This window comes from Lepeophtheirus salmonis, chromosome 7 (assembly GCF_016086655.4).
Source record: "Lepeophtheirus salmonis chromosome 7, UVic_Lsal_1.4, whole genome shotgun sequence".
Lineage (NCBI taxonomy): Eukaryota > Metazoa > Arthropoda > Copepoda > Siphonostomatoida > Caligidae > Lepeophtheirus > Lepeophtheirus salmonis.
The window spans coordinates 30,952,316-31,024,404 of NC_052137.2; the positions used below are offsets into that span (position 1 = coordinate 30,952,316).

The 72,089-nt window shown below is 32.2% G+C and overlaps 5 protein-coding genes across 9 annotated transcripts in view; 1 reads left to right on the forward strand and 4 right to left on the reverse strand.

Annotated features, from left to right (window-relative positions):
* The window catches only part of LOC121122237 (BTB/POZ domain-containing protein 3), a 529,811-nt gene extending 512,012 nt beyond the window's left edge, over positions 1-17,799 (reverse strand). Inside the window, exon 1 of one of the 2 annotated variants that reach the window (XM_040717226.2) lies at positions 17,651-17,799. The gene's annotated coding sequence lies outside the window, so the exon portion shown is untranslated. The remainder of the gene's footprint in view (positions 1-17,650) is intronic. The other variant, XM_071890025.1, reaches the window with a different exon arrangement.
* A 15,303-nt stretch (positions 17,800-33,102) lies between these two features.
* Positions 33,103-36,013, reverse strand: LOC121122113 (puromycin-sensitive aminopeptidase-like protein). Of its 2 annotated transcripts, XM_071890035.1 has the most exons (3): positions 35,043-36,013; positions 33,538-34,968; positions 33,345-33,482 (listed from the first exon to the last, which is right to left on the reverse strand). In XM_071890035.1, the coding sequence occupies exons 1-3, from the start codon at positions 35,953-35,955 to the stop codon at positions 33,472-33,474; spliced, it is 2,355 nt and encodes a 784-aa protein (XP_071746136.1). In that variant the 5' UTR covers positions 35,956-36,013; the 3' UTR covers positions 33,345-33,471. The 2 variants fall into 2 exon arrangements, with proteins under 2 accessions (XP_040573053.1, XP_071746136.1); XM_040717119.2 differs by having other exon boundaries at positions 33,103-34,968.
* Positions 36,014-38,888: 2,875 nt separating this feature from the next.
* On the reverse strand, positions 38,889-39,619 carry LOC121122016 (glutaredoxin-1). The gene is made up of 4 exons (XM_040717024.2): positions 39,597-39,619; positions 39,377-39,502; positions 39,201-39,317; positions 38,889-39,141 (listed from the first exon to the last, which is right to left on the reverse strand). Exons 2-4 carry the CDS (start codon positions 39,473-39,475, stop codon positions 39,031-39,033), a joined length of 327 nt encoding a protein of 108 aa, XP_040572958.1. The 5' UTR covers positions 39,476-39,502; positions 39,597-39,619; the 3' UTR covers positions 38,889-39,030.
* A 25-nt stretch (positions 39,620-39,644) lies between these two features.
* Cog1 (conserved oligomeric Golgi complex subunit 1) lies at positions 39,645-49,704 on the reverse strand. 3 transcript variants are annotated; one of them, XR_011781248.1, is made up of 4 exons: positions 49,508-49,704; positions 46,714-47,830; positions 44,126-46,637; positions 43,308-43,462 (listed from the first exon to the last, which is right to left on the reverse strand). XR_011781248.1 is itself a non-coding variant. In XM_040717021.2 (3 exons), exons 2-3 carry the CDS (start codon positions 42,601-42,603, stop codon positions 39,779-39,781), a joined length of 2,676 nt encoding a protein of 891 aa, XP_040572955.1. In that variant the 5' UTR covers positions 42,604-43,462; positions 49,508-49,683; the 3' UTR covers positions 39,645-39,778. The 3 variants fall into 3 exon arrangements, 2 of the variants coding, with proteins under 2 accessions (XP_040572955.1, XP_071746260.1); XM_040717021.2 differs by lacking the exons at positions 44,126-46,637; positions 46,714-47,830 and adding an exon at positions 39,645-42,077 and having other exon boundaries at positions 42,227-43,462; positions 49,508-49,683; XM_071890159.1 differs by lacking the exons at positions 46,714-47,830; positions 49,508-49,704 and adding an exon at positions 39,645-42,077 and having other exon boundaries at positions 42,227-43,462; positions 44,126-44,263.
* On the forward strand, positions 45,095-46,290 carry LOC121122013 (uncharacterized). The gene is made up of 2 exons (XM_040717022.2): positions 45,095-45,852; positions 45,916-46,290. The coding sequence occupies exons 1-2, from the start codon at positions 45,095-45,097 to the stop codon at positions 46,073-46,075; spliced, it is 918 nt and encodes a 305-aa protein (XP_040572956.1). The 3' UTR covers positions 46,076-46,290.
* Positions 49,705-72,089: the final 22,385 nt, after the last annotated feature.

The window sequence follows — 72,089 nt, forward strand, 5'->3', positions numbered from 1 at the left end:
TTTAATGTCACAAAATTTAGATTGACAAGATAAGGGATTTTAGCTAGCATTGCGAATCTTAAGCCTTTTTGGTATTTATATAAGAGCAAACATAGAAAATGAACATGATAACCCGGACTATTTAATGAATGCTTGATAGGAAAGCAGCTTAGCTTCAATCACTATTTATTATATTAGATTCGAGCCGCTATGAGAGTAACAAACTAAACACAAACTCCATTCTGTATCAAGCAAGGACATATGCAAGAACTACTTCGATGTTCAAAACAAAATTCTATCAATGGATTGGTTTTCAATTTGCTGAAGGGATCTGTATGGGTCCATCTGAAATTTTTGGAGTGGTGAAAAGATCAGGTCATCATTGGAGAGGAAAATGAGCACAGCATGGAGCTTTATCATTGAGAATCTCCTACCTTTACAAGGGTCAAATGAACCACTTAATTATAATCAATTATAAAACTGAACAGTAGGAGGATATCCCTTAGTAGTCAGGGATTACTTCTGCCGGCCAATATATATCAGACCGGAGCCCCGTGTTGAATGACTTCTTTCTATCACATAGAAGACGGCAGATATTCTTTGGACAAGATTTCAAAAGTAATTATCTCGGTCCCCCGATCCCAGGATTCATTGCATTAGAAGTCGTTCCTAACAAAATGATATGGCAAGCTTCGACTGTTAATATTGGTTGTGAAGAGAAGGAACCTTCATCGATCACAAGGGGAAGGTTTGAACGGCTTGGTATTAGCAATGGCATGGAACATGTAGATCCAAACGTCATTTTGAAGAGCCCATTCTCTGAAAAACGTCAAAAACGGGTGAGGTATAGACTGGGGACATCCTGTATTTTAAAAAACAAGTCCCAGGAAGATCCTTAGGATGGTGGATGAAGAAGTCTGTAGAAATTTTCATGTGAGATTGAGTCCCCGGGATTGGCTCATTGTAACATCCTCACGATATAAGGATAGGTGGAAGACTGAGTGGTTCATCTCCAAAATACAATGTATAATATATACAGTAAAGTACAAGAAACAAGAATTACGTCTCTATTGCAATAATAATCCTCGATTCCTTCTCCATCGATGGGAAATATTAATACACAATGTTTTAAAATGTTTATTAATAATTATTTGTCAGAACTAGTTCAAGATTCTCTCTTTATGATAGGATTTATTTATCAAATCTCTGGATATTTTGGGTTTTCTTTTTATGTTTTTTATCCTTGTGTCGTTGACCTAATAGTAATGACACAGGGAGTTGTCGTTTCTTCTTCTTTAAATCAGACCTTGATAATAATTTTTCCATTGTTGTATAAATGTATTGCTTAAAATGAATAAATATATTTAACCATTAAACTTTGTTGTTGATCCCCCCTTTATACTCCAAGTTTCAACAAGGACTTATACTCCACAACAAATCTTGAGTGTTAATGGAGATACATAGGTTTGTAATTTCGGTTCGGAAAATAAGCAGAAAACCGACAATTAACATGGTAACTTTGACAGTTTGAAGAATGTTTGAGAGAAAAGCCGCTTAGACATCATGACTATTTATCAAATTAGCAGTTATGTGTGGAAGGAAATAAATACAAACCCGACTCCGTATCAAGCAATGACATAGGCATGAATTACTCCCATGTCGATCCTCCATTGTACTCCATGTTTCAACAAGGACTTAACCTCATATCTCTATTAAAAAAAACCTTTTTTGTTAATGGTAATTTGCTCTTGAAGAGAGAGCATCTAAGTAATAAGTACTCATTAGTGCATGAAGGATAATGAGTCACACTAATGATTTGTTGAGAGTTACTGGGCGGTACATTGAAATCTGAACAATAACTAATTCAATAATTAAGGAAGATTATGTGATTGAAATGAGTTCATATTTATAAACATTAAAGCATAAATAATTAGTTACAAAACTGAGCTCTCAAGCCTACGTACAAATCCAGAAAATGGCACTTGAACGTGATAGACAAATTTCATTTCCGCACTCCAAGGGATTGGGGGTCTCAAGAACCATCGTTTACGTCGTCAGCAAGTCCAAAATGTTGGAGAGAAAGAAGGACTTTGTAAAAAAGGCCAAATTCGATCTGGAGGAGTTAAAAAAACAACCCAGGCGAATCCTTTCAAGTACATGAGGGCCCAAATAAAATATCTCGGGGTTTCACAACAGACTGTTCAGAGAGCTATCTAAAAAGTGGGTAGAAAGATCCTTGTGAGGGTGGGGAGGCCACTTTGAACACCACCTATGAAAAATCTATCTCTTCCGTTGCAAGACTCTTTTCAATGAGTCTTTTGATATCTTTTGAAAAAAAAATTACATTTTTTGTCCCCCTTCTACCCTGAAGATCCATCGACTCCACCTTTTTCGGTGTATGTCGAGGAGCAGGCCAACCATTATGACCAGGACTGGAACGCCATGACAGAGGACTACATCCGCAGAGGGTGCCAGGAGTTTCTCCGCCGCCTTCTGGAAGCCCTTATTACTGTTATGGGCGGCTACATAAATATATTTATGTATAGTATTAATTTTGTTGAATTTTATTGTTAATTAATAAATTATATTTTGTTGAAGGTTAAAATTCTAAGTTTTCCGATTTTGATGGACCACTCGGTATAGGTGTAAGTCTTTGTTGGAGTCGGAGTAAAATTGGAGATCAAAATTGTAGTAATTTCTTCCTATATCCCTGCTGGAATACAAATGGGGATTTCTTTATCATTACTACCCTTCACAGCTGTTTGTAACTTTTTAATAAACATTAATGACACCAAAACAACTCTCCTACAAAACATTCTTCAAATTGTGAGGGTGGCCACCATTATTTTTGGTTTCTTTTTTTAATATACCAGGAGTCATATTATTTACAACAATATCCATATAAGTTAGTATTACTGCATGGATTCCTAAGATAAAATTATAAGTATCAATCTTTCTCATTGTTTTTGGAATAAAGATTGGAGGATATAAGATTCGATGAATGCCTCTTCACTAATTTATCATTTTCTAAATCTTAAGAATGCATTCACATAAAAATCCAACTCATTTAACAATACTAAATAAATGAAGTCATGTTAAGACTGGATTACTTTGAATCGAGACTTGCTTTATATCATATTTTAATTCAGTTCTAATTTTGAAAGGAGACGAACGTTCATTATTTTGTCAATAAAGATTAAAATACAGCAATAGCCATTATTATAAAGAAATTAATTATATGATGTACATTATTCTAGCCTATTTAAAAAATTCATAAAGTTTTTTTGTAAAGCTAACCTATAGAGCAAATAAAGAGAATAACATAAAAAAATGTTGATCTTTCCTTACTGAAAATCTAAAAAAAGGATGCGTGCTATACGTGGATTTTCAAATTTTACTAGCTATTTTCTCTTCTTTTTTTTGCATGAAAAATAAAATTTTTAACACTTGTAAATACTTTTTTTAACTGATATAAATGTCTATCAAAATTATATTTTGCAAAATAATTAAAAATGTATTCACTAAGGTTTTTTTTTTCATATTGATTTAGATGGGAGACCTAAAGATTACCTCACAGTCAATGCAGTTTTTGCATAGGTAATTTTAATACCATATGACAAATTTTCCGCACGAGCCAAAATCGAAAATTGAAAAAAAGTTTATTATCAAACAGCTCTATTTTGTATCCTTGATTAGAACTACAATTTGCTTTAATCATAAGGCTATGGAATCTTTTAGTACTGGGAGCATGGAATGTTCAGTAATAGACAAATTATAGTAAAAATGTTTTTTCATCTATATTTTATCTTACTACTATTTCTGCAGGAAAAACACAGTTAAAAAGTTTAAGAATTAACGTCTTCTAGAAATTTGAATAGATAAGCTTTTCATTCACACCTTACAAAAGAAAGGATAATAATATATCTTTATATCCCTCACTACAAATTTGTCAACGCAGGGTTTTTAATTATCCTCATTCTCAAATGTAGTAGATCTGTCAAACAAGTTAGAAATTATGTCAGCATTTATTACGTATAAAATTATTTAGTTAGTTAGTTTGTATATCCCAAGACTCTTTGTTTTAGCTTTGCTAATCTATTGAGTAAATACTAGCGGGAATATCTGGCATTGCTCAGAGTTATTTAGAGTCAACAAAGAGACAAACAAATATAAAAAATTGTTTTTTAATGTATATATGGATGATATTTAGTCTCTTATAAAATATGACTCAGAATGCGTGCTAAACATTTTGTAGTTGCACCCTGAACATTATTTATCAAATTTCTAGAGCTGTTATTATTATTTTCTAATTATTGAGAAGGGAATATATAAGTAAAAAGTAATAACCAGGACGTGTGCTCATGAAAGACGGAGAGTATCAATGAAGGTTTGTTCGGGAGTGATAAGTGTAAGTCCTTGTTGGACTCAGAGTAAATTGAGGATCGATATCGGAGTAATTTTAACCTATGTCTTTGAATAATACGAAATGAGATTTGTATTTATTTCCGTCGTCTCTTGGCTGCTCACAGCTGATCTAATAAAACATAGCTAAGCTAAGCTTCTCCCCTCCCAAATATTCTTCAAATTGACAGGATTACCAGATTTATTTTCGACGGAAATATTTTATGGAACTCTGACTATGTATATGATATGTTTAAAAAGGGGACAGCATATAAAGTAATAGTAAATTTATAGCCTTAATTATAGAAAATCTCTTTGTCACAAATAAAATATCGCCCATTGATGCCTCTTTTTTAAAGCTTTCGATAAAGGTGTGGCACACTTCAGTAGCTGTAAACGTACCAAAGCAACAACATCAAAGAGTCCTTAATTTACTCTTTGTACATGTCGATTTTAAGACAATGAAGGATGCTGTCTCGGAGAATAAGATTTTTCGGATCTGATAGGATTTCTGAGTTGGAAAATGGAAGTAGGGGATTGTTATACGTGCTCCCATGGGAAATCGTTTCCATACCTTGGATGATTTGAATAAAATTATTGCTGAATGTGTGGCTTTTGAACACTTTTTATACGGGCAATGGTGCAGAATTTATGAGTCTGGAAGACCTATTATGTATGGCCACAAGATTGAGCCTTCGATCATATACCAATGCTACACAAAGTTTTTTGTTTGGTGATTTTTGGTAAAAACATCACCCAAATTATATCTTCTGGAATATTACTTTTTGAGCGTTGTCGTGGTCGTGTTGAGCTTTATTTACACACGCTCGTTACTATAGTGTTATCTCGTAAATTAAGTAGAAAAGTATTTCTAAAATATTAAAAGCAAACTAAAGAATGATGCCTCTATAGACAGACAAAAAAACTTTGTTTCATTACTATAGATGAGGATATTCATTTCTCAACGTATATATATATATATGTATGAGAAGTATTAACTTAATTAATATTTATGACTAAAGAAAGATGGGCATGTATAGATATTCTTAGAAGATATATAAATATATGCAGATGCAAGATTATTTTTCTTGTTACACGACGATCAAAACTCAAGCATTGCACTATTTTATCCATGGCTTTGATTGATTAAAAGTATATACAGCATTGAAATCGATAAAAAGGAAAATGTATAAAATATTTTTTTAGTAATAAGCGTCTTCCAACATATTTGATATTGAATTCATTTTAAGGGATACCTGGGATGGCATGAGTAGTCTCCCAAGGCGTTGTGGTCACCGTTTTTCCACCAAAAAAATACTCAGTCTGGCCAAAATTAACAAATATAGTGACTATATTAGAAGTAGTCGTGTTTGGATAAATAACAACCCACGACATAATCATCTATACTGATAGACCCAAAGATGACGACAATAACACTGGTGCTGAATGGGCTATCATTCCAGGGGATACACAAATCTACCATTCATTTATTTCATTCGACAATGAGGCACCGGTGCTCCAACCAGAGGTTATTGTAATCGCAAAAGTAGTGGAAGCTCTCACCAAGGAAGAAAAACCATTAAAAGGATTGAGATAATTTGATCATATTCTCAATCAGGAATTGTTATTATCCTTAACTCGCTTACTTCCAGCGAGGAGGTCAGAAAGAGTAAAAACATCTTGAACAAAAGGAGGAGTGAGAAAAAATATATATCTTGATTCCTCCCAGGGTAATTCTGATATTACAGGGAATTTGCAGATTACCTTGTAAAGAGTGGTATTCAGACTAAAAATCGTAAGTGTGTAGGAGTGTCATCAAGCTACGTGAAAAAGAAAATACATGAATTCTTCTAAGAAGTTCGGTACAATAAAAAATAAAACGATAAAGCCATGAAACATACACATGGCATGCTAAAAGAACCAAAATCCAAGGCTAGTAAACTTAGTCGTGAAAGCATGAGAATAACACTGGTCACAGGGCCTTTTTTGACCTACCCCCGCAAATAGAAGATACAAATCCAATGTGTGTTTCTAAGAGCCACAAAGTGCAGACGACCTCATCAATAGATGTCGCACTGTCTCATATGAGAGACATTTAACAATGCAAAAAGACAACGAAGAACTTTGTATTTTAAAATTTATGAAATGTAAAATATTGAAAAAAATATTTAGAATAACTCTAACATCAAATAGTATTAAGGAACTACTGTAGTAGAATACATACCCTTTGTGTGGTCGTGATCATTGCCTTATGTTTATACTTTTTATTATAGTACATGTATTGTAAATGGTAAACAGCAAGGCATTATTTAACTAACTAATACATTTAAAGTCTCTAAAAATAAGAAATTCAAACAATCTCTAGGGTATCTATACTTAATAGATATTATTTAAGTGATACACTTACATAATTTGTATTTTTGCAATTTTTAATTAGCATAAGTGGTAAACAAAATATTAAAATAATTAAATATTGTTAAAAACAATTTATATTTACACACAATTACACAACATTAATATAAAAGCAAGTTAGAATGATTTTTATTAAAATCGTACTTTTGACAAATTATCCTCAACCTCTATCAATTAGTTATTCCTATTACACCTTTGGCTTCACTCCAATTTGTGCTTAAACTAGACCAAATGGTTCGTCAAAATTAAATAATGAGAAGTTAATAGACTTTATGATTGAAAGGGGTAATATCTTGGCCTATATAACTTTCTTAAATCAAAACAAGGTTCTAAAGTATAGCAAAAATGCTTGAGTATCTGAAATCATCCTACAAATGTGTATACAAAGCCTATAGCGGACTCAAATATGTCAATGAAATATTGAGCTGTATGTATAAAGAGTGGCCTGGGAAAAAATGCAAAATTCAACCTTTTTTTAAAGTCTTGATCTACCAAAGTTATTTCCTTATTATTAAAAAGTTGCGATGATTGAATTTCAACTATCCTCTGTCGTTGTCTCCAATTTAAAGATAGAAAGAAAAAGCATGGCGGGCGTGTAAATTTGTAAAAGATACCCCATTTTGGGGGGAGGGGGATACTTGGGCGTGAAGCGTACTGATGATCCATCGTATTTGTAGATGAAGTAAAAAAATAAATTGGGATTGTCATACAAGATATCAAACCTACATACATTATTAAGAGCAGTTTTATGTAGAACTCTTCTTGAAACGACATTGTACATGTAGGTGGCTATATATACAAGTAGCTATATAGTACATAGTAAGAATACCAAGAACGTACATATGTACATAGATATATTACTCTTCGAATGAGTAGAGTTCTTTATTTTGATAAATGAATTTGATCTAAAGACAAAATGAAACAGTTGTTTGTCTTAGTTGAATTGACCTCATTTCTCTCATAAAACAATTACCTAGGTTCATGCGAGAAATTATTAAAGAGAGTAATAAAAACACTCATGAGGGTAGAAAAGTCGACAGATGTGTTTTAGTCACTTCATCAAAGCAGGAGGTTCATCACAAATAAAAGATGTGAGACTCTTCTCCCACCCCCTAATAAACAACACTTTAAAAACAGGGTCGATGGAAGTTATTGTCAGTTTTTTTAATGTACACAGCAGGATCATGATGACTTCATATGACTTGTAGATATCAATGTATCGCTGGAGCACATTTCCATGTGCTTATAGAGTTGTATCAAAATTGACCTTAACGGGTGAAAGATGTTTAGATTTTAGTTGGCAATATGAAAAGTTTTTTTATGTTTTTTTTAATATAGTAATGACTAGTACGTGTGTGGACTTGTAGTATAATTGAGAGGATCGACATTGCAGTCTTGCCTGTTTATGTCCTTACTATTTACAAAGCGGGATTTTTGTTTATTTCCTTCCGCTCATAGTTACTCACAGCTAATATAATAAAACATAAATAGTAGTCCAAATGATTCAGATATGGGTGGCTAGAAGCCACATTTTCTTTTTCCCAAACAAAAAAGTTTTTAAAATGTTGGGTTTTTCTGAAAAAATCTGGTTCCTATTACTCGATTTGGACAAACTGCACTAATTGAAAGCTCTAACATGACACTGGATCTATTAACATATATTTGAGCTCTTACAAATTATTATGTATGGAGTTATTTGCGTCCTGGAGCGTAAATCTGGCACAGAGGAGCTGCACGGTGTTCATATTTGGAGGACATCTGAAGTCTTTTGTATTTATTCTTATACCAGTTTTGTCACCAGAATGAGCGCACTTTTGTAAACATAGATCTCACGGTTAGGCCACGAAATTGAAATGCAAACTTGTTCCGGATTTAAAATCCCGCCTTTCACACTATTCCAATAGTTCATAAACATATTCAGTTATTGTCTTTTTTTTCAAATGTTTTAGATAGGTTGAGATATCTAAGAACTTTAACTATAGTTTCAAACTTTTTTATAATTTTAAATACTTATATTGCCTATTTACAATTTCAAGAAGGCTATGAATGACGGTATTGGCATCGCTTCAACAAGAATGTGCAAAGAAACACGCAACAAAGAATACTCAGCTCTGTTTGAGGTGCAACATTCCATTTTCGCCAAAAAAAATGTGGCCAACATACTCACCAGATGGCAAACCACTTGACTCTTCCTTTTGGCCATATGTTGACGGCCTTCCAGACAAAAGGCAACGAATCTAGAAGCTCTTAACGCTTCTGTTACATATTATGTAGAGATGATAAGTTTATTTCAATAGTTTCAATCGTTCAGATGGGAAATTATTTAATTAGATAAAATGTTTATGTACGGATGTTTAAAAAAAAACAACAAAAAAAAACATCTAAGAATGAAGATTTAAAAAGCTTCAATGACTAATACCATCTTATAATTTGTATACATATAGAACCCTATTTTTTCCCTCGATCTCCTTTTTGTCTGTGGTTGTATTTATAATATTATTTTGATAAAAATTTGTGATATTACGTTTATTATGTTAAATATTAGTGAGTTTGATTTATAATTTGTTCACTAAATATAGGTATCAGTTTACTGGAAATACATACATAGATATAACTTTTAAAAAAAGGTTTCTGTTGATGAGCACTAGAACTCCGTGAGCCCAATTAAATTATTATCACCTACCAGAGCTTTCAGCCATGCATCAAGCCTACTATCAAAGTGGATGGAGGCTACATGGAAGATTAGAAATGGGCTAAACACATGTGGCAACATCTGCACAATTTTTAGTTCACGTACCTCAACTAGTTTCCGAAATAAAACTTGTTAAAATCCCGGATTCAAAATGTATTGTTTTCAATTACAAGACCGGTATGATACAACTACTAATGGTGAATTACAATTTTGGTTGGGGTAGCTACACAACCCAATGGAATATTCACGTAAGGATTTTAAAGTAATTAATTGATGGCTAAAAAACGACAAATTCCCTTCACATAAATACATCTATCAACAAATAATTTAAAAAGGATATGAAAAAACTCATCAAGGTAGATACTTTCAGTGTTACACTTGTTCGGTAATCCCGTTTTATACTATTTTTAAAATAATGACTTTTAAAAAAGTATTTAAGTTTATAAGTCAATGAAATAGCATGGCACTAGACTACAATAATAATAACGAGCAATTGATGCGTAAATGCTTTAAAAGAAACTGTATTTAAAGAACTTTTTTTTAAAAGTTGTGTTTATCTTTCGTATTTGTTTTTATTTGTAAAAAGGCTTCTTAATGAATTAAAAATGTATTTTAATTATGTCACCCCCCACCCCTTGCTCTCTCTTAATTAAATACATGCACATAACAATATTTACTGTATTTATCAACCTTTCATCCTTCAATAACAGAAAGAGAAAACGGCCGATATTAGCCACTTACCCATCTTATAATTCTCAACTACTGAACTAGTGGGTTGGGGAGTAAAACGAGTACTCGAGAGGTTGCTTTATAAATACTTTAATATTTTTTATTTTCAAAAATAAACAAGGCCTTTACAAACTGGGTCACTCAATTTGGCCTCACCTTCAGCATAAATCCCACGTAACCAGAAGGCCTTGCAGGATTTGATGAAAAACTCATCAGACAAGTTGTACTACGTAGACAATATGGCGGCCTTCAGTGAGTCCACATTTGGCTGAGGAATTTTGTTGTTTTCCTTTTTCAATGTGCTCCACACAGCAAAGTCCATCGGGTTCCAATATCACTAGGAAGGGGCCACATCTCTTTGTATCTTTACCTCCAGAGCCTCATGGCCTTCATGAACTCTTTCAGAAGTTGGTGCAGAGTCTTCGTGTAGGAAGAGAATCTCATGCCGCCCTTCATAGCTCACCTGATGATCCTAGCAAGTCGTTGGGGAGGCAATTCATCGATTTGATAGGGTACTCCATGATATTTTTCTCCGATCCAACAAAACTCCAAATCTCTCTTTAAATTGTGGCCTTCACTTCATTCTTTCCTAGAGATATCTTCTCCATCATTCTTCATCTTGGCATCCTTGAAACCAGCCTCTTGGAGCATTTCGTTCTGTCCATAATCCTCGCCGCATTCACTTCAGTATCTAGGGCAGGAGTCTTCTAACTTTTTATAGCGTTACCCCAAAAGAATTTATAGTGAAATTAGTTTACACCAAACTAGTGGCATGATGTTTATTTGTTTATTTCATTTAACACTAGGGATGCACTTTTTGGTATGACATGACATCTAATCCCATTACCACGAAATTTTCTAAATTACCGCACTTCTGTTAATTTACCCCTATTCCCCGAACACAGATCTAAGAGATCTGCGATGCTCTGCATTTTGGCTTGTTGCTCTAGCATGATGACAAAATGTGTAGTATAGTTTTTTTATGCTTCAAAGGATGGCTGAACCAGAATGACAAAAAATAATCATTTAGCCTTCCTATAGTAATGAAAAAATTAACAGTTTGCTATCAAACCCTGCAACATTTACAATTGAATACTAAGAAGCTGAGCGAGAGAAAAAAAAATCAATGACCAAAACGTACTGAGCAAATTACTATTCAATAATTGTTAGTAATTATATACAGCTTAAAAAGGTACAATGATAATCTCAAGCTATCATGTCAGAACATTTATTTGTAGAAAAATTGAAGAAAAATCTAGAGTAGACAATAAAATAAACTGAATATTTTTGCGTTAGCTAGTTAGGAACGTTACAGAAAACCAAAGCTATAAGTGGCAAAACAAAGACAACATGTTCAATATTTGTACAAAGTTGTGTTCGTAGAGACCACTTCCAGGGTGTTGAGTAAACTTGAGTAATACTGCGAGGCTAACTATTCCACCTCCATGAATTCACAATTTTGACTAACTTAAAAAGGTCTGTTTGGCGTGATTTTTATGGAATCAAAAAAAAAAAAAAAAAAACTTATAACAAATTTGTAATATGTGTAAGTATTATATTTAGCTATACTTTTTATACCACATGTCCTCCATCACATGTAATAACAACCTAATCTAGCCTATAAACAGATTGTCAGCTCTTGATAATGAAGGCTATGTCCATAGTGTACCACTCTGTCATGATCGCAGCTCATACGAATCCAAATTTGGATTAGAGATGTGGCAGACATAGTTCTCCCAGACACATTAAACTGCAAAGTTCAAGGGATTCAGGCAATTTGGAGGCATATCAGAAATCTGTGATATTGTTGCTGCAAAAGTTATTGGCTTTATCGGGCTATAATGGACTTCTTAATGTTGTAGGCAGTTCAGATGGAGATATAAACACTGTCTACAGCCTATATTTTTACGCTTGCAGACATAGGATAAAACAAAACGTGTGTCAACTGTCGTTTGGTTCTGTAATGAACCCCCATAATTAAATAAAGGGGATTAAGTAATTATTTAATGTTACTCCAAGTTTTGACTCCACACTCTCTAAGTATACACATCAACAATTCGCAAAAAATATACATAGTACATGTTTTTAGAACATTATTATCCCCGTGAAGAATGATAAAAATGGATGACTGGATATCAAGGTCCTCATATGCCAGTTTACAGGTACTATCAAGAGGATGTTTTGTCTTTGTTCCTTATTAAGGACATGTAAAAATGCATTTATATTCGGAGATTAGTTGTATATTGGTAAAATTAACATACATATATTATGTATTCTTATTGAGAATAATTTGTAGCGTCTTTCATATCAAGTTATTTGAAGTGTGTGGTCATGTGGTCCTCAAATGATAGTACTAAAAAAATGGCCCTTTTTATCTTGGATTTTGATCTTCCCTACTGTAGACCACAAAAACAGAAATTTTGGGTTATTAAGGTTATTTTCATTTTGATTGAGGTACAGAAAATCCAGAACGTACCATCTTAATCCAAAGGAAAAGCATGTGTTGACAAATGAATCCTCCATTGGTATTAGGCCTTTCTCCTTTTTTTTCTTTTTTTTTTTTTTTTTTGAGAAACATGGAACATAGAATGTACGTCAAACTGACAATTATATAACTGAAGTTTGTAAGTTTTATTAATTTGGCAGAGCATTACCACAGAAAAAAAGAAAAAAAAATTGGGGGGTCATTAAGGAAGCGTTTGTTTTTTTCCAGAAAGTAAGAGTTAGAGGATCAATCACGTTTCTCATTTTGATTGTTTACGAAGAGATTTAGACACGTAACATCACTAATTCAGACTGTATACTTTTAAAACAACGATAAATATTATGTTGGGAATATGTACTATGTAGATTGTAAAAGGAAACTTGTAGTATAATAACCGGCATATTAGTTTGAAAGTCATTTAATCAGGTCATGCATATAAATACAAACATAAAATATACCTGTGATGAACGTAATAACAAACGTAAACATTTGTTAGGAGCTTGAGAATTACTGAGTATTGTGATGATTGTTTTTTTTCTTAAAGTACATACCTACAAGGATTTATTCTCTCCCGGGAAAATGAGTTTGAGCAGGATTCCGTTAGAAAATAACAATTATTGTGAAATTTAAGTATTCTTTTTGATATTTTATGAAGAAAAATTTCAATTTAAACTAGTCATAGCCATATACCAGTAGTTGCATAAATACGCGGACTATTTGTGGCAAATAATTAAATGTGTAATAAAATTCCTATGACGTATTTTTTTTTTTGATAATTATATAATAGAAAATTTATTCTGTAATAAAATTTAACATCATTACTGATTATAACCGCCATCAGCTGCTATGACACCCTCCAAGCGCCCGTGGAAGGTCTTGCACACATTGATGATGTAATGGTCTTCCATGGCTGTCCATTGCTCATTGACGCTGGCCTTCAATGAGTACAAATTCGGGTGGCGGGTAGCCCATACCTTTTTCTCAATTTGCCACCACACACTGTAGTCAAGGGGATTCAAATCAGGTGATTGAGGTGACCAAATGTTTTTGTTCCAAAATGGCATGTTGGCAGCGAGCCAATCCTGAGTCATTCCAGAGGTATGGGCAGGTCTTTCAGATATTTTCCCTCCTTGACAAGCTTCTGTACCTTCAACACAGTAATCTTGGATAGTCCGGTGTCTTTGATTATCTCCTTGACAGACCTACCGGCGTGGAGGAGAGTGGCAACCATATGACGTTTGGCCTCGTCATTCAACGTAAACGACTTTGTTTGATGCGAGTAAGAAAAACAAAAACAAAACCAAAAGATTTAGCGGGTTACTTGTAGTGGAATTTTTTATTTCCAGTCACGGAATCTCTAGATATAAGCGTTTAAAAATTAGTCTGCGAATTTATGCAACTACCGGGATAGCGGTTGACATTTGGTAGAGTGTAAGAAGAAGGGGGGTGATGCATATGACACTACTAAATTAACACCCTTGCTATGATCATCTAGCTATTTTATCATTGTGGTGGGAGAAAATGAATTACTGTTATAGAAATTCTGATCCACTAGGATGTCATTACGACTTTCCATTTTTCATGAGCATACTCACATAATTAATCAATAATAGATGTTCTTTCCTGAAGAATACTAATATTTGGAATTTCTCAGAAAAATAAATATTTCCCATAGGAATAACACTCCAAGAAAACTGGATCACGTTAGGGAGACCCTAGTAATTATGTACAAACTTACATAAATTATCCACAACTTTGACAAATTTCGATGACTATTTAGTATTTATGCTTAGAATTTCAAGTGTCTGTCAACACATACATAATATTTGACAGGTCTTTTTACTTCTTTTAAAAATAATTTTTTATTGCTTTCCCTGTAACTTCTTTTACTTTCGGTATTTTTGAGCCTTATGTATGTTTCTTCAATGTAACTAAAGGAGTTGACTCTCATGTAAAAAATGGATGGATTTTTTACGATTTTTTTTATTTTTTATTCGTTGATTAGTCACACCTTATAATAATAATTTTTGCAATGCCTAAATGCTCCATATATTTCGAATGTACATATGTTTTTTTTAAATATCGTGCGTATTGGAATAATAATAGTCATGATTAGAGAATAATGAGTGTTTGTACATCTGTAGTGTATCGACATAAAAACAATCTGAAACAAAATCAAGAAAAAGAGAAAATACCAATATATTTTTTAGTTCATTTACACATACAGCCTAATATTTAATGGAGATATTTGAGTAAACTATTGGCTATGCACTCGAAATTGTAGGATGAGTTTGGATGCTCAACAATGTTAACAATATTTAGCCTTTATTTTATTTGGGAATATATGGGCCCCGATATGGGTCCTAATGAATAAAATCTATCAAGTTATAATTATTTTGTTGTGACGATCTATTTTTTTTATTAATTTAATTCCAATTTTGAAGCACTTCCAAAGGGTAAATTATCAATAATTTGTTAATGATAATTGACGAAAGCTTGTTAAAGAGTAAAAAAACAGTCCACACTATATCTCGTGTGTAATCAGTCTATTTTTTATTTCCTTTTTTTTACAACCCACATTTTTCAGAAAGTTGATTTTAGAGGTTTTTAATTTATTGTAATTTTGTAATATAATTTTGTTACTATATTTATAATTTGTTTTGGAGTTTCTTCAAATGTTCCAATATCGTACATCTCCAAATTTTAACACACCTCTGATCTAAGCAAACAATCATCTAGCATTTTCAAATTCAATAGTCATATTTCTTTGTGTTGTTGGAGAAATCAATTTGAACTTTCATATTTCAACTTGATTTTCTTAAACATTTACTGTTTTTATTTACTTTTTAACAAGTAATAAATAGGTTTTTGTAATATGTGCTTTTTATTCATCATTTATGATCATACATAGGGATGGGACTAGTATGCTTCTTCTTGAGAGAGAATTTTATTTTCTTTAAATTTTCGAACTGACATTTAATTTTTCCAACTCTGATGTGACATAATTTTTTAAAAAAACAATGGACCTTTTAATTTCCCAAAAATAGAAGGCTGTTTTGACAAATAATTTCGCTCAAATGACAGTTTTTTTAGACAATATTATTTTTGTCATAGACTTTGTTAATATTAAATTTATTGACTATTTTCTAACAAAATAATATTTTTATCTAATTCTTAAAAGTACAAAGTAAATTTTATTTTTCTTAAGGGCCTTAAAATACTCTTCAGATTGTCAACCAGAATTTTTTTGATCCCCACTACTACGAGTATCTTTCACTTATCTAAAAAAAAAAAAGTACTATCCTGAACCGTCCAGACAGTTGTTTCTGCAGATATATAAGTCTACTTTTGACTTGTACTTCTACACACTTACATCCACATTATTTGTCATAAGATACTTTTTATTTTTGGGGAAATGGAAAGGTCCAATGTTCTTTTGTTTTGTTTTTTTTAAATTATGTCACATCAGAGTCAGAAAAATTAAAAAGTCATTTAGGAAAATTTGAAGAAAAAAAACTTATCTTCCCTCCCCAAAAGAAGCATCCTAGGACCACCCCTGTGTGTGATCATAAATGATGGAGTAAGATTGATGATTGGTTCGGGGTGTTGTAAGTGTAAGTTCTCGGTGGACTCAGAGTAGAATTGAAGATTGAAATAAGAGTAATTCCATAAATGTCTTTTCTAGACACAGAATAGGATTTGTGTACATTTCCTTTCTCAGATCTAATTGAATTAAACATCATGAGAGCTAAGTTGCTCTCCTCTAAAACATTGTTCAAATTGTCAGTACTACCATGTTGTTTTTCAGTTTCTTTTTTTATCATACCAGCAGATAATATTCTATAAAACTCTAATAAAACTTTTCCTAACAGAAATTTCGGCTTGAACCATTGCTTCCCAACCTTTTTTCACTGCGAAGACTTATGTGTAGAGATGTAAATCTTACATATTTACGAGCGTGCGAGTTTTGCTGTTGTTGGTAACCTGAGCAGTGGTCTTTTTTTCAATTTCGAAAGGTGCTATCTTTTTTTTTTCATTCTTGAGGAGATAAAATTTTAGCTTAAAGTGATTCGAAGTACATTTGCTCATAAATTATGGCAAATAGCCCTGAAGAATTGTTGGAGAGTGATAAGTAGAAGTCTGTTTTGAATTCGGAGTAGAATTGATAGTTAAAAATCAAAAATATGCTTTCCTATGTCCTTGCTTGATACGGAGTGGGACTCATGATTATCCCCATTAATGCATTGCTCCTTGCACCTAATCTAATAAATGAAACGGCATGACAACTATGCTACACTCCTCCGAAACCTTCTTCTAGTTGTCAGGGTTACCATGCTAATTTTCGTGTTTTTTTTATTGTTACATAAAGCCAATTCATATATTTATATACCACAATAAGGATTAGATACTATTGTTAAGATTAAAGTACATTCTATAGTTTTGATTATCTTATAGTTGAAGAGTTGAATTAAAATGGTTGAATCAATTACTTTATGAATATCTATCATTGTCATTCAATTTTTTTTAATATCCTAGAGTCGTCAAACATAATATCCTTTAAAAGTGCATTATTAAAAAAATACATTCTTTTAGGCCCACATGAGACGGGAAGAAAAGGGATGATGAAAAAGAACCTGTTTTGCATTTTTTTTTTAAACATATACATAGTTGTAAGTAAAAAAAATGCGCAATTAAAAAAAAACTATAAGTAGTGAAATACCATTAAACCATAAATATATCATGGCTGATAAATTGAGAAATAGATACCAAAAAAGGAGTATTCTTTTCTGAGAGAGTTCATCAAATGTGAATGAGGAAAGGAAATTTTTTTGAGATAAATATGTCAATATTTTTTTTCCTTTTTTTTTAAATATATAATAATTCGTTTTAGTATTTTTATTCATTCAATAGCATTTGTATTAGAATTTGAAATGAATATTTAAATCCCTTACCAGTAACTTGAAGAAATAAGATTTGGACCAAAAGTGAAGAGGAAACACAAATGTAAATACACTATTATCACATTGAACAATGTAAATACTCAATAAATAAGTCACAGGTCAGAGCAACACCGTGAAAGGATATAGCGTAAAAAGAAACTGACAGACTTACTCAGGCGTCTTTATTATAAAAACATACATATACTATACATGGAAAAAAAGTCATAATTCCTCGCATATATCAAAAACATGCGCTCACTTATTATGAGTGTTTATATTATGTATGTGAGTAATGTCTGTCTGTTTACGTGTATAGGTGCTTTTCTAATATATAAAAAGTTTGCTTTTTATATTTGTGGAGGGAGGAATAGTAATAACTTGTCATTGGCTTATAAGTACAGTTATAAGTGGGAAGAGAAAGAGAGAGCCAATAAGGAAGAGCAGTGTGACGTATCCATTGGATTGTAAATCCTAAGCATTTTTAGCGTGTGAATATTGTTCGTGTTTAGTAGCCTGAATTTATAAGTTTTGAAGACTCTCATTTATAAGTTTTGAAGACTCTCATTTATAAGTTTTGAAGACTCTCATTTATTATTTTTTCATTAGTAGAGAACATCTACGAATAAAGTAATCACTAAAGAAGTGCTCATAAATAGAGATGACATTTTTGTAAGGAAAAAATCCGCAGGAGGAGAAGCAAAATTTATTTTTAAAAAAGGAAAATGAAAGTACATTTAAAAAATAAAAATACTATCTGTGATCACATGTTTAGAAGTGATTCTTTTTCTAATCCCCTCCAAAATCATATAATGGGAAAATGATATTAACAAGGGTCTTTATTCATTTATAACATATGGCATTACTGAATTAAGATCCTTGTTAATATCAAATGCCTGTTTTATTATTTATTTTTTGGGACCGGGGGAGGGGGGGGATTTCGTAGAAAATAAATTACTCCTTTAAATGGGAGAACCTTCCACATTTAAAAAAACATTAGTGCACGGAAAATATTATGATTATCCTTAATTAAAAATATATACTTTTTTAATGATGTATTTTTAAAACAATATACACCAAAGAAAGGGAACATGCTTACTCCAGAGCAGAGGGAGAAGTTAATACAACTTGGACCTATTAAATAATCAACAACAAAGAAAAGGAGCACACGCAACAACCATTTTTACTTTTCTAAACAATTAATTTTTATTACCACATCTTTTGAAAAAGTGTAAAAATGACAACTGTAATTGCTGCCCATTTCTGGATATTAACAAAGAAGTCAGTTCTACTCAATCAAAAGCTGTTGTACATATTAATCATTTGGTTGATTGGGAGACAACTGGAGTAATATATTGCAGTATTTACTCAAAGCCCAAGTGTGAAGAAGATTAAAAGATAGAGTGAGAGAACATGTAGATTACATCAAGAGAGGAGAATTAAATACAGGACTACGTTTCATCCGTGCCCACCAGATACATTATATGAAAGTACAAATAATTGAAAAAGTGACCCGCAATAAAGAAGTGATGATGAGATTGACCAGAGAGGTAGAGTGGATTCGGAAATTCAGGAAACTCAGAAAGAGCAGGACTAAATAGGAAGGAGTGAGTTAACTAAGTCCACCACTGTATCCCTAATTAATCCCAACAATGTCCTACACTGATATCTCATCAGGGAATTGAAGATCGGCATTTGTGGCATTCCTCCCTATCCCCTTACCTGATAGGGAGTGAAAATTGTGTTTATTTTCTTCATCTCAAAGCCACTTGCAGCAAATTTAATAAGCCGCTATGACAGCTAACTTGTTTTCCTCTCAAACACTCTTCAAATTGTCTGAGTTACTATGTTCATTTTCGGTTTATATTATTATTAAATACTTGCAGGACATATTTTATACATCACGGATCAAATACTACGATAGCCAGTTGTGAAAATCTGATGTATTTTTTTTTAGCTGGCCCGGTTTTTTTTTTAATTGGTAGTATGAAGTATGATTATTTATTTTTTTACTTAGCAGTTGTCATTATTATTTAATTCCTGAGCATTGAACATCCGTTCTTGAATAGATTAATTATATTTCAAACCTGATTAAACATTCGTGTGTGCTTATAAAAGATGGAGCATATCCCTGAGGATTTATTAATTATAATTGTAAGGCCTTGCTGTACTCAGAGTATAATTGGGGATCGACAGTGGAATAATTCAAGTAAATGTACTTGTTTATATCCTTTTCTCATTCCTCCCTTGCCATAGCTGATTGTAGATGATCTAATGAAACGTCATATGAGCCTTATTCTTTCTGTCCTCCAAAACATCTTTCAAATGTTCAGGGTTACCCTACTTATTTGTAGTTTCTTTTTTTAACTTTCCCATTCTACACTGGATTTTCATCACTGAGGATATCACTCTGTAAATGCTTTACAACCCAGTTGTATAAAATATGACCTGAAAGTATGTGAAAATAAAAAAAAATACAAAAAGACATGATAACTCTGACGATTTGAAGAATTTTTTGGTGGAGAGCCACTTAGCTGTCTTGAAGTTTTATTAGATTAGCTACAATCAGATACGATTGTATCTGAGAGAATAGAAATCAACACAAACCCCACTCTATCAAGGATATTGATAGCTATACTCCAATGTCAATCTTCTATTCGACTCTGAATTTAACCAGGACTTATAATCAGTGTTACTTGCTGTCATTTATAAGCACGCGAGCTATTTATGACTTGATATATAATCCGATGTTCTTTCTGAAAGAACAATGGCAACAGCTTTGTAAAATAAAAAAAATACTCTTCAGATTGCCAACTAGAAAAAAATAATCGCACGTGTTAGGATCATATTTTATGAACCCCTATGAATGTAATATTCTTTTGAATGCTCTATATTCAGACTAGTGACATGATTTACTTATATTTTATTCCTAAAAATTAATTTAAAAGGCTTTTCAAAAGACAAATTCAGGAACACAATGAAACGTCAAGAGATTTCTTTTACAAATTCTTTAATTAAAAAAAATTATTCCATTATATACATATAACATTTTTGGATGTGACAGATCAACTCCATTTGATAATTAATTTGAGTTAATTATTATATTATACATTTGAATTTTGTGTCTTTTAAGACATTTATTCCGTGAGAAAATTAATTTATTATATTTAGTATTTGACGATGTCCATTCTTCATTAAGTTTTATAGGCGAGGAATATTTTGTGTGTCTTGATATGTACATAGATTTTCTTAATGTCACCCATAGTTAAAAAATCCACATTTTCAAAATAAATATAGTTTATGTACATAATTAATTCAAATTGAAGTTAGGGGGAATTTAGATTAATCTATTTTACATCCTTATTTGTCCTAAAGGACTTTATTTTGTTTATCTACATTTTTTGGTTGAGGTCTGTTGTCAAAGAGTATCCCTAAAACATCAACAACGCCCATGGTTTTTGTCCAATATTGATTTCTACTCTTATTATTATTGTTTTCAACGTAGACTTCTTCCATTCCAAATATTTCTCGTTAAGCTTTGAATACCCATACTACCAAGATGGGAATAAGTATTAACATCGTTTTGAAATTGCACTTTATGATAACTTTACTGAGTATAATTAAAAAATTACCGTCACTTAACTGAAAGCTTATGTTATAAGTCCAAGTCTTGTAAAATTCGTGGAACTTTATACCAAAAGAATTTGCTTAAAATGAGTCTTCCTTTACTCCAAGTCCTTTGTTAAATGTTTTTTTTTTTACATGGACAACTTTGCCAAATGAATTCAACGGGGCTTTCTCAATATCAATCATTAAAGATTCCGCTACATGAGATTCATTTAGTCTCCTGCCATTTAGATGGAAGTAATGGAATCCCATGTTCCTCGAATTTCCCACGTTCGAACGGGAAGAAGTTATCTCAATTAGCTTCAAAGATATCCACAAGAATGTATTCAAAAATGCATTAAAAATGACTGCAAGTGCTGAGACACCCGTTTTAAACTTTAAATTATTGGCGAGCAGATATATTTTTGCCATAATATGTATATGTATTTATGAAAGTGAAAGTTCTTAGGTGAAAAATTCCGTGGGCAAAATTCCCAAGGGGCGAAACATCCTGGAACCGTTTTTACATACGAGGGTACAACATGAAGATGGTAGCACTGACACATAAAAGTTATTCACCTCTTTCTTGCATCTGTTGACAGTTACTTAACAAAGATATCGCCCATTTTGGACTCGCAGTTGTTATATATCAGTTGTTTGAGTTGATCTAAGTATTTTTGTAAAATGGGTGATACCAAGTATCGAACTGTCATTCAATACTTGTTTCTGAATGTGTAACTGCATGGAGCAAAGCGGCAACTCTTACGTGATTCACTTGCTCCATAGTTATGAAATAACAAAACAAAAAAAAGGACTTGAGAAATGTTTTATCTCTCTTCAAAACATTTCCTCCACTTCCTATCGTCTTTCTCACATCATATCTTTTTAATCTGTCATTTCACCTGAAAGTACTGTCCATAGTCAAAAACTTTTGTTTTTATACATAATCTATTCAGTTGGACTATGAATTAACAAGAGGAAAATCGTATAGTAATTCAAGAATTGTTTGAGGCTGGCAACGACTCTAAGGGAATCATAAAAAGTCTTTAACGTCTGCATACACCTGAAGGCGGGAAAAGGGCTTTCTCATTTCTCATGTGGTTCCCCCAAAGCCAAATAGAGGACTGGCGACTTACTGACTGGGCTCAAGACTCAAGAGGTCCGTCAAAGCAAATCCTGCCATCTCAATGGCATTTCATGCTCGGAGGAGGTTTTTCATTAGGGAAACGGTGGCAATGGTCCATCAATTACAACCTTTGCTTGAAATCCTTCAATTGAGGGTAGGTATTACCTTCTTACCACCAATATGAAGTATATCAAGTGGCAAAAAGGAAGCAACTCTACCAAATTTGTAAATCAAACCTTGGTATCATAAAACCATTCAGTGATTAGTCAAACTTCACCTAGGATACTACCTACAGCCCAAAGAATGACTGCTGGCTGGCAAATGTTCCTCCTGTGATGAAGACCAAGTTCTTGTCCAAGATAATTGTGATAAGTTTGATCACCAGTGATGGGGATGTCATGCTCCCTCACATTTTTAACAACGGTCTCAGGTTGATCGCCTCCGTCTACTTGGACTTTCAAGAGAATTTTTTGAAGACATGTATGTAAGCCACATAACCTCCAGATACAATATTCATATTGATTCAAGACTCAGCGCCTTTTCATGTTCCCAAAACTTTCATGCATCCCCTCAACAACCCGTTGCGCGTCGTTATCAAAGCAGTTGAGTGCTCTTCCAACAGTTTTCTAGTTATGGTCAGGTCAGAGCTAAAAATGAAGGTAAGCTAACATCTCCATAGCTCCTTGAGATCGTTTAAGCTTTTTTGCAAAGAGGAACATGTCCCACTTCAACAAGAAAGATGTAATAAATGCCAGCAGGGGGAAGGGGTTCCAAACCTTTATGTACCGTTTACAATTGGTTACCAATGCTGAAGGTGATCATATTGACAACGGTACAACACCTCATTATTCAATTTAAATTTTATACTTGATAAATTTTGTCTTAAAATGTAATCTAAAATTACTTAAACTTCCTTGAAAATATTTTCCGGGTAATTATGCTGGCCCATATAAATATACAGCATACAGTGGATGTGGTCTCAACTTTTTGATATATGGGAAGCTAAAGACAGCCTGAAATACACATCCCATTTGGAGTAATTCTCAACATATAGATTATCAATAGTACATATGGGGTTGGGAATTGGGAATCGACAAAGATGGGGCTTAGGGTCAGAGAGATTTTGGTTCAATGAACTTTGGCCTCGGTCATCACCAAACCTGAATCCCTTGACTACTATGTGTAGAGTGTCATTAAGAAAGAGGTATGTATGGCCTGCCACCTAAATGCCACAAGTCTTTTCTGGAAGAGTATTTGGGCAAAATATCTGAGTTGAACATAAAGGTGTTCTGGTAATGTTTTAGTAAAATAATGTAGAAATATATTAGTGAAAAGGGGCAAGTTTTTGAAAAGTAATCCCTATGTATTTTAACTTATTATATTTATAAAAATTGTATAAAATTAATATTTATATAGTTATTAACTTATTTGTTAAAATAATATTCTTAAAAGTGTCCGGATGATATTGAAACCTGTATAAAAATGTATTATGCAACAACTCCGATTGTGTTGTAGGAATCTACTGTTTTGTATTAATGACTGCATTTGAAATGTTGCAAGCACACAAAAAGGGGCCGTGATTAATCATTTGTTGGTTGCAATCAATTTATTGCTCTTTGATCTTAAAAGCCCTTTAAACAACATTCTTAATCAGGGTAAATATAATATTGTGTTCATTGTGGTATTTGTTAAGCTAAATATCTCTGGCGACAGCTAAGTAATGTACATACTTACATAATTGAACCACATTATGTAAAGATGGGAATTGTTATTTGTGTAAATCTGATTATGAAAGGTGTGGCAAAGTCAATTATTTCCAAGGTCTTTAAACCTCAAGTCAAAAATACCTCCTTTAAATCAAATCTATAATAATATTACATATCCCATACATAAAGAAATACATAGAGGCAACAAGATACGCCAAATGATTGAGAAACAGTATCAGCCGACAACTTGACTGTAATATGAGGTCACTTTTGATTGTTTTTCACATATTTTAATTTGGCAATTCTACTAGAGAAATGGTATTCAACTCTGATTGACTTTTATTTTGTAATAAACTCTTAACCAATTAATTTATTTACTTTAGCTGACGTTTAAAATTATTATATGCATTTATACATAGTATATATAAAGTATATTTTGTATTCCATTGAAATCTTAGCACATACTAATTCAATAATTAATGAAGTTTGAGTAATTAAAATTAATTTATATTTTGATATATTAAAGCATAAACAATTAGTTACAAAATAAGACAAAATTGAGCTTTCTAGGTTACGTACAAGTCGAGAAAATGAAAGTTGAATATGATCAATGAATTTCCATTCACGCAGTCCAAGCATTTGGGTATCTCCAGGACCACAAGAGCAAGTCCAAAACTTTGTAGAGAAAGAAGGACTCTCTCGAAAATGCCAAACAAGACCTGGAGAAATTAAGGAAAACAGCTCAAGCCAATCTCCTCAAGTCCATGAGGGCTCATACAACAAATCTCGAGGTTCCATATTAGACTATTGAGAGAGCTATCAAAAAAGTGAGTGGAAATAGCCTTGTGAGGGTGGAGAGGCCACTTTTGACACCAGAATGAAAGAAATTCATAATTTCCGTTGCAACACTATTTTGAATTAGTTTTGAATGAGTCTTTTGAGTTCTTTTAAACTCTTTTTAAACACTTTTGTCCGCCTTAAAATCCCATTGCCAACCCCCCTTGACTACACCTTTTGCCTACTGCTTTCATTTCTCCAGGCATGTCCTCTATTTACATCATGTCCAATGCGTACAGTGGACTTTTCCATAAATTTATGAAATGTTCGTTTTTTATAAGTAAAGTCGATTATTTTTAAGGACGAAAAAAGACGTCACGTTAAAGGGGCGTCTGCATTGGGGGGCGACTTGACCAAATCCTGCAACGGAATAAAAATTATAATTTTTACACTAAAAAAAAGAAATTTGAAAAAAATAAGCTCCGCCAGATCAATTTTAAGGGAAGTCTGGCTATACAATGCATAGTGACGTAAATTGTTTGTATTTTTAAGTGGGTCCATTTTTTATTTTTTTTTTTTTGAATTGATAATCTAAAGAATAAATTTTATTTTCCTAAGCAGTTGTATGAATTATATAATTTCTGAGCAGTGAACTCACTTTCCTACTAGATTCAAATACATTCAAATGTGACAGGTAATTTTGACTCAAACATGATTTCTGATGATAATTTTTTATTAGTCAAATCAAATGAATTATGTACAATTATAAAGCTATAGTATTTATCGTAGTTGTAGTTTTATATCAGTTCAAGTGGTATTTTAAGCAACACTTTTGTTGCAGGATAATATTTGTTTCAAAATCAAAAAACAACAGAGCTGACTATGAAATGCATAAATCAATGGCTGGTAAATGATAAGTCAATCATATTTATATTACCAATTCCAAAAAGTGATTCAGTTAAAAAATTAATAGGATTTACATCACAATGGATCAGTATCGGTATTGGGAGACGAGCGAGTGTGTGTTTGTTAATAAATTTAAGAGTAAGAAATAATTAGATATTAATTTTTTTAAATAATGGAAATTTTTGGGGTAAAGTGTAAGTTTGACAGCAAATATTTTTTTCAGCCTTCTTGGAAAATATTCTTGCTTTAGAAAATTAGTGTTAAAACAGAATTTAACCCTCCATTATTGAACTTCCTTTTTATAACAGGGTAAATGAACTGAATAAAAAAGAAACCTCAAAAATAAATCTATTTAATTACCTGATAAACAGTTGAATGATTATAATAAATACATCATTAATATTTTAGCACTCGTAAATATAAATTAAAATGATACAAATACTTTAATCAATATAAAATATCGATATAATTTATATATTTTATCAGAAAAATCTTAAATACATGAGTTGGGGTTTTAACAAGATATAATTTGTTATTTATAAATAGTTTAGTTAGTTAAATATTTATTACTGTTTGCCATACATACATAAAATAAAATTTTAGAATTATAAGGCAACAGCCACGACCATACAACAGGATATTTGTGCTATCTGTGTATATTTTACAATCTAGTTTACATTAAAAAAAATTTCAATAATATTTTTTAAATTTTAAAATACAAAATCTTCATTTTCCTCATTCATGGTTTAATTTCTCTCGTAAGATAGGGAGGGGCATCTATTGATGAGATGGTCTGAACTTTGCAATTCTTCCATACAGACATTGGACGTTGAGCCCATGTCCTTCCACTTGCTTAGCAAGGATAGAAAAGTACCATTTCCAGTGTAGGCTTGTGTAATGAGTCTTAAATTTTCTCTTCTGAGCATGGATACACTTCGACTTCGGCTTATTAAGCATGGTAAGTGTATTGTTCATACTTTGATCTTTTTTACCCCAATACTGATAGAAAAAGTCATGGATTACCTTCTTTATGTAGCTCAGAGGCGTTCCAAAAGCAACTTGGTTTTAGCTCTCAGTACCCCTCTTCGCAAGATGGTGTGCAAATTCATTTCCTCTTATTTCAGAATGTCCTTTGCACCATTCTAGATGTATATTTTTCTCACTCATTCCTTTTATGATGGATTCTTTACATTTTAAAACTTCTTTACTAGTTGTAAGTGGACTAAAGATTGCAGTAATTACTGATCGTGAGTCTGACCTGATTATTACATTGTTCAGTATTTTTTCGTACTTAAGAAGAGCTTCTACAAATTTTTGTTATGGCGAAAATCTCTACTTGAAACCCAGAGGCCTCTTAATTGATGAAACCATTGAATGAAAAATTGATCCCATCCATCCCCAGTGTTTACCTCTTCGTTTTTAGAACCGTCCGTATAGATGATCGTGTCAGGATTCTTAATCTGACTATTGTGGGGACCTCTTTATGTACTCGATAGCACCCTCTATACAGAGGAAGAATAACCAATCATATGTATATATTATTATATATGATAAACTCGTAAATAATAAAGATTACAAGAATACACTTTTCGAATAGAAAATGATATCCCTAAATTTGTGACCCCAAACGTTAAAATATCGAAGATAGAATTATGTATAGATAGACTATCTGTTAAACTTCCTATATTTTATACCAAACGACCATTGTTATGGCTTGCCCAAGATGAACGCCAGCTTCAGGTTAAAGGTATAACCCAAGAGAAAACGAGTTTCTGGAGTTGCAACGCTAATAGAAAATCCTCTGAAAGACCCATATTCTACAATTAAAAAATTGCTGTCACTTCCACCTTACCCCAAAAATTTCCATTATTTTTAAAAATAAAAATCTAATTATTTCTGGTTCTTAAATTTATAACCAAACACACACTCGCTCGTCTTCTAACCCCGATACTGATCAATTCAAAAAAAAAAAAAAAAAATGGACCCATTAAAAAATACAAACAATTTACATCACTATGTATTGTATAGCTAGACTTCCCTTAAAATTGATCAGGGGGAGCTTGGTTTTTTTCGAATTTCATTTTTTAATTGCAAAAATTATAATTTTTATTCCGTTGCAAAATTTGGTAAAGTCATCCCCACCTTACTGCGCCCTGGAACGTTACCTCTTCCTTCTGAGTTAGTTACCCAATATGTAGCAGTAAAGAATTTTTTTAAATTATTTATTTTTATGGAAGGGATCTGTGTAAAGAAAAAACTAAGTATAGTTATTAGAAAAGGAAAAACGGTTGATTTGTGCTTGTTCCACTTCTTTGTTAATTATTTAATAGTCACAGGGTGTTAACATCTCCCTCTAAAAGAAGAACTATCCCCTGTCTAAAATAAATATACAGGTTGTGCAAGTTATCTGTACAGCAAAAAGGATTTTTTTTAATCCAGTTTTCTCTCCAACAAGTTATCAAATAAAAAATAAAAAAAACAAGATCCTGAAAGATTGGTTCTGATTTATTTTATTCAATAAAATCAACTCCAGCCTTAATTAAAGTTCCTATACGAGGCTGAAGGTCCCTTGAAAAATCCTGAAATTCCTTCTTGATACAACTGATAAGTTCTTAATTGGTGTTGCATGTGATTGGGTTTTTTTTTCATTTGATCGTGCTCCCCAAACACAAAAATTTCATCAGATTCAGATATGGGAGTTTGGAGACCAAAAGTCCTGTGAGATAAAGTTGTCAAATTGTCTTGGAGCCATTTGAGACTGTTTTTTTAGGTGTGGTAGGGACATGAGTCCTGTTACCTCATGTAAAGTCTCCTATTGGTAACCATATCATCCAGAGCTTCACCCTGGTCTCAAGAATCTCTAGATATTTTTATCCACCCTGAGGCCTTGCGGAACACATGAAGAGGCATGACGTGGCCTTCGGAGCTAACGAGTTCAAACACCATGGCATGGGCCAGGGGCTTTGTCTGAATGACGACAGGTAAATCCTTGGGGAGAAAGGCCAACCACCTATTGTTATTGTAGTTGTTATTGGGGTTGACCTTCTTGTCCTTGAAAATATTTTTCTCATCCGAGAAAACCCAGAGCATGTATCGATGAAGTGGGTGCTTGAGCAAATTTCCCTGGCTTTTCTCAAGATCTGGTCCATATTCATATGTGTATGTTTAGTAACGAAAGCTTTCGGGAATGCAAAAGTCGCACAAGCGACTCTGACCAGCCAGCTCCTCCAACAATTGCCCTAATGGACTTCCCTGGGTCTCATTGACGATTTTTTGGATTATGGCTATCAATTTTGACATCCAGTCACACTTACTTCGACGTTTTACCTTAGGATATATTGGTTTTGGCTCAAAATCACGTTTAGAGGCCTCATATTCCCACCTTCCCTTGCAAAATAATGTCTTTCGAAGTCCCAGGTTTCGAGCAATTGTTATGTTGTCGCTTCTGGTGTGGATTCCAAGGAGGATTATTCCAAATATTTAGGACAAAAAATTCGTCAATTGATTCCATTTTTTTTTAGAAATGGTGCAGGTTTAAACAAGCTGTCTAAAAAAAAAGTAACCTGCTTAAGAGTCAGCGTTTGTTTAAGAGAGTGCAAAAAAGTGGCTGCATAGATAGATTGCACACCCAGTAAATCTATAAGCTTTTCTTCTTAATAGCAGTAATTCATTTTTTCCACTCCAAATCATATAACAGGCAGCTAATATAAAAAGGGTCTTAATTCAGTAATACCATATGTCTCACTCCTGCCTTCTTCTCAAACTCTTAAACAGACCCTATCTCTAGCAATTCACCGCTCCGCTTTCAAAAACAATGCACGGACCCTAGATACAGCATCGTTTTGATAACATTGCAAAATGGACGAGCCCTTAATCTCCAAACATATTCTTAATTAACTATTTAAAATAGGGTCTTAATGTAAATATATGTATAAATAAATTAAATAGGCTCAAAGTCTGAAAAAGTCATTATATGTTATTACAATAATAACTAATAAGAAAGCAATTAATGACCTCATTGTTATAATTAAATTTAAATCATCATTTTGGGAGGAAATGATAAAAAAATAAATCACCTCATTATACACATAATGTATTTGCATATATTTCTTAAATACTTTATATAATGTACTTGGCATTCAAAATCTTACAGACTTGTTTTTCTCAAATATGTAATAAGATCCATGCCATATGTCTTTATACACAATGAGCAATGTTAATTTCTCTAAGATGATAATTAAAACCCTTATAAGAGATTTGCCATATTGTATATACATTTTAAATCTTGAGTAAGTTTAAACCCCCTGAAATCTATATTTATAAAAGTGGGTTCATCAGACTTAATCAACGAAATTGTATAGGAAAAAGTACAAAATTATTGAGATGTACACCGAATACGAGATCTGTGCGGCCATTCTTGTGTTCCCCGTTGCCGGGCGAAAGCCCCAAGAGATTATTGAGTTTACAAAGCTTCCCAAATCAACTATTCACGATGTTGCCATGGCTTACATTCAATCTGATGGTTTGGGAAATATAAACACCTGCAAGAAAGGCTCGTGATCCTTCATAGAGTAAAAAAAAACACACTCCAGACTTCGTGGGGACAATGGAAATGTGACCTCTTAGCTCACCGAATCTGCAACCCTTGGACTACTATGTGTGTGACGTCTTGGAAGGAGAATCCAATAAACGGGCATATAACACTGTTGACTCCTTGCGGGCTTCCATACTCGAGACATTGGCCAACATGTAGAAGGAGTTTCTCATCAAGACCTGGCCCATGCTCAGCGATTACCTTCACCATAATGGAACCCTACATATAAAAACAAAATATTCGTGAATTGCTGAATTAAATTTGGAAAATAAATTGAAGTACATATATTATGCTTAAATTTTGCAGAATTAAAATCCCTACCCAGTACAATTTAGGGTGGGTCGTTTTGAGAGAGTTTGATCAACTTTTTCAGAATATAAAATTGGTGTATTAGGAAAAGTTTTGTATTGGTAAAAGTGTTGGATCGGCCTAAAAAACTCAAAAGACTACATTCCTATAATCCCAATTCTAATTAATTTTATCATTTCTAGGACCAGTTCTTATCGGTCTTTAATTAAAACTACAACAGTTAAAAGGACGTAGTTACTAACTACGTGATTTAAACTATTGAAGTTTATCATAACCTTGGTAAAAGAGACGATATACCTGGCGGAAGTTTAAAGTTAAAATTGTGTAGCTAGAATGAATAATACTCAAAGCATTATACACTCTATCTATCATTTATTTATTTCTTGGTTATTATTTTATTCAATCCTAGCTAGAAGTGAAGAAATAAAAATAAAGTTAGGACTGTAGTAATGAAGGGCCGACTAATCGTTGTAAGGACTGATAAATAGAGAAAAAGACCGAACCGATTTAAAAAAAACCTACAAGGGAAGAATAAAGGCTGCTTACAAATGTAGTCGTAAGACCGATTCAACACTAATTGTAAAAAAAAAAAAATTCCAGAAGATACGAGACATAATTTATTTTTAATGTAGATAAATTCTTAATCTTTCACCTAGTCAAAAAATATTTTCAATGTAATGCTTCGTTTAATCGTACCATATGCTGAAAAATAAGTCACCTCAAGATAGCCTTCAAAATCACAGATTGGGTGTAATGGATCAAACAAAATGTATAATGTACGTTAATATATTTATTTAAATAGTATCCAAAAATCTATCGATGAAAAGTACTTAAATTTCAATCCAACATTAGCACCTTCAATCTTAATTACTGTGCAATATGAAAGTACTTTGTCTTAGTATTATTATTTTTTTTTTTTCAATTTTAGGTATTTAAAAATAACATCTTTTGCAAAGTACTGTACTTTGCAATTCCTGAAAATTTTATTCAATTATCTTGATGATCAAGAAAGTTGTGTTGTTTTATTGAAATATCATATTAGATCACAGATTTTGGTCTAGGTTATTACATAAACTGTAGCACAAAAAGGGATGAAATTCTGATGATAAATTGGTCATAACCTCCTTAATCTTTAAGCTAGATACATGATTTTGATATCAAAATGTCTTTTTTAGCATTATGTGTGTTATATAAAACTGGTTTAAAAGGAAAATATTGAATTTGAAATTTTCTGTAACATACATAAATAATGGTTATTATAAAATAGAAGTTTTGTAATTTTAAAAGTGAATAATTTATCTAATTGTTAAGTAATCTATGATATATGTAATCCTAGAAGTATACTATTTAATATTAATATTGGAAAACAGAAAAATTTATACGGTTAAAATGATTGGTTTTTTCTTTTTGTAAAAAAATGGAAAATACAATTATTGATAGTAAAGAATGGATTTTCCATGCTTAATTCTGTAAAGTAAGTATTCTAGCTACAACAATTTGGCACTTACACCACGATTATATTTTTTAAATATCTATTTTTCAAATATTTGATTTCTTATGTGAGAATGATTCACTCACTCTCATTTAATCATTGTAAGGACAAGATTACTCTACTTATTTTTATAACTAGTATAACTATTTATTGGGTATTCAAGTCAATATAAAATTATCTTTAATTAAAATAGGTTTATTGTTCTGTTCTTGATTCATAAAGATGAAAATAGCACAAAAAATTGAAAAAAAAATATTTTTTTATTTTTGGGACTATTAATTTTTTCTTCACTAAAACAGCGCTGGAACCATTTGAATATTATTATAGATTAAAAACACTAGTTAAGTTTATGATCAGGAATCACATTTCGGATTAAAAATGTATATGTGCTTATAAAATACATTATTCAAATTGTCATGGTGGCCATGTTGAATTTTGGTTTTTTTCAAGCCCAAAATACACACAATTTTCATCACAAGTGATAACACTGTGCAACAGTATTTTTGCTCAACTGCTAAAAACTCTTATTTATTATTGTTATTTAAGGCGTAAAATAACATAATGAATTATAATAATTGAGAATATATGAGTAAGGCTAGTTTTATATGAATACTTTCTTGTTAAAATATAAAAAGAAATACTTAAATTTCACAGTATTTATTATCTTCCAAATATTTTCCGGTATCCCACTCAAGGACCATTTCTCGGAAAATGAAAAACCCTATTGTATGCTTACATATGGGCATATATACATTATATATGTATATATATTATTATTTTTTTTAAAGAATATAGGCACATAATACATTAAATAGGTAGAATGGTAAGTTGGATAATATGTACAAACATTTATTCTTCATATACAATGATGAATCATTATTGATTACTTTTAAAATATAGAGTATTTGGAGCCTATATTTTATGTATGCATACATCAATTAGCATAATATATAATTTTCAAATTAGATTTATTTATTAATATTATTCATATGGTACAATAACTATACGAATATGGACAATTTTTGTAGAGAAAATAAATACATCACGAATGGGAACTTAAAAAATCTATTGTGAGTAATAAATCCCTTTCCCTCCATTTTCTCAAAAGGTCTATTTTCTCTATTCCTTCATTAATGACTCGCTGAGCTAACAAGGCAGGTTCTGCTCTAAAGTAATTTTCTACTTCGTCTGCAGCCTCTTGAGTACCAAAATTTGAAATGAAACTTTTTATTAACTTCGGATAATAGACGATTGCGGATTTATATTTTTCATCAAAGATATATCTTTGCTCCTTGAAGAAACTCCATGCTGTATTCCTTCCTAGAGCACTCCTAGAGGACATTGAAGTTAAAATATTATTAAAATCCTGATTAGGAATATAAGTACCATCAATAGCTGTTTGTAATATATTTTTCAGTAGCATTGCCTCATCTATAAAACCAAATGAAGTATAAATATTACTCCTTTCTTCAGCGGATTCATTCTCGCTAATAGAAGATAAGAAAAAGCCGAAATTGGTTAAAGAATCCCTCTTCATAGCAGCACAATATAAAGGCCCGACAATGTCAGCATCTAAAACATCCCCATTCTTTTTAAATTCCTCAAAGCGTTTGTAACAAGCATCAATAATCACATTATCTCCTGATTCAATCAGATTTATAAGAAGAAGAGATCTAATGAGAGGAACAAAGTAGCTCTCATTTTCAGCCTTAAAGACTTCAAATTTATGTATTGGGTTTGAGAGAAACTCGCAAACCCATGGATTAAAAGCGTCAAGTCCTTGTGGCTCATCCAACAAAAGTATGCGAAACTTATGAAGACAAGAAGAAATCGAATACCAAACTTCGTAATCATCGTCATCATTAAAATGTTTTACAAATTCTAGCACATTGATAGCATTGGATTTTCCAAGAAGAGTGAGAGCTATTTGATCATTGATCAGACATATTCGGTCATTTAAGCATATACTTTGACTTTCAATCGCACCATAAAAACATTTCAAACCCCCATACTCTGCTGAAAGTGGATAGTTGACTCGAAAGTAACCACAACATTGGGAATTGAAGTTAATAAAATCACTATCGACATCAAATTCATTGATTTCTATAGTAAGTTTCTTTTCTTTCATGATTCCTTTAAAGATAGTAATTCCTTCTTTATTCTTTAAATTGATTGGGATACTCCAAATCGTCGGAGGCACAGACTCATCCAAGGAAGGGTTGACTTCTTCTTGTTCAATTGAAAGAGATATACCTTTATTATTTTTGGACATTGAAAATGAAAGAATGGGAAATCCCTTATGTTGTACCCATGTAGACATGACATCTTTTACTGGAAAGTCAGAAGTAGATTCCAACTCCATCCATAAGTTATCTGTCGTAGCAATCGAAAAAGAATATTTGGTTAAATAATTTTTGATCCCTAATCGAAATTTTTCTTCTCCGAGCCAATTATAGAGCATTCGAATAACAGATGCTCCTTTATTATAAGGAATTATATCAAATATTTGTCCTATTTCACTTGGATCCTCAACTGGAGTTTGCACTGGATGTGAATTTATTAATGCATCATGTTCTAATGCTGGGTTCATTGTTTCATTTATAAATGAGGCCCACTCATTCCATTCAGGGAATAAAAAATCTGTACACAGAGTTTGAATCCAAGTTGCGAATCCTTCTTTTAGCCATAAGTGAGTCCACCAATTCATGGTTACTAAATTACCAAACCATTGATGAGCTATATGATGTGTAACAAGTCGAGTTATTTTTTTCTTTGTATTCTTGGAGTTAAAATTTGAATTGTACAGCAAGTATTTTTCTACCATAAAAAAAAACAATTTAAAAAATATTTTTATAGAGAATTTAAAAAAAATTAATCTATTGATTGCTCACCTTTAAAAGTTAAAATGCCCCAATTTTCCATAGCTTTGATGGGTAGATCTCCAATAGCTATCATATCTAATTTAGGTAACATATACGATATACCAAAAAAGTCCTTGTAGAAGTCGAGAGCCTGAATCCCTATATCCAAAGCAAATCGTCCTAACTCTGAGTTACCTTCATCAGTATAAATGCGTAAGGGAATACCATCAGTAGTTGTGTCTTGGATATAATCAAAGTGCCCAACAATGCAACACATGAGATATGTTGACATGAGAGGTGTGGTTTGAAAAATGATCAATTCATACTCTTCAGGTTGTATTTCTCCTAATATGCCTTCAAATGCTTTCGTACTTTCCTGAGGCATATTGGAAATAGCAACATAGCCTTTAGGAACTGATAAACACACATCAAAATATGCTTTATATTCGGGTTCGTCCCAACAAGGAAAAGCTGATCGGGCTCCTGTTGGTTCAAAATGACAAACTACGGCATAGCTATTATCTCTTTGTAAAGTTCGATAAAATCCAGAGAGGTTATCCCTGTGATAACCACGAAAAGATATTTGAATGATAGCTGAAACATCGTTTGGATCAGTAACAGGAAGCATGGGAGAATCAAGATTGATAAGAAGAATTTCGTCCGTCACAAAGTATAAAGAAGAAATATATCCTTTATCCGTATAACTATAAATTGACACAGTGTGAATAATCAAGTCCTTGCAATTAAGTATAATTTCATCAGATGGCTCTGAACAAATCACGGCAATCTCAACTCTTCCCTCAAATTCAAAAGTTGTAAAATTGGGTTGAAGTGTGATTTTGTAGGATATTGGTTTAACTCCATTAGGAATCCTTGAATATCCAGCAATTCCTCTATTGAAGAGGTCAAGTACTCTAGACATGGTTGCAGGATCACGCAGCATGGCTAGATAATAAGTTATAATGATTAAATATACATGAATAAATGGAAAAATAACTTAATTCTTCAATCAAAAATTTAACATTTATTTTAAAGAATTAATTCAAATCATTTCCAAATGCTTTAGTCATTTTTATATCGATTGAATAATAATTATAAATCTTATAACTGAGGATATAATTTACAATCATACTTGGAAATTCAGCAGAAAATTTGCCCATATCCTGCTTTCCATTCATTTTCGAGCTCCTCAATTTGAAAAAAAAATTGAACGAACAACGACAAAAACCATTGAATTGTATTCTTTCAGCCGTTCATACATTCGTCTCTTTTTCGTTTTGTTTCTGCCTTCTTTTCAATACTCTTCTCCACCATGTACAGATGAATCAAAAAGGTATTCCCTAAGATTAACAAAATCCTGGCAACAAATTCATCGAGAGGTGAGACAAATAACTCGTGAATCATCTCCTGCTGCTGAATGTCAATAGAAAAGGTGGAAACAATTCCATATACTGGAAGTCAACAAGTCTTTGTCCTGTCTAATTCCTTGAATATTTTCATGGATTCTAGTTCGAGTCTTCAGATTTCGTTCGTGCTTCTTTCTAGTTCATAATTATTACATAGTGTCCATACTGAACTGTTAAGGTTGTTTTTTTTTGTTTTTGTTCAGTAGCATCTGTGAAAATCCAATCTCATAGTGGGAGGAGGGATTTAATATTTTAATTATTTTTCGATAATGACTATAAGGGCTACGGGGGAGAAGTTTCTCTAAGTAATGACCTCAACTAAAACTCCACTGTTCAATAATATATAATAATTTTATAGGTACCTCTGCCTGGGAGATATAAAATAATTATATCCCAGCCTCCGCCAAAGATGTTGAACGGAGGATATGTTTTGCGCTCTACCGAGCCACTTAAAGAGTACTTAATGTACTCTGAAAATATTGGTATGACTGTGAAAAAAAAATTAATGTGGGAATATGTCATAATTATTTACAATTCCCCTATGAAGAGTATTTTGTATAGATCTTTTAGAAAAAGTTGAAATGATTGTGAGATTTTTTTTAATATGGTATTAAATCCAATAAAGTATCAAGTCGTAACTTCCAAGTCCAACTCACCACCTCAGGCAAAGAATAACATAAGTTAGATTCATAACTTGACACATCCGACTTTTTTATAGATTTTTCATTACTTTTTATTTGTGAGAAGGCGATTCTAAAAAATTCCCCGATGCCCATTCCAACATTATTTAAAACACTACTAACGGCCTTAATACTATTTTAGATCTTACTATTTTTACTTAACTAAAACAATTACTGTTTTGAGCGTAATAAGTACACTTGCACACTTGTAGGTCGACCGATGTTAAATCATTAGTCATTACTAACAAATCCAACGGGTAAAACGGAACTGTCCATTGATCATACACGTTTAAAAACGTTCGGTACTGTTCCAAATATGAGACAGTATGGATTACATTTACAAAACTCAGATGCACAGACCATATGAGTTAAGATCACGTTTGTTTAGGTTCAGTTTATTTCTTCTCCATTTTTTAACCATATTCAAATTACTAATTATTCTATTAGGATCTTGTATAAATTATAAAACTAAAGTTATAAGTTAGAGTCGTGGGGTGAGAGCCAAATTGTCTTAACAAAAAATATATATTTTACAGTTTGGAAATTCCATTCTTTCGTTATCATTATTGGCGTGTTCTATGTATAGAAGAAACACAAAGTAAACTAGAATGGGTACTCGTTCGAGCGGGAACCTCCGCATTAAATCTAATTGAGTGATGTTTCTCAATTTGTTCCAAATTTATGGTCGATTATGGATTTTTTTACGTTTTGTGTTACCTTTAACTCTCAAAATTAAATGGCCTTATAATCTTCCTACCAAGTTTGATAAAAATCGATCAATAACTTTTAATCCAAAATCCTGGTGACTAACAAACTAACAGTGGCAAAAACATAAACTCCGTTCAGCTTCGTTGGTGGAGGTAAAAGTCCGTATGTCAACTTTTCTTTCCATTGTTTGGTATCAACTTCATAGGAATTCATAAGAAAGAAGAATTTCCATGAAGATTTTTCCTTTTTATAGGTACAAATTGTAAGCCATTTTTTTTAAGTATGGTTCTTTTTAAATTCATTTCCCATTTCTTTTCAATGAATGCATATTGTGATTGCCAACTGAACAACATTTGTACTTAAAGATGGACTATAAATCCTTGATGTTCTGTCAAAAACAGGATCTCATCTAACACTGGGTACCTCAAAATGAGGAGTTTCAAAATTACTTATTTACATAAGTATCCAAAAATTGCTGTTTTTGTTTAAATTACTTCGGATATAAGAAAAAATCCAGATAATGTTAACTTATCATCTGAAAAATAGAAATGTTTCCTATATTTGGATTTAACTGCCTTATTATATCTGAAATTACATTGAAATTAAATCATTCAATACCATGAAAAGGTATTATTTACACCACTTTAAATAAAATTTCTATCTCCAATTTGATATTTTTAACGGTCGCTACCTTTCCTGGTTTCGGGGACATTTGCTACGATTGACGGGTTGCATCCAAATAGAATTTTTGGGAAAACTTTGTAAACATGTGTAAATAGGTTGTGTTAAAAATTGGCGATTCTAAGAAAAATCAACTCGGAATAATAGAGGCGAAACAAAAAGTGTCGAAACCGTCTCCGATTTCCTCTATACTTAAATTTTTTTCAACTATAATCTATTATGTATGTGACAAAAAAGAACCTCGTTATTTGAGATTTATTATCCGATTTGTTACTACCTTGGTATATTTTTTTATAAGGTACATTTTTAATGAGCTTAGACTCAACAACTTCAAGGAAGCATTCTATTACATATGTGCATAACTTTTGCCAAGGACTCTAATTTAAAGAAACACTTATAACTTTAATGATATTGATAAATGCCATTTATTCTAAAGGAAATAATAGTATCAAAAATGAAGCATAGGATATTTTTTAATTCAGAATAACATCAATAACTTTGGAAAAAAGGTGGAATTAAGTAATTCAGTATATGAGAATAATATTAGATTGCACCAACATTTTTCAACATGGGTTCCAGTTTCTTGGATTTGTGCAGGGACTCAGTTTCGGATCCCCCTCCAATGCACTCACCTCCAATGAAAACACGAGGCACCTAAAAAAGTACATACATTAACCTTCATATCTCATCTGAAAAAAATCATCTTATAATACCGTTCTTGCTCCAGTGAGACTTTTCATGTAGTCTTGAATTTCCTCGCAAAATTCAGATCCATCAATTTCTAAGATTTCTATGTTCTCAGGTGAAATGTCATACTTTTTCAATACGTCCTAAATATGGAATATGAAACGGTTATTTCGATATGAAAGGAAATACGATGTGAGCAAACCTTGGCCTTTGTTGCAAATGGACAGTAAGTTTTAGAGATGACGAATACTTTCTTGGACTTAATTTGTCCTTCAACATAACTTTTATCCTTATTAGTCATATTTGATGATTTATTATAAAAGCTTCACTGAAAATAAAATAAAGACTATTATTTAGCATAAAATCCAAAACAATATGTATTAAACATTCAACATATTTTATTATTTAAAATTTATACACACACTATTCCAACAATTGTCAGTATAATAATTAAACAAAAACTACATTACCACACGCGAAGCGTTTTGTTTATTTTGAAGCCAAGTTGTTACTTGACAACGCTTCAAGCAAATACTAGGAATTTACTTCCTTTTCTCCCCATAATAATAAAAATCAACAAATAACTGAATATGCTCGGTTCTGATCATTTAGAACCAAACCAACTAGAGCTCACGGCACTCAAAAATCCTCCACTAGACAGATTTGACTCTGCAATTTTAGTAATGCTTTTCTTTCTGTTCAAATCCGGCACAAGTCTTGTAAGAGAAGCCCGTGGAATATTTTGACCACTGCTTCCACCTGTTGGTATAGGAAGTAGAGGAAACCGGGTCTTTGAATTCTGGGCTGTGTTTAGGAGATTGTGTGACTGTTTTTGATCTTTACTGGAGGTCAGATTTGTTTGCACAGATTTGAGGGAATTCAAAATATAGAACCTGTTTGATGGAATGATACCACCAAATAGGCACTGATAGGCTACACTTGACTTTTGCACTCGATTGCTTATATGTTCTGAAAAAACGTCTAGGTCGAAGGGATCGATATGATTTTCAACTGAATTTATAATATCATTGTATTTCTCTGTCAATTCAAATGAATCCCCAGAAATCATGATATGATGAATGAATTTTAAGTCGAATAAGATTTGAAAGGCGACGTCTTGAGGAATCTTCTGCAACTTTTTAACAGTTTTTTCTTCATAGACACACAATAATTTAAGACAAATGTCATGTGAAAAGGAATTAAGAATACCAGCAGGGAAGGATTGAGGACCCACGTTGTAGATTATATTGCAAATATTATTCAAAGAGAAGACTAGAACAACAGAGGGCTGATTGGGAATCCTTATAACTGATTCAACGACATTTCCATCCTCAGATTCTTCGGAAATTGTCACTGATTCCCATTTTGGCAGTATTTCTAAATAAGTTTTTTGATCTCCATCGCCAAAACTAATACTTTGATCAATTACTTTAATGCAGTGTTCCTTCCAATAACCGAAATATAACTTGCTTTGATGGTCAAATTCTACTTTTAATTCATTTAAAATATTGTCCTTTTTAGATCGAAGGCTCAAAAGGTTGTCATCTGCGACTGACTTAGTAAGAGCTTCAAGCCAAAATGGCGACATTTCCGGAATGGCTTGATATAAACGACCTATATGAATCAGCATTGCATCTGGTGTTTCATTATTTTGATTACTATATTTTTGATTGATTCTGGAGAAAAGATCTTTAATATGTTTCGAAATGGTAGTCTTGACGTACTGAAGCACAGGCTCATTATTTGCTGAAAGGCTAAAAGGTTCAGGGCTATTCTTTTTAAGAACAGATTTTTTTAAATAGTCCATTTCAGATTTTGTAGCAACATAGTGAGAGACATCTTCCAAAAGATTTTTGAAGGTAGAATCAAATTGTGAACACAAGTTTTGGACTTCAGGAGAAAAGCACAGAGTTTGCATGGACAATTCATTTTTGGTGCCATTACCTTCACTCCATATGAAATTAGATAAGTTCATTTCATTATTTACCTCATTACTCTTCATAAGGGTATCTAGTTTGGACTCAATCACATATATACTTCCCCCAACCTTAGACTCAATTAATGACTCAACTCTTTCAACAAACACAACATCAAAAAATTCATTCCAAAGATTTAAAGATGAACCGAGGATTTCTTTACAAGCTATGTCCCATCGAGATTCGTCACTAAGTCCAGAAAACATCTCATATATTCGTTTTCTAATGGATGCTAGACCCTCAATGGTTGAAACGTGAGCTAAGATTCGGGATTTCGTCTCTTTCTTTAAGAATTCATGAACTTCATCCAACCACTCTCTCGTTATTTCTCTAACATCTTCCGCTTTAAGAAGAGTCTCTTTAAGGAGAACTGAAGGAATGAAATCCTTGATAACAGCTGGAAGAAATTTAGAAATTGGGCTGAGAGCCGTAAATAAATGATGCAGTTCCAGAGTTGGATTCTGAGAATCCTTTAGGGACTCCCTCAGATCCCCATCAATAAAAGCAGACTTCAAAAACAACAGAGTGCTTCTTATCGTATACAATATTTCTGCAACATAATCCTTTCCAGAAATAGATGAGACGACAATATCTTCAAGTCTAGAGCGACGCACCTTCAAAAGTACGTTTTTGTATAGAGATAGCGGTGAATCAGGAGGATCTAAAAGAACCATTCCAGCCAAAAGGGTGGAGTCCTCTCCCTTTAAAGCTAGTTTTTTATCCAAGGAGGAAAGTAACGTCGAACGAAAATGAGAAATAGACTCCCATTGCCGCTGAATGAGTGGAAGAAAATTCTGTTTCACAATAGTTGCATCATGTTGAGATGAACAAATGAGATTTGTTCGAACATGTGATCCAAGGAGATAGAGCTGTACACTCGTGTACAAATCCCCTTCCAGATGAGACCAAATCAGATCTGGTATATCTCTAAGAATTGATCACTACTCATTTAGCATGAAATATCAATTATTTTTTGGCAAAGAGATTTGTTTCTAAAAGCTAATTATAATAAAAAACAAAATATCAATTAATTTTGCGGTAAAGCAATGGATCATGAAAATGGAGAGTGAGCAAGCCTTAGAAGTTTAATTTGAGAGGCAACGTTCAAATAAGGTAGATTGGAAGGAGAAATTTCTTGAAGACCCGTTGCTCCAGTTGGAGTTGTGTCCCTTCTGAATGAGGGCGACAAGGAAATCTTCTCCACATCCGCCACGAGAGACGTCAAGGAGCAAGAGAGTAAAGAGATCTCTTCATTCATCTTCACAATAGTTTCTGCAGCGGAAAGGAGATCTCGATAGCGCTCCCCTACGGTGGTTCGGAGTTCCCTTCGCGTCTCTCCGATGCTCCAAGAGAACTTACTGGATATTTCTTTCATTTCATCGATTGTCTTGGAACGGAAGAGCTCCTCCGTTTCCTCGTTCAGGATTAGTGCAACACCCATTTTCATGCTCATAGTCAAGAATTCTTAATAGTAATTACTAAGAATCAAGTGACGTTTCGATCCTTCTATGACTTTGTTAGTGGTTTCTTTAATTTAATAATTAATTTCTTCACTACAAAATACTAACAAGCCAGAGTTAACAAACATAATACCCTGAGAAAGGATAATCATTTGACGATAGGCGTTTGATACAGGGACACCTTCTTCATATGGACTTGTAATAGCGTTGTATTCAAACCCATCTCTTCATAAATATTGCAATTCAGCGTGTCTTTCTCTATGATGCAGATCATCTCAGATTCTCACCTACATAGATAATCCAGAATTATGAATAAAACAGTCTATAGAGAGGTGATTCATTTGATGTCGGTCATTTTGGGTGTCTAACAACCAAATTGTATTACAATGAACCCCTTATTTCATTAAATTTGAAAGTAAAGGACTTAAATCCTACTTTTTATCAAAAATGTATTACTTTATTCTTTAGTTTTATTATAAATCTGATCCTAAAATGTGTTATTACGTTGTTATACAATCTTATTTCCATATTTAGGTAAAAATTAACTATTACAATAGAAAGACAAAAATATTTTTCTCTTATTATTGTACATTTGTCGTCCTCAATTGTACAGATTTAGACATTTTATTGGGATTTTCAGTACATACTGCTTTGATTATATTCAAATATCACTGTTTATCATTGGTACCAAGTAGTGTTCAATGCATGTGTTGAGTTTTTATTTATTCATTGTCATTTGATGGAGTTAAATACAGATACATTGGTAATTAGTTCACATGATAATATCAACTTTGTGCCCCCAAAATGGCGTTTTCTTCAATTTTGATGCAGTGTATGACGTCAGTGAAAACTCTATTGGAATAGGAATAAATATAACAAAAATTAGGAAAACTCGCTTATTTATATTTGTTCAAATATTTGTAACGAGACTTTACATTTTCTTAACAATTTTTTTATTGTCTTGAGGAAAAAAAATAATTAAGCAATCTCTTTTTATATAAAATACTTATTTTTGAAGTTTTATTTTAGAAAATAATGCCTAGGGTGGGGAGAGATATTTTATTTTTGTAATTAACTTTTTAGAAAAGAGCAAATCTTTTTATGGCCTTTTCAATAAATTATCGCGATATTTCATTTGATTAAGTTTTTGAGAACAATATATCTTACTATTTTTTTAAATCACCTTCTCTTAAACATTAGTAAAATAGTTTTTATATGGTTTTTTATTAAATTCATTCAAAGGTTGTATATTCAAATTTCTGATTTTACAAAATTGAATCAACTGCGGTGTGGCCAGCCAAGATTTCCCCTAAAATTTGCCCGAATATATCTTGAATTTTGATAGTAAGTTTCCATAGAATTGTCATGATGAAAGTATTGTTTACTGCTTTTGTTTATATTTATTATATAGAAAAAAATTTTCTATTTTCTATTTTATAGTTAGTAATAGACGTGAAAGATATAGTCAGAATAGTTTTACTAATCAAAATGTACAATGAAAGAAAGAGAGGTTACGGAGTGTGAAAGAAGATAGTCCTTTGGAAAATATTAGATGCTACATGTAGCGGCGAAATGAAGTAAATGTTGACGTCATGAGGAGGTTGAAATGGAATTAAAAGGTTGTTGTTGTTAGTAGTGACGTGTCAGTCCGAGTGTGACTTGAAAGTAGATAATACTGAATTAAATAATAATGATTCAATGAAGATGGAGCAATATATTTTTTTGGGCGTGCGCTTATTTTGACTAGAGTGCAATATATTTTCCTCATTTTTATAAAATTAATGCTTTAAATTTAAACTTTAACTCCTCATATCATACCCATTTTTATTAATAATTTTTTTTTTTTGATAGAATCCTATACCCCTTTAACAATTATCTTTTCAAGGTTACGAATATATGCATTATATATTTTTAATATAAACCAATTTTATAATTGAGCACATAATATATTAAGTACAATACATAATTATGCACTTTAAAATGTAGTTAATTCAAAATTCAATAAAACGTTTTGAAAAACAATTAGCATTTGAATAGTTCTTTGAAACACTTGCAATTTTTATTTGTATGAAGTTGACAGTTTACTTTAAAAATAAAAATTATAACTTCAATATTGAAGAGATTTGAACTAATTCGACTAGAAAAAGTGTGGGTTAGGTGGTTATTATTACTGCATGGCATTTTTTGAAACCATGAATTAAAATAATAATTGTTTAATTATTAAACTTTCTATACAATTTTTGAAGATTGCTCTAAAAATGAGTAAGATATGAGCTGTTCAAGTTTTAATTGACTGCATTTCCGTTCTGAATTGATCTTTTTTTTTTTGCACAGCCGTCAAGTACATAAAAAGAGCGCGTTCCATATTCCTTTGAGTGTTCCGTGTGTGAGCCGAGGAACTGCTCGCTGAAACTTCAATTCAATTCTTTTATTACCACTAGGCACTTTGAAGTTACAACTGAGACATTGCGAACTACTAAGCCGATGGTCCAACTCATGAGGGCCTTCAAGTCATTTCCGCTCATCCTCTGCGTCCTCTTTGGAGTAGTGTACGGGGAGCTGGAGCAGATTTCTAACAAGAGTGAACTAGTGAAATTAACGGAGCAGGAGGAATATGTGGTGGTTCTCTTCGGAGGGGATACGGAAGAGACCCTTGAGAACGAACTCTCTGCCATTCGAGAGGATTTGGTGGATTCCCTCAACGCTTGGGTTGTCAAGTTGGAGGATGATGATCTCAAAAAGGAGATTGACCCTCATGTTGGCTCTGATTCCATGATCGTCTTTTACCGCAAAGGAGTTCCCGTCATTTACAAAGGAGCTGCCTCCGATGAAGAGCTCTTGGAAACTCTGATTGCCCACAAGGACAAATGTAGTCGTGACCTCACAGACACGTCTTTCGAGCATTTAACTCAGGCTGCCACGGGTGCGACCACCGGAGACTGGTTTGTACTCTTTTTTAAAGAGGATCTTGCAGAGAGTGTCTCCCTCTTCCCACGCATGGAAACACTGGCATGTCTACATCGGGGGAGAATTAATATAGGAAATGTCAATCGTGGCTCCACTGGAGCGGTCACGGGAAGGAGATTCAATGTGGATGCTGTGCCGTCCATTATTCTTTTCAGATTAGGAAGAATGTATCGCTATGACTCGGACAAATTTGATATCGACTCCATGTCAAAGTTCATCACCGAGATATACAAAGAAAAGAAGGGAGAGTCTATTCCAATGCCGAAATCAGCCTTGTAAGTAAAAAAACCCTTATCAAATGAGTCTCTTACAAATACTTTTTATTGTTTTTATTTCAGTGATGATTTAGTTCAACTCTGCGTGGATTTACTCAAAGAGAATCCCTTGATGTGTCTAGCTGTAATTGCTATACCTTTGATCATTATTATATCTTTTATTTATCTAACAAAGTCAGAAGAGCCTAAAGCAAAGAAGAAAAAGAAGAAGAAGGACACGTAATTTCCTGTTTATTCAATGAAAGGGAGGCTGTGATACCCTGAAAATTAGAATACAAGTGAATATCACTCCATTGAATGATAAATATTCAATGATAATCATTATTAGTATTATAAAAGACAATGCAAAATCCATTTGTTTTACATCTCATCGTTGTTACTCCTTTTTCTTCACCATATTTTTTTTCCATGTTTAAATAAAAACTGCATTTAATGTGATTTTGGTTAGACTGTCATTTTCTTTTTTCTGAAAAATATTTCAAATTTTATATCTGTTTTTTATTTATCTATATGAGTCAATTAGATATGTAACAGCCAACAGGTGTTGCAAACACACACCTTGAATTGAAAGAAAGTATGTATTGATTATCATGATGTACATGAATACGTTTAAATATTTTTTCCCATTCCACATGTTGTTGATAAGTATAGGTTTGTGACTGAAGTACTCTTAAGGCTTTAAAATTATCTATAATCTGAAAGAGAATGATTGAATGTGTATTTGCTCATCACTCTAGCAAGATAAATGTTATCTTCTATATTTAAATCACTTTATCCATTACGCTCTGAAGGATGGGAAAAGAAGGGATAACTTGTAGTATTAGGAAGCATTTCAACATGGAGTATAATTTTCGTACTTACCCATTGAGTAGAATATAAAATTAATGTTTACTTCTGTAAAATTATGATAAAGCATATTTTTTTGCCGTAAAATACTGAAAATAAGGTTAAAAAATCTGTTTATCCTCAAAAGATTTGTGCGATTTTAATAATGGTTGATTAATCCATTTTTGCTCCTAATTCATAACTTATATTATATATTATTTGTTTTATGAAATTCATATTTTTGATAGTTTTTTTTACTAAAATTTATTAATAAATTATGTCAATTTTCTTTCACTTGTAGAAACATCTTTAGTTGTAGAACACGGAAATAAGTAACTTTTGTAGAAAAAAATTATACTTGGCTTAAAAGTAGGTCAGTCAAATTGAAGTTTATTTTTCAAGTTCAAAGTTCAATTTAAGATAATAACATATAGTTCAATATATTATAATAATTATAACATATATATATATATATAATTAACATCTTTTTGTTTAAATAGGTTCATATGACTCATTCAATAAATAATAAGGAATTAATTAGTCCATTATATATATAATATATGCCTCATCAATATTGATTAGTTTAATTATGAACCCTGACTAAATAACAATGACACGAATTGCTACTCAAATTTACAAGCTCACATTTGTATTGCTTTTTCTATAAAGGAATGCCCTTGATCCACAGATTAAACATCCATGAGGATATATTCTCTTGAGATTAATTTTTTTAGTACTCGAATTATGAAGGAGTTGATGATATATGATCAAAAAGGGATTAGGATGGCTTGTTGCTGTTGGCGTTATGAAAGACAAGTTTGGGGTGTTGAGAGGGATTCACAAGGATTTGAGCCCGATGAATACTTCTTTTTAGGGGTCTCCTACTAAGTAACATTATAATCAGTTCCTTTTCGGAGACATTTGGATAAAATTTTCTGAGATCATGGAGTTTATTCCTTCTATTTATCGCATATGTAGCACGTCGATCGTCAGCAATGAGCTCTTCGACCAGAATGATGTGACCTTCATTCTGATCCTCCTTAGTTTCATCATTATTATGTTCAACCCGATCAATCCTTCTATTTTCGAAGGAGGGGTAAGGGAGTCCACGGGATGTGGGAGTGAGGAGAGAAGCAATTAAGAACAGAGCGATCTGAAAATGCAAAAAAGAAAAGGGCTAAACGGGTGGCAAACTATGGTATAAAAATATTTAGGTATGAACCAGGAAATGTGGAAAACGGTTATTGTGAATATTAATCATTATCAATAAGGAACCATTTGCAAAATATGGTAGTACTTAGCGTAGTTAGTTCTTTCATTATTAATGCTATTTTTTTCGTCTGGGTAATCAATACATAGTTATAATTAACCTGTAGTATCAAGAAGTAACTTAACCTGGGGGATTTCCGTATTTTTCTATTATCTTACATATAAGAGATATATGAAGGATCGTAGATAAATTGGAACAATGCTAATGTTATTAGTCTATGAAATAGCCAAGGTATCACAAATGACCGGTAATACAACCCTTATTGGTGGAAACAAACCACTTAGCTAGGTATGATAATATGATATTGTGTTCAACGAATAGCGCTGTAGAATGATCTAATAACAGTATCCAATTATGATACTAAGCAAAAGGCATTCTCTTCCTTGTTGTATCAAAAATAATTAAGAAAAAGTTATTTCTTCTACCTACTAGTCATATGTAAGATCTATATATATATGAAAAAGATGTATTTTATATAATACTTATCTGCGTATCTAACTGCCCTTCATAAAAGGTATGTAGCTTTGTATATACATTGTACAGGGTGGTCCAGATAAATTAGGAAAATCTTTTAAGGGTTATACACAACAAACTAGATGGGGGTAGAACCATAGTTTTTTTACTATTTGAAAGCTACATTTAATGATATTCAATTATTCATAATGAAATCCGTCTTTCCTGATAATCTCAGCCATCCAGCGCCGTAAGCTTTGACAGGACCGAGCGACCTCGTGCGGATCTAGCTTTCCCATTGTACTGGTTTTCACTTTTAATTTACATTCCATGGATGGATGGGGTAGCCCAAGGGAAAAAATACACCTTCCAACAAGACAGTACATCGGCCCACAAGGCCAAAAAAGTGCAGGATGTCTTGGCCACAAAATGTTCTCAGTTTTGGAGCCCGGACCTGAACCCATACAATTTCGATCTCTGGGGAGGGTCGAACATGAGGCCTGTGCTACGTATCATTCGTCTGTGGAAGCCCTGAAGAATTCCAGTACCCGTACAATGACTGAGCGAGATCCGCACGAGGTCGCCCAGGCCTGCCAAAGCATCCGGCGCCGTGTGACCAAGGTTATCTAGAGAGGGGAATCAAACTTAGCCTTCAAATAATAATAACATTAGGATTTACCCCATCTAGTTTGTTCGTTATAAGCCTTTAATGATTTTCGCAATGTATCCGGACTACCCTGTAAATACGTTATACAAATCCAGGGACATAGTATGTATAACTCGTTGTTTGACTTCTACCTACTTTGATCTTTATAAAACTTTATACATATATTCATTCGTATGATTATTATACCTATAACTAAAGGATACGGAAGTTTAATATTTGTATAACGATATCCTCTCCCTCTCCAAAATTTTCAACTTCTTTTATTTACTTTTTTAACAGATAAGTAAGGATTTATTTTATATTTCATGGTATTTACAGACAAAACCTAGGGTAGTAGGGGTTAGTTATTACAATTTTATTAGATACGGAAATCCAAAGTTGGTATTTCTTTAATAAAATTGGCAATTGAAAGGGACACATAAAAAAATACTATTTCTTACCACTTTAAATGACATTTTGCCTCCGCCTTCCTTCCTGGTTGATAGATCAAACTAACTAAATTAACTAGTAATAATACTGAGTAAATTACACATGAGGAGGAGGTGATGATCAGTTTCAAGAACTCTTGCACGTAGTAGTGAGGAACCAACAAAACTGTTGTCGAAATCAAGTTTAAATCCATATTTACATTTTTTTATTCATTCTATATGTCAGCATGTGGGGAGGATTAAACTACTACGGTGTTGCTGCAGCTTCTGCTCTGCATACGGGCACTCAAAATACCTATATAAATTATATATACTGTATATGTATAGTTTGTCTAAGGTAGGGCTCTTATTAGCCCCGCTTTATATGGACTGAAAGGGTTTGATTTACGGAGAAGGCAATTTCTTGGAATTTACTTGAATAAATGAAAATTTCATAATTGAAATTTTTTTATTTGAATTTTTTTTTCCCAAAAATGTATTTTTTTGTGAAGAGCTATAGATTTTTTAAATGTTTTTGTAAAAATTTTAACTTTTGGATTTTTTTTATAGAAATTTTGAAAACCAAGCTCCCAAATATAATCCTGCAAATGCCCCTGACAGATGGCGATCCTCATGAAGCTCCATCAAATGGCTTTATGAATAAACAAAAAATACTCAAAAGCGTTGAACTCTACTTGATGCCAATTATATACAGTGATATTTGCAATTAAATTAAGGTAATAAGGACTGAAAATTGATTTGAAATGCCTAAATTTGTACAAATTTTGTTTGTTGATCGATTAGCGACGAAAATGTAGGGATATCAAACGAAAAGAATATATTATTTTTTCCGTTTTAATTGTTAATTTTTATCGACAAATGAAAATATGATTGTATAACGATGTAATATAATATTTTTCATATATTTTACTTCTTAGGGTCAGTTATCTAAAACGCCGTTACCTTTATTAGATCACGCAACCTTTCTTTCAAAAGAAACAGAACAAAGGCCCGAGATCTTCTGGTATTTAGGCCAATAACTCAATCATAGCTTATCATTTAGTTCTGAAGTTCTTCCAGACAACTATCATTGTCATATTATTTGTCCATAATTTTAAAAATGTATACATTTCATAATATTCAAATCCTTTAGTATGTTATTCGATACTGTATTATAATATTGTTTTTTAATATAGCTACACATTGAATTCCTATATGATAGCCAAAATGTCTTCATATAAATAATAAGATGACCAATAAATATATATATGCGTCGAGAGATGAACAAGAAATTATATTCCTGTCCTTTCGGAAACAGAGCATAAGTATTCATAACTTATTACATGACATATCAAGCCAGAGGATGGGATCGACAGCTGACAACAAAATACATAGGATGTTTTGTGTTAGCGAGGTAATGCCGTGATAATCAAACTAGGCAATAGCAACGAACTTGTGCCTCACATAAAAAAAAGTAAAAGAAATTTAATCTATTTATATTTCGTTTTAAATCCTAAGCATTTTCTAACACACAAGTTAATTTTCTGTTGACAACCTAAAGATTTTTTTACTTTATCAAGCTGTTATCATTATTCTATCATTCTTGAGGAGATAACATATAAGTATTGAGTAATTGCGTGTGAATATGGGTATGAAAAACGTAGAGTAAGATTAAGGCCTTCTTGGGAAGTAATATCTATATTAATAAAGCAACGTTTATCTGTTCGTCGTCGCCTAATCACTGGGCAATGTTGGGTACAAGTGCAAGTTACATTACGTATCAAAGATGTGAGCTTTTTACGACTAGCTTTTTTATCCACTCTCAACCACAACTGTCAAAAGGGGAAGGAAAGATTTGAAAAAAAAACATTTGGTTGGTAGTCCTTTGTATTTCTCTTGTTGCTAACTGTTAATTATTATTTAGATAAATGTTTTTGATAATTATAAACATTGAATTGATAATATTATCAATGACAGGGTATGAAATGACACAAATTATACAGGAAGGCCCTTAATTAATATAATTTAATAAGGAAATCAAAATCCTATTGCTGATTTCATAGTACGTAAAGTTAGCTGTTTAAATAATACAAGAGTCAACTTATGAAAGTTAATTAAAACAGCTGGAAAAAAAAAATTAGAATACATATGTCATTGTTTAAAAAAATAAACGATCTGTGTTTATGGACAAAAAACAATCCACTTTTATTCCCATCATTTTTCGATTTTTTTCATTTAGTAAAGCTATCAGGATTATTCTTTAACTTATAACTATAAAGTAATCATTTTTACATGAAAGACGAAGGGTAAATATGTGGAGTTGTAAGTATAAATCCTTTTTTTTTCTTGTATCTACCATCAACTAATACAGTATAATTACAGGATGATCGTAATAGGTATCATGGAGAAGAACTTCAAATCCATTTACTCCAAAAATAGAAAATTACTATAAACATACATAAATAGAAATATACCGTACAAACTCTAATGACTGTCAACGCGGAAAGGTATTCAAACCATTATGATCGATTGAGTCGAGACATCTCTCCTTTTTTTACAATTTTTAAATGTTCCCTAAAACTATTTAGACCAGGAGTAGGCAACCTTTGAGACATGGAGTGCCAACTTCAACATTTATAATCAATGAGTGTGCCACTATCAACAATAATGGTACAAAACACACACAAAATACAGGAATATGTTCTAATTTGGAATTTTATTTTGCATAGAAAATGTGCTTTACAAATAAAACTATTACAGTTATTTTTTTATTACTACTCATATCTTAATCATACATTTCTAACATAACATTAGAATTTTGATTGTTATTATTATTGTAGGACTAGGCATGTACACCATAACAAACAGTAACTTAATAGTGTAAGCGGAGGCTATATGCACAATTAATCTTGCCTACCAGTCAGTGTGATCCCCTTCCTTGTTTTTCTTGACTCAGACTTCTTGTCTGGGATTCATGGTTTGCCACTTTCAATTGCAAATATGACTTGGAATGATCAGTCCTCAAACAGCTGCAGATAGGGCTGAGCACACTTTTCATTTACAAAACACTTTTCACACAAGTAACTTAAACCAAACACTGGGAGGAGGGCCAATGCACTGTTCCTTAGACAGCCGAACATATATGTAGCAAAAGCCCAGCATTGAGGATGCAGGCTTCGTGTTGTTGTACAGGGATAGATTCCAATTGCTTTTGGAGCTCTGCAAACTTCGTCACCTACACTGATGAGCTATTTAGCTCTATCAACTACATCTCCACGTCCCGTACATCCATCCAGTCGATCAGAATGCGTCTAGGACCTATCCATCAAAGCTGCCAGGCTTGATCAAGAAGGAAAACATCGGACCGTACCGTCTGAAATCCACAAAACAGGTCGTAAACTCACCTGAAGCTCAAGGATTTATTCGGCTATTTCAGCGGCGCTGATGTTGCATTTCGAGGACCACCCCTCAAGTGTCGGAAGTAGATGAAAGTGTTTTGTGATCTGAGAATACTGCAAGCTTGGTGACAAAAGCATTTCACGTTTCAAACATGTCCAGAACAGTTTGTCCTGCGCCTTGCAGTCTGAGATTGAACTTGTTGAGGTCCCTGGTGATGTCCGCAAGAAACAGAAGTTTCACAATCCACTTCTTGTCTTCCAGTTGCGGATAATGTTGTCCTTTCTCTGTCAGAAACACCTTTATGGCTTACAAAGCGCTCGAGAACTTTTCTGCAGCTCAGCCATATCAATGCAGAGTGGAGAGGAAGATTTGTGTATGCACTGTCCATTTCCTCTAGCAGGGATCTAAAGTTCCTTTGTGTTTGTGCATAATGTTAAACAAGGATGTGGATCACCTTTGCCACTGTAGCCATGACATCATTAAAATCTGAAGCAGACATTTAACCACACAGGTTTTTCCTGATGAATTATGGAGTGGAATTTCCTAAGGGGGTGGCCAACTATTTCTTCAATTAGTTTGAGGGCTCCGTTCTGGTTGCCAACTATTGAAGGTTTGTATTTACAGCAAACACCTTCCAAATAACAACTCCCATATCCTCACAATGCGCGTAATCGCCGTAGCTACGTCCTCGTGTCTGTTTGGTTCTAGCATTGGGCTGTAAGCCAGTGGTTCTCAACGTGGTTCATATAGAAATTCTTGTTGTCAACAGATAAATTTGAGCCATCTCACAAAAATGTAACTAAACAACATAGTTTATGATCAGTTGTATTAAGAAATAGTTCACTCTGAAAGACTGACAAATAGAAACATTTATAAGCAGTATTACTTTCATAAGAACTTAATCACATTTAAACATCTACTATTACACACTTAATTATAATTAATGCAAAATAGAAAAAGTGACAAAACAATTAAATTTATTGTTTTTTATTTATTTATCAAAAGGTAATTGAATAAAATACATTCTTTACTTTCTAGTAGAAAAAACGTACTTTTCTTTTTACATGGTAAAACACTTTGATAACATAAATGTTTATAATATTTTTGTAGCACAACTAACAGGATAAATTTAAACTTCACACACTGACATAATATTTACAAATCTATATTTTCCTCATTTATTGATTTTCCAGCGTAAGTGAAAGATTAGTGACTACCTTGATCTTGGTGTTTCAGGCACAGTCTGATAGTTCCACTGCTGTTGAGGTCCAATTTATTTCTTTTTTTACTAAAAATATCGAAAACTGCCGAGAAGCCAGATTCCCCCATCCATGTGGTAGGGAAAGAAATAATACTTGGTTCTACATGTTTGAAAACATTTGGGCACGAGTCCTTTAATAATGTGTAGGCAATGAAACCTTCTTTGTCAACTCTTCTTCTGAGTTTTACATTATCTTTTAAGTCCAACAGCATTTTGACAACTCACCATTTTCATCCGCTGGCTCATAATTTCCTAAATCTACAACCCAAAGTGGATAATCCATCTTCAATAGGTCATGGTATCTTCTCTCAAAATCCACAATAAGGCCTTCAAGATGGGCATGGATACAGCAATGCGTTCTGATGAAATTTTCAAATGATGTAAGATTTTTTTTCTCACCTGTTTTTTCCAATAATTCAATTTTATGACATATCCTTTTATCTTCTGAGCAGAGGTAACTAAGTCTGATGTTCTACCTTTTAGGTTCAAGTTAAGCTAAAGATATCACTGAGAGAACATATTTTTGATTTAAACTTAGAAATCCCTTCCAAAATTGTCTTAGCTTTATTTGCTTGCTTCCTAGAGTTAGAATCAATAATTTCAGACTTGAAATTGAGAAAGTTGGCTCCAACAAATTTACTAGTCTTTCAAGGCTCAGGCCTTTTGACAACCGTCTTACTTCTGTGTGAAGCAATAGGGTTTTGAAATTTTCATCTCCACAGAATTTCCCTAATAATCTATAATTAACTGAATTTGCTTTGACAAAGTTAATTGCATGTATGGCATTATTGAGTGGTTCTTCCATGTCTCCTCCAATATTCTTAACAGCCAAAAGCTGTCTGTGGATAAGGTAATGAATATGAAATATGTGAGGAGCAACTGACTTCATTCTTGAAATAAAGCCTTCCACCTTTCCAGTCATGGCAGCAGCCCTATTTGATGCAATGTGGATCAAATTAGTCAATGAAATGTTTTTATGATTTGAATACTACATTACTTCATTGAATATATCTTCTCCACGAGTAGTTTCAGGCAAACTTTTAATAAAATTCCTTAAATCAACTTTGTGGATAAATCTGACATAGACAAGAAGATAGCTTCATTGTGAATTGTGATCTCATAATTTATTCATCATCTAAAAACTTTTTATTATGTTTTTCAATAAATTTCTTTGTATCCATGTATAATTTATCTATATATTTAGTGCCTTTTATAGATTGTTATGTAAAAATCTGAATTAGTTTCAGTGTTTAACCATTATACTCCCTCTGGTAGAAAAAAAAGTAAAGTTTTTTTTTTTTCAAACACACCGGAATTAAAAAAAAAAATTCCATCCATGGGAAGAAGCCCAAATAAAACCACCCTATGACAGGGAGGGGGTATTCTTTATATAAATACCTGGTTAGAGTATTTAATTAAGACAAAATAAAAAAATGAAAAATAATGTTCTTATAATTAAAAAAAACCTCAGCACCACTAGGCAGCAAATGGCGAAGTAGATCAAAAAAATCTTAGTTATTTTCAGAATTTTGGTACATTGAAATTTTTGAATGAGAAAGATGTCCATGGACTGAAAAAGCTTGAGAACCACTGCTGTAAACTGCAGTGCTCCTCTCTGGGTTTGTCGTGTTTTGTATCAAAGTCTCTCTTAATGCTGGAAGTTCAGGACACAACATTGTCAGAGCAGAGTATGCACACAGCGCGATCTTTGAAGTACAAAAAACGATATTTTTCCGTCCAGGAGGGCTGAAATGTACTACCTTTGTTGTTTTTTTCTAGCCGGAGACTCTGCTATCTCAGGTAAACAAATTGAACACAAACTAAACGTGAACACATGTGTTTTAAAAGTTAACAAATGTGGTCCGTGCAGATATTTTTATTTTAGGGCAATAAGTTTTGTAAAGGAATCCAGGAAAGCTCACCTTTGCAAAATATGACTAAAGCTCAGAACCTGTCAAAACCTTACAACTTTTCAAAACTTGGGATTCTCTTTTTTTCACAGGCTACAATATGTAGAAACTTGTTGAATTTTCTGCAATGTGTACTTTTAATCCCAGTTTGTTTGAAAAGTGTTCTATGTTTGATTTTTTTAGACCATTAGGAGTAATCGACATTGCTTGGAATCACGTAGTTAATTAAGCACACGCTCAAAAGTCCTCCTGAGACCAATACTTGTCTACATTAATATAGATGAATGATAATTGATAAATGAATATTTCTAAATGCATGAGGGGGGGGGGGATATTAAACATAAATGTCTATGGTTAATCGATTTTTTTTAATGCTGATCCAGCTTGGAGCGTGCCCGTGAATATGCTTCCACGTGCCATAGGTTGCCGACTCCTGATCTATACTAAGAAATCTATTTATTATATAAGATGTGCAAAAAAAAAGGACCTTATGAGGGATGTATCAGGATAGAGGATTGTATGTATCTACAGGAGGAAGGCATTTAATGCTTTTCACCTCCTAACTAAAATCTAGTTGTCAAATTTTTCGAAAAAAAAGAAATAATAATGTCGTCAAAATTTGGACTTTTGTTGTTTTAATTTAAAATGAACAATATTCATTGCTTTTTCTTTATTTATTTTTTTAAATTTGTCTTTTTAATTAAATAAAGTAGGAAAATTGCCGAAGAAAAATCTTAGTAACGTTAATAAAAAAGACAAATCGTTTTAAGGTTGGAGGGGGGAGTCAAAATACTCTACGTACCGCTATATCCCAAGCTATATTTAATGTGCATGCTGCTCGTCAACATATAAACAGGCTACATTTTTTTTTTTTTTTTTTTTTTCAAAATTGAGTGTGAACTGCATTTGTATTCTTCGACATATTATCTTCAATTTCTATCAACAAATTATTCTTAGTAACCCTTTGTGTGTGCTGCAAATTACATTTAACGAAACCGAAATTCATCGTCATAATAAAGAATGAGAAATTTATGTATTATACGGTTAAAAGAACCAATATAGTTAACATTCTTGGGTATCTTAACTCATCGCAAAATTTGAATACAAACCCTACAATTGGCTAAATATGTCAATAAAATATTAGGAAGTATCTATGTATGGTTCTAGGGTAGCCAGACTTTATGGAGATAGTGGACTATATGGAAACAACCAATCAAATCACTTTATTCTGATCCGAAAAATATTGATAAAATCGGTAGTTCGAACCAAAACTTTACAAAAAAGGAAGAATTGGGCTAATTTAGCTGCGGGAAGAAAGAAAGAGAAAAGAAGCTAAACAATATTACAATAATTTGAAATCGTATTGTAATTGTTCAATTCAAATAAAAGATTCTGACGTATTCGTTTTTGTAAATCGGAGCAGTCTTCATGTGGTCGGTGGATTACAGATGAAAGAGAAGCCCACTTAATTTACTCAGTCACTTCACCAATACCTAGATCGAGATCAACTCGTCAAGAGTTCCTTAGATGGATTGATGAATGATCATGTTTACTGCCTACCTATGCGAGTAGCATGCATTACCAACAGATGAGTTGGGAACACGTTAGTAAGTTTCTGATCAAATAGAATAGTTCAAAAGCAAGTTTTCCTCCAGTGAATTCCTATCCTGTGTCTCATATTCCATTAGGAGTCGTCTCCATCCCAAGATGCATCGCTAGGGATTGCTGTCAAGCAGAGTTTCTTTTAATGAACACCAACTAGAGCGGATTTAATTGGATGTAAATTTTGTTCCTACCTTATATAGGGCCTCATGTCAAACTGCATAGTGGACATAACAATCAGAGCAATAAGAACTGTGGAACTATATAATAAGAACAAGGTTCACAAGGTTTCCCCAAATCTCCCCGTGAGATTAAATTCCTAAAGTTTTTCCGTCGAAGTGACTTCTGACTATGATATTTCTAATTAGTTGATTGTCTTTTTTTGTTAAAATTGATTTACCTGACCCAGATTTTTATATGGTATCGTTTTATTATTACGAATTATGCATATATATTAAACCAAATAGTAACACAATACAAATTCTAAAGTAAATAAATATATATGGATCCTTTCTTCCCAGTTGTGAACTCTATAGGCGTAGTAGTATCATGAAGATCAAGAGCTGTAGGTGCTTCTAGAAGAGTAGAGTCACGAAATTGGTGGAGGAAGATGTACTAAATCAATTATATTGAGGGAATCGTTGTGGAAGGACAATATGAGTTTGATATATTATATACGAGTGTTTTTCGAACTTATAATCAAACAATTATTTCAACAGCTAAAGTAATTGTTGTTATTGTTATTCATAAAATTATTCCGAGTAGGAGAATTTGCCATGAATATTTTTGTTACGATTTACTTTTATTGATAAACACAACTTCTTTTAAAAGAGAAGTTAATTTTAAATATGCCATCATTTATTATATTATACCAAAGAATCCTAATGAAACTTTTGAAATTCAGCACCACAACTTTAAAATTGAAACCATTTTTCGGTAATCTGATTTTCTGTTATGTATTGATGAAAAAGATATATTTGAAAAGGTTTAGTCTTCAAATGTCATTTTTGTAACTCTAGTTATTTGAAAATAAGATATTTTTAAAATAAATTATATATTTGTAAAGGGATTGAGAAGTTTCGGTTTTAAAGTTATGGTGCTGAATTCCAAAATTTTCATTAAGATTCTAATTTTTTATCTTAACGTTTGTACTAGGGAAACTTCTCGATTCCTTTACAAATATATAATTTTCTACATACGTTAAGATAAAAAATTAGAAACTTAAGAATATTAAATGAAAATCAAAAAATACGCATGAATGTGAAAATAAAAACTAAAAAGGACTGATCCAATTGTTAAAAATTCATATATTTATTTTCAGTTCTTCTAATTCTAATTTTACTATATGGAAAAATAGAATCTCAAGCCAATTTTATATTTCCGAATACATAGCCTCTTTAATCATTAAGTTTTTCAAAATTAAAGATCGCGAACCTTTTTGATTTCTGAGAAATCAATAACTCATGGTGTATGAATTTTCTGGTTTCGATTGAGATCTCACCGAAACACTATCAAGATAGTGTTAATAGGGCTTCAGATTTATTATTATTTTTAAATACATGCTAGTCAGCTTTACAATATGATATTCTCAGCGAATAAACTCGACAAATTTAATTGAAATCGACAAATCTAAGAAGATGCTTTACACAGCTATTTGTCAATTTTTAAGAAACGGGAGATTCCTATCATCCTATTGGGTTGCAGTGTAAAAAACAACATCATTTTGCTAATTATATTGCTCATGTTGGATATAAATATTTTAATATATATAGGAAAAATCGCATAAATGGGGCAAATAGTAGCGTACCCTCTGGTAAAAAAGGTAGCCTTCTCATGGTGCAAGTTCCATAAAAAATATCTTCAAAATTTTGAGCTTCATTTTGTTTGGTTAAATAAAGGATTTAGTCTAAAAAAATTGTTTTATTCAGATCTTAAAATAATAATATAGATATAAATCAAAGAAAAGCAGGATGAAATATAAGTAGTTAGCTTTTTAATTTTGAACGTCTGTATTAATGATTATTATATTATCTGTATTAATGTCATTCATGAGTATTTTTAAAATAAATAATAATTAAATATAAGAACTGTTATGTACTATTAATATAATATGTATGTATTGCAGAGATAATTATCGATAAAAAATGGTGCATATTCATTGAGAGTCTTAGATTGACTTCTACTTTTCTCCAAGGGATTTTTGTATTATATACATCAAGGAAACTGAAGGATTCTTAATAATGAAATATTTTTCTCAATATAAGAGACGAAAAAAAAGTCGACTTTGGAAGGAACATGATTTAAGAGTTTCAACGAAGGAAGTGTGGATGAGAAATGAAACTCTTTGTTCCTCACAGGGTAATTCATTGGGGAACTATTTCTTATTGTGAAACTCTCAAGTTCTAAATAACAATTTATATATAACATCAGAATAGAATATGCATTGTCGACCAAAATATCGAGAAAAGAGAAGAACATCCTCTTTACGAGTCTAGAATGATCTTTCACTTGTTTTCCAATGACAAAAGAGACTCAGTAGTGATAAAGAAGTATACGATGATTCCGTAGAGGATCTGGAGGAATTTATGTATAGGATAATGATTAACGAGAACCAAAGTCACTATCACATAAGCACTTGCACAATCAACGATCCTTCCATTAAAGGATACCAGATCCACCAACCGAGTGAAGCACTTGTTCAAGGGATCTCACCTTAAGAGACCAGATCCCTTGAATAGAGTATCAGAAGACGTGTGAATAAATATTCATAGGAACGGTAAGGATGGATCCATATATCCGATTGCTCCGGAGGAGAGATCTATCCAAATGACCATGAATGAAATGTCTTTCCACACAAATCCAACTCCTCACTTCTCTCACCTCCCTCCTCCTGCTTTAAGTCCCCTTCATATAGTCTGAGGCAAACATGTTACATAAATTCATCTAGCAAGCTAATATGACGATGAGTTCGAACTAGTTGTTCTATTTAATAATCTGCTGTCTCCATATAGTCCGAAAACGGACTATATGATTATGATATAGACAAAAAATATCATTTTTTCGCCAAATTTCTATTTGCCTATAATGTTTTCGTCTAATAATTCGCTCATAAATTGGGATATTCTCTTTTTCTTGATTTTTGTTCAAGATTATTTAAATGTTGATACACAATATATGTTGCGTACTACAAGAAGATTATTCAAGCTGTAATTGGTATGTCCTTTATAGCTTTATTCAAGTATAAATTCTGTCATTACATAATACCAATTAATAATTAAATGCTGTAACCATTTTGACCATTTAAAATTATATATTTTTAAATTAATTTATTTTTAACTACTCTTATAACTGTCTTCTAAACGTTAATTGGTTGAATTCAAATTGGCCATTGTTAAGCTATGAAAAATTTACAAAACAACAGATTCTATTGATCTGATCAAAACTATAATGTTGATCAAATGAATAATTTCCGAGTGGCCATTAATTAAAAAAAAAGATGTTACTATTTATTTTCACATCTAGTGATCGTGTTAATAAATATTATATGATATGCACTTAATAATATAATTACATAATGGAAACATAATATACTTCCGTGCATTCAAGCAAGATATGTCTAATTTGTTGTGGTCATTTCTTTGGACTAATAATAAGTTCATTGATCTACGTATTTACCCCAGATAATAACATTGTCTTCCTCTTTTCTTGCTGACTCCTTGATGAAATCTTTCAACACGGTACATCAAAGTAATCTTAATTCCATCTTTCAATCAACTGATTTCGAGTCCTTTATGTTTCTTTTTAGAGGAATGCTTGTGAGATACAATAACGTTCATATAAGGAATATAACAGCTTATATTATAAAAATATATATATAATTTATAATTATAAAAACAAGAAGATTTATTTAAAGAATATGCATCTCCAAGGATTTTTATTCCATATTGTAGTGAGCCCATATTTTATGCGGCTGTACTAGCAAATAGTCAACATTTTCCCCTTATTTTTTCCGATTTCAATGCTAATTTTATGACTGTATGCATCGTAAAAGGAAGATCGAGGCAATTGAAGGAAGATAATTCTAACTTGATCATCCATATCAAGAGATGTTCGAATTTGGATTCCAAATTCCACGAGGGACGACGGAAGGAGAATTCATCTGAGGAAAACTACCATACCTCATAAGGGAGTAGAGTGGACTCCGTCCTTGGAAATGATATACCAGGATCGAAACAATAAGGTAATCCATTCACGAGGAGTAGATAATTTCAATATTTCAAAATAGGATCACTTAAAAAATACAAAATTGAACAAAAATCCTTGGAGATACATATTTTTGAATAGATCTTTTTTTAAATCATACATAGAATGTTTTTCTATTATATATGTAAGCTATGATATTCCTCATCACTATGTATTATGAATAAATTATAAGGGTCAAAAGAAGTAAAAGGGTTGTTTTTCATCATTTTTTAGCCTAGAAATGGAAATATATCAAATCCAGAACAAGATACAGAATCAATAAAACACTTTTACATAAGTTTTATAAGTAATAATATTACTCTCATTTAAAAGTTATGTATAGACCGATTCGATAGATTAATTGTTAATGACGTTATACATTTTTTAATACATTGTTTGTGATTTAAAATTGTGAACATTGACATACAATGACGTCATATGAAGTTAAATGGGAGCATAAATCATATTTGTACAACTCATAAATCAGACGGATAGGGTACAAAATCTGTCTATAGATTGAGATAAAAAAAAATCGGTACCCGATTTGAAAAAGATTAAATTTGATCTATGGCCTAAGATCCAGGAATGGACATGAGTATTGGTCTAAATCGCTATAGAAAAAATCACTTAAAAGCAATGCAAACAAAAAGTTGTCCTGGGATCGAGTCTTAACACTAATTCTAACTCATTTTAATGTATAATAAATAATATTGGATCAGTCTATTTACTAATCCCCCTTCATTTTTTTTATCGGTCTAATCTTCTTTACCATTCAACAGTCCTAAAGAACGTTTAGTTGGTCCGTCAGTCCTAGCTATCTTTTTTTATTTTCTTCAATCCTAGATATGATTGAAATGTGTATCTTGGGGATGTTAAAAAACAACTAAAATTCAATATGGTATCCCTGACAAATTGAAGAATATATTTGAAGGCGAGCAGCTTAGCTGTCATGACTTTCATCATATCAGCTATAATCAGCTGTGACGAGGGGGGGGGGAGAGAAGGAAATAAATAAGAATATCGTCATGAAATAACTCCGATGTCGATCCTCAATTCTACTCAGAGTCCAACAAGCAGTTACAATTACAACTCCCCAAGAAGTCCTCAAGGTTACACTCCGTCTTTTATGTAGACACACGAATTTTCAATCAGGGTTCGAATATAATTGAATCTATATAGGAGAGGAAGTTCATTACGAAGGAATTAAAAAATAAAGAAAACAGCTAAGGATAAGAAAATTCAGTCTTCAGACTACCATTTCCCAAAAACTGACTAGATAAAAAATACACACGATTTAGATCACTAATTATATATGGGAACAACTGTCACGAACACAAAATAACTCGGGGTTACAAGTCCACCTCTATTGATTTCATTTAAAACGAATCAATCTGTTAATAATTTCCTTTTTTATCTTTTAAAATTGTTAAGTCCTTTAATGAGTAGTGAGCATACTTATTCAACAATCTTTGGCTCCTTTTTGGATAATGAAATAATCGATATATACTAGTGTATATAAAAGTAAAGGATATTTAGCCTTGCTTGAAACTTAATTACAGTCTGCGATATTAAAATGAGATAACGTAGAGAGAAATTCAGTTTTTTTCATTTTGTATGATATTAGTGCCTTATAAACAGAGCGAAAAAACATATGAACATAAAGAAGATAGCCGATAAAGGACTACATCTGTAGGAAAACAAAAATATAGACCTCCATATTTCTAGTACTCCCTGGTGTATCCCATACATAATAGCGAAAATATATAAGATTCTTTTTGAGGCAAGCAAACATTTTGAACTCTTTAAGATATAGGGTTTGAAATTTTACCAACAGCTAGTTAATCTTGATTAAAAACGAACAAAGTTGTCTCAAAAGCTCTTATGTTGAAAATCTTTATACGGAGTGGTCCATTAAAATTTGAATTTGTGAATTAATGAACAATAGAATTTCAACAGCATTAATGCTATAAATAGATTTTTTTTTCTAAGCTCTGGTAATCTTAGCAGCAAGGATAACTTCCAAGTGTTGGCGGGAGGCCTAGCATCCGCTGCAGATGTAGTCCTCGCTCATGGTGTCCCAGTCATAACTGATAGTGGTTTTGGTGTTTGGATGACGGACACTTCAGTCCTTCGCATCAACATGCACCCAAAAAAGTCTAGTCGAAGGGGTTGGCAAGAAAGAGTTGCTGTGTCCAAAATTGAACCTAGAATATACCTGTTTTCCTCAATGTACAGTGCACATCATGACTTTGATTCGTTTGTAAACCTATTTGCATATCCACAGACTGTAATATTATTTGATTGTGAGTCTCGATGATGACTTTATTTACTACAAAAATAGAATGGATAGTATAGAAACGATTCCAATAGTACATATGAGTATATCACTGATCTTGTATTTTCAATATTTTCATAATTTCTTTTTTGTATTTCTAATTCTTTTCTTATATTTTTAAAATTATGTAGAATTAAAGTGTTAATATTTGATCAATAGCTAATATTATTTGCCTAAGTGTTGAACTTTATGTGGTTGGTATGGCCTTTAAGTCATCTATTTGCATAAAATGTACTCAAAATTTTATATTAATCTCTCAATAAAAGGTGAAGGGTCGCACACTGTCAAGCCACATATTTTAAGGGCCAAGCTCAAAAAAGTTGGGAAACTACTGTATTAGAGTAGTAAGCGTTTGCCGTCGAAAGCAAGTATTGCCAAAAAAAATGGTATGACCGAATATTTTATAAAAATATACTTATTTGAATCTAGCTTCTTAATGGTGCAATTTATGAAAATCCGTCAATTCCTTCTATTTATAATATGCACAAACTATTTTTTCAATTCATTCTCATAATTTTTAATTTGTAAAATATCTTTGAACGCGAATAAGTAGACACCTAATAATATTAGATAGCTTAAATTGGTATTATTTGATTTAATGTCATAATAAAACTTAAAATTTGTACAGTTTGTTCAAATCAGGTTTTTGGAACTGGATTAATTCTAGAAAAACTAACATTTTTGAGACCTTTTCAAAATGCCCATAACTAATTAGCCATATTTAAAAAGATTATGTCGCCAAATAATTTTTGAATTTTATTTATTTATATATTTATTTCGTTAGCACTATGAGAAAAAAAAACTTTCCTGTTATTAAAAATGATCTAATTCTCGTTTGAAAAAAGGAAGTTATGCTGCCACGCACTGTACCTACAAATATCATAAATATAAACTCTAATTCATTCAATCAGTGTTCAGAACTCCGATATACTAAAAAGAAGTCAACAAATTGAGAGCTAGTACAAATATATCTATAGTTTTTTTGGTGAAGTAAGGTCATAAAATGTATCCTATCTGGAACTTACCAAGTGGTCCATTAAAGTCTGATCACCGTGAATATTAAACTTTAACAAGATATAATTTATTAATTAAGAGTAAAATTTCAACTAATTAATACTTCAAATAGATATGTGTCTAAGCTCTGTTAATAATTAATGTAGCCGCTCATAGCGGCAATGATGGCTTCCAGGCGGCGGCAAAAGGCCTGGCACCCTCTGCAGGTATAGTCCTCTGTCATTGCGTCCCAGTGCTGGCTGACAGTGGATTTAAGGGCCTTGTTTTTTGGATAGCGGACAATGTAGGCTTTCCCCTCGACAAGCACCCAAAAAGTGTAGTCAAAGAGATTGTATCAGGACTGTAAGGGGGGGGGCAAAATTATAAAAAAACTAAATAGAGTCTTGCAACGGAGGATATTGGTTTCTTTCATTGGGGGATATCGGCCCTCACAAGGCTCTTTCCACCCACTTTATTGGTAGCTCTCTGGATAGTCTAGTGTGAAATCCCGGCATCTCTTACATGGGTCGTCATGGACTTGAGGGGATTGGCCTGGACCATTTTCTTTAAAAACTGGGGAGCTAGATTGCCCTTTTTGTAAAGGCATTTCTTTATCTCTAACGTTTTGGACTTGGTAAGAGCATAGACGGTTATACAGGAGATACTCAATTGCTTGGAGTGCACGAATGTAAATTTGTCGATCATGTTCAAGTCTCATTTTTTTCGACTTGTACGAAAACTAGAGAGCTGAGTTTAATTTTATTTTCTAACTAATTGTTTATACTTTAATATATCAAAATATGAATTATTTTAAATCACTCAACCTTCATTAATCATTGAATTAGTAAGTGTTCAGATTTCAATTGAGCCCCCGGTATTTCCCGACATAATCTTTTTTTTATCTCTCAACCTTTCCTTTAAAAATAGTTCCCAAATCAGTGATTAGTCAGTCAATTTTTCTCAACTAAGAAGATATGCCTAGCTTAATCGCAGGAAGTTGTTAACAACTTAACTAGAGCTAATTCTATTAGAGTAGATGCAAAAATAATAGCTTACAAAATTATACAGGGAATATTTCATGTTTGTGGGATAAGACATATTACTTGTTTTAATAAATAACCAATAAACATAATTAGATAGAACTTTTTATATATCCTCATTCAATACATTGAACAATAAAGTTTCAAGATCTATAAGAATTGTTCCCTTATCTAAACTAATTTACCCAAAAATTACTTTTTTTCCCTTGGGGTCAAAAAAGTCCAATACATATAAAATAAAATTAATAAATGGCCATGGGAACAATATATGTAGCGTGCCTCAAAACTTTTACAAGTCTTATACTCTTTTCAATCTCCTTCCTCAGCGGATTTACTTATTTCTTCGGATTAGAATATCGTTTTTCCCCTTTATATAAAATAAAACATGGAAAATATATATTAAACCTTTTTTTAAATGTACTTTTACACAAAACGGTAGTCTTCAAAGACAGAATTAACTTTTGTATCAAAATGTAGGTAATAGTCTTTAGATGAAGATAGGCTATAATATTTTTATCTTAATAAAAATATCAATTTTTTAGTTATACACTTACAGAGTCAAATGGGTGAAACCATCCTTTTTTTCTTTAATATACGTTTTGTAGTTTATTTTTCACTTACAAATGAATGTTGGATAAGTGAAAAGGATAGGAAATACATGTAATGCAAACATGGATACATGAAACATTTGAAAAGTTACCCAATTTTTCTGGACAAGCCCCATAACGCAAAATACAACCATTAGACCCCACACTACGTCAAATGATTAAGTTACCTTATTGCCCTAACGAACGTCTCACAAAAGGGAAAAGTATAGCTAAGATACTTTCACTGATGAGCCCAAACAAGTTTTAGCCTCCACTCTTTTTGCTGTGGACAGTTTTTCACTGACTGATTTTAATGCAGGGTTGTTTGATTTAAATCAAAAGATTTAAAAAAATAAAAATCAATGATTGAGAATCATACTTCTATAATATATAAATAAAAATAAGGAAAAATACATATATAAATAAAAAATAAGGAAAAATACATATATAAATAACCATCCATTTTGACGCACAATAATTATTTTCTTAATACAGCATAATAAAAAAAAAAGATCTTGTCTACTTATACAAGTCAAATTATTATTTTTTGATTATGAATTAAGTGTATTTTGTATCCATTAATTAAATTTCTTCTTAGTTTACTTATAGAACTGAAATAATTTGTACTTCATTGTAAATTTAATATATATATATTGTCATTTTTAAATTTTTTTCTGAGCTTTCATACACAACTGAAATGATTATTAGTCTTTCATTTTAAATGATAGAATTATTATTTACTGCTACAGCAATAGCCCATTTGTCCCTTTGTACCTGATCTATAGCCTTAGCTATTGGCTGTAATTTGAGCCAATCGCTCTTCAGCAGAGCTTCATAAAAATCGATTTTAATCCAATAAATCATATTTTTTTTATTTAACAAAAATACAATCAATAACCCTGTTTTAATGTGTATTTAAACCAACCTTTTCCATTTTTATAAAGTAAAGTGAAGGGGAAAAAGCTTAAAAATGGATAATCTATATGTATAATCAAGTTTGTGTGTGCCTACACTGTTGGTGCTGACAAGGCGCTGGTTTTAAGGGGGGGCATATAAGGGGGCTTATTCTATACCCAAATACGATAATTGCTTTTTTTGTATTGAGGAGACTAGATATGGGGTTGGGTTACATTTCAAAAAGTGATTGGCTTCTTAAAGAAACAACTATATGAGTAACGACGTATTCTAATTTATGTGGATCTTTCGGTGAAAAGGTCATACCTTCCAGAGAAAAAAACAACTCTCAGCTGATGCAGTAGAAAGAAAGATGATGTTAGAGGTAAAAAACAAAAACTTCGTTAAAGGATATTTATCAAGGCCCGTTCTTGTCGATCAGAGATCCCATTACCTCCAAAATTTACTTAATCTGAAGAGAACATTTCTTGTATACTATCCAGACTATTAATCCACTCAAGAAATCCTGAGTGCACTCCCGCTCAATTGAAAATGAGAGACACTTATTTTTTTGCTCGAATAGGTCTATTTGAATTTTACTACTCTTTATAATTGCAATTAAATTCTTGAAATTTAGATATATTATTTATTCAAAAAATGAAGAGAAATATGGTACAAGAATAAATTAAACTTACAGATCTAAAATTTTATTTAAAAAAAAAATACACGAAATGGAATAAGCAATGTTTTAACTATTTAATATTATTTTATTCTTATAAGTATTTTTTTTTTAAATATTCATCTTTTAAACTCCTTCAATAATTTACCACTTTTATAAAATACTCTCTCAACTCTAACTGAGTACGGCAGTGTTATATTATTTTCAACAAATATCTTTTGAATTTTTAGGAAATCGTTTAATAGGTTAAAGATGTGTCTTCTAAATTCTTAAAATATTTTACAATTTTAGCAACTGTTTTATTTCTTTAGAACTTTTTATTTATTGGACAAACGCTTGATGTTGATTCATTTGCCACTAAATCGTCAGGATTGTCACAAAAATTATCAGTTTGGACGAAAAGACGAGAATTCATGCATTAACGTTTTTTTGGATATATTTTAGCAATTTTGGTGAATCAGTAAAACATTTTTAATCTTTTAATAATGGATGATTAGCTGTAACCAACAAGGGGATCTTATCGTTAAAAAGGGGTCCAAGTCTTTTTTCGATTCCAGTGACCAGTCACTTGACCAATAGAAAAATCTGGTTCCAAGTTACACCAATATATCCACTGTTTGCAGCTGACCAACAATCATATGTCAAACAGAAACAGTCTATTCAGACGAATGCATGCATAAATCAGGGGTGACTTTTGTGATGGATTAGATATATCGGCAGTTCTGCCAAATGTTGAAATTACTTTTAATAAAAATGATTAAATGGATAGAATTCACATTACCACATGCCACTATATCTCTTAAGACAAGTTTAAGTGTGTCGTACGATTTGTGGCAAACATACATTTTTTGCAATAGCTTATTATAATCCAAATAATTGGTTAAATTAAAATAAGCATCAACATAACATTGGTCATTTGGTGTGCCTTGGGCACACAAAGTTTAGGAACCACTATCTTAGCAGACATGTAGTTATAAGGTTTCGTGCACTATCATCCATTTAAGGGTGGTAATTAAATTGAGATTGAATACAAGTTTTTGAGCTTATGCTTGTGTGAGATTTTGATAGCTTATTTCAATTTAGTATTTAAAAGTATACGAAAATAGTATTTCAGTTTGTAAAATTCTTTCAGTAAAAAAGAAAGATTTATCTTCCAACGTAATCTCCACACACAAAAGGAGCTGGTGGTGATTCTGATGGAACCGATGTCTAGCTCCTTTAAAAGTTACCTATTACATGAGAATCAAACTCGTCAACCGAAGAAAGCAGAGAGCTACAGATATAGTATGAAAAAAAAAGATTCTAGTTTATCTTGAGACATTACTTCAACCGTCTTTTCTTGCCATATTTAAAATTATTCTTTAACTCTCAAATTTTTTGATGTTATTTCATATGAAGTAAAAATAGAAAAAGTAATATATATTTATATAAGTGAGCGAAAATTAGGATAATTAAAGATTATATATTAAAATACTGAGTAGTCCTAGATACTTTTGAAAACGTACTAAAATATTTAGTAGAACGAAAAAGCGGTTCAGTACTTTTGTATCTAAGTATTGGTCAAGTCTGGATGGAATGGCGTGCTTTCAAAACGGCAACGATTCCAAAATCTGGAATATTCATCAATCTTCTTACCTGATTGATTATTACGACCGATATGGATCTTTTTTGTATCGTACAAAAGTTTGGACCTCACGACTTTGTCTGCAATTTTTTTTTTCTTGCTTGATATGTTTTTGGTCACCGTGGGTTGAATCGAAAAATTTCATAATCACAATTAATCTATAAATAACTTTTCATAAAGCTGTTTTAGAAGGTTAGTTATCTTATACAAGTAGATGCAAAATTAAATAAAGCAGATATTAAAATTTATATTATTGATGATGAGATCGTACTAAAATTAGTTATTGGCGATTTTATAAAGTTCTAAAAAATTTAAACAAATATCACTAATTTGTAATCTTTACATGACTCCAAATATGATTTCATCAATAGCTTTATTGTTTCATTAACCGTGGAGCTATTTGGGGTCAAAAAATTTTGCAAATTTCAAATTATGAAAATGTATTGAAATTTTTTATTTATTTAATTTTGTACCAAAAGGGATATGTCGTTGCAGCATATGTACGAGGGTTGTTTGAAAAGTCCATAAAAGTCTGAGAGATGGGACTAATGGTGAATATCGAGTTTATGTTTAGTTGAATAATCTGTTGGAAGATCACACACAAACTTTCAGCCAGATCAGTCTATTTCTTTCTGTTTGGCATTCGTTTGAATCGAGGAAGTGGAGTGATTTTCAAAAAATGTCCGAATAAGAATTTTGTGTGTTGATTAAACATTACTTTATGAAAGGCAAAACGTCTCAAGTGACTAAAAAGAAGTTTAATAAACATTATGGGGACTCTGCACCTTCGATTCGATTACAACAGTTTAACAGTTTATAAGGTGTTTCAATATTTTCGTAGTGGCCATATGGACAAATGTAACGATGAACGTTCTAAACGCCCTAATGAGGTTACTACTCCAGAAATCATTGGTAAAATCCATGCCATTGTGATGGATGACAGAAGAGCGACGGTGCATTAGATTGCTAGTACGGGGGAATATCCAGTTGGAAGCCTATTTCTATTAATTTTGCGGCCACAACTACTGTGGTTTGAGTTGCTGTATTGTTGAGACGGGAAATGACTTTTTTTGGGACAATCGTGTGCGTTTTTCTTGCAGCTTAGTTTTCAAACGGTCCAATAACGATGAATAATATGCACATTTAATGATTTTACATTTTTCCAGATAGTCGATTATGGACTATTCCTTGCGAATCCAAGACACAGTCGCTATAGGCTTTCTGCTGGATTCCTCATTTCAAACAAATACCAAACAGAAAGAAATGGACTGATCTCGTTAAAAGTTGATGATTGTTCTTCCTTGAGATGCTAGTAACTAAACATTACTTCTATAGGCTCCAACAGTGCCATCTCTCGGACTTTGTACTGATTTTTCAAACGACCCTCGTGTTTCTAGGTAACAAGATGTAGACATTGTTGAGAAAATATCTCAGCTTACAAGAGATACACTCCAGTAGTGCCATCTCTCGGACTTTACACGGACTTTTCAAATCGTAGTATCAAAGAAGAAAACAGTTTTGATCATAGTTTCTCAAAAAGCAAACCTAATTTCGGGAATAATGACTAAGGTCTGTATTACACCCCTGCACGATACGTGACCTCTTTCAAAATTAATTATAATAAATAGGTCGTTGTCGCAAGTACATATAAATTTTTGTATGATCTTTATCAAGGTATTATTTTTTTTTTGCATTTTATTTCTCTTTGGGGAGGACTTTAGCTCTAAATATTTCGCAACTGTCCATTTAATTTTTTAAATTAATAGAGTAAATAATATGTTAAGTAGTAAATCGTAAGCATTTTCGTGATGAAAGAAAAACGAAACCAAAAATTAACATGGCAACCATGGCAATAGGGTATGGGCATTGTTTGACTTATATTAGTTTGTAAACAAAGGAACAGAGAGTAACGTCACCCAGGGGGGTCTACCGGATTTTTTTTTTGGGGGGGAGGGGAGTGGTTTTGGATTTTTTTGGAAAAAAAAAATCAAAAGGAAATTTCATATATATAATTTTTTTGAAAATCCACAGCTATTCACAAAAAATTAT

Bases quoted from the DNA above. Each gene is read 5' to 3' on its own strand.
- LOC121122113 (XM_040717119.2), bottom strand. From the start codon at position 35,955: ATGCTGCGTGATCCTGCAACCATGTCTAGAGTACTTGACCTCTTCAAT. The intron at 34,969-35,042 runs GTGAGCAATCAA...TTTTTATGGTAG, and splicing joins GGGCATTTTAACTTTTAAAG to AAAAATACTTGCTGTACAAT.
- LOC121122016 (XM_040717024.2), bottom strand. From the start codon at position 39,475: ATGACTAATAAGGATAAAAGTTATGTTGAAGGACAAATTAAGTCCAAG. The intron at 39,318-39,376 runs GTTTGCTCACAT...TTCCATATTTAG, and splicing joins CATTTGCAACAAAGGCCAAG to GACGTATTGAAAAAGTATGA. The intron at 39,142-39,200 runs GTATTATAAGAT...GTACTTTTTTAG, and splicing joins GTCTCACTGGAGCAAGAACG to GTGCCTCGTGTTTTCATTGG.
- Cog1 (XM_040717021.2), bottom strand. From the start codon at position 42,603: ATGAGCATGAAAATGGGTGTTGCACTAATCCTGAACGAGGAAACGGAG. The intron at 42,078-42,226 runs GCTTGCTCACTC...ATCAATTCTTAG, and splicing joins TCTCAAATTAAACTTCTAAG to AGATATACCAGATCTGATTT.
- LOC121122013 (XM_040717022.2), top strand. From the start codon at position 45,095: ATGGTCCAACTCATGAGGGCCTTCAAGTCATTTCCGCTCATCCTCTGC. The intron at 45,853-45,915 runs GTAAGTAAAAAA...TTTTTATTTCAG, and splicing joins CCAATGCCGAAATCAGCCTT to TGATGATTTAGTTCAACTCT.